The sequence below is a fragment of the Sciurus carolinensis genome, chromosome 2 (genome assembly GCF_902686445.1).
Source record: "Sciurus carolinensis chromosome 2, mSciCar1.2, whole genome shotgun sequence".
In the NCBI taxonomy this organism is placed as follows: Eukaryota; Metazoa; Chordata; class Mammalia; order Rodentia; family Sciuridae; genus Sciurus; species Sciurus carolinensis.
The window spans coordinates 122,376,663-122,447,732 of record NC_062214.1 but is presented as its reverse complement, the minus strand read 5'-3'; the positions used below and the strand labels follow the sequence as shown (position 1 = coordinate 122,447,732).

The 71,070-nt window shown below is 36.7% G+C and overlaps 3 protein-coding genes and 2 non-coding genes across 8 annotated transcripts in view; 4 read left to right on the top strand and 1 right to left on the bottom strand.

The window, feature by feature from the left end:
* Nucleotides 1-8,432, bottom strand: part of Parp2 (poly(ADP-ribose) polymerase 2) — a 9,546-nt gene extending 1,114 nt beyond the window's left edge. Inside the window, exons 1-13 of one of the 2 annotated variants that reach the window (XM_047539940.1) lie at nucleotides 8,312-8,432; nucleotides 7,192-7,332; nucleotides 6,815-6,885; nucleotides 6,167-6,217; nucleotides 4,497-4,593; nucleotides 3,989-4,064; nucleotides 3,166-3,268; nucleotides 2,146-2,308; nucleotides 1,749-1,887; nucleotides 942-1,005; nucleotides 729-863; nucleotides 345-472; nucleotides 111-210 (exon numbers count right to left, since the gene is read on the bottom strand). In XM_047539940.1, coding sequence (XP_047395896.1) covers nucleotides 111-210; nucleotides 345-472; nucleotides 729-863; nucleotides 942-1,005; nucleotides 1,749-1,887; nucleotides 2,146-2,308; nucleotides 3,166-3,268; nucleotides 3,989-4,064; nucleotides 4,497-4,593; nucleotides 6,167-6,217; nucleotides 6,815-6,885; nucleotides 7,192-7,332; nucleotides 8,312-8,330 — 1,287 coding nt within the window. In that variant the 5' untranslated portion in view covers nucleotides 8,331-8,432. Of the gene's footprint in view, nucleotides 1-110; nucleotides 211-344; nucleotides 473-728; nucleotides 864-941; nucleotides 1,006-1,748; nucleotides 1,888-2,145; nucleotides 2,309-3,165; nucleotides 3,269-3,988; nucleotides 4,065-4,496; nucleotides 4,594-6,166; nucleotides 6,218-6,814; nucleotides 6,886-7,191; nucleotides 7,333-8,287 lie in introns of both variants that reach the window. The other variant, XM_047539939.1, reaches the window with a different exon arrangement.
* Nucleotides 8,433-12,559: 4,127 nt separating this feature from the next.
* Ccnb1ip1 (cyclin B1 interacting protein 1) lies at nucleotides 12,560-37,279 on the top strand. 3 transcript variants are annotated; one of them, XM_047540594.1, is made up of 7 exons: nucleotides 12,560-12,690; nucleotides 16,389-16,586; nucleotides 19,575-19,651; nucleotides 20,687-20,787; nucleotides 28,227-28,553; nucleotides 34,011-34,344; nucleotides 36,285-37,279. In XM_047540594.1, exons 5-7 carry the CDS (start codon nucleotides 28,257-28,259, stop codon nucleotides 36,485-36,487), a joined length of 834 nt encoding a protein of 277 aa, XP_047396550.1. In that variant the 5' UTR covers nucleotides 12,560-12,690; nucleotides 16,389-16,586; nucleotides 19,575-19,651; nucleotides 20,687-20,787; nucleotides 28,227-28,256; the 3' UTR covers nucleotides 36,488-37,279. The 3 variants fall into 3 exon arrangements, with proteins under 3 accessions (XP_047396550.1, XP_047396551.1, XP_047396552.1); XM_047540595.1 differs by lacking the exons at nucleotides 12,560-12,690; nucleotides 16,389-16,586 and adding an exon at nucleotides 19,363-19,415; XM_047540596.1 differs by lacking the exons at nucleotides 12,560-12,690; nucleotides 16,389-16,586; nucleotides 19,575-19,651; nucleotides 20,687-20,787 and adding an exon at nucleotides 26,912-26,928.
* On the top strand, nucleotides 19,819-19,895 carry LOC124978544 (small nucleolar RNA SNORD126). The gene has a single exon (XR_007107520.1). It is a non-coding gene; the product is annotated as a small nucleolar RNA SNORD126 (small nucleolar RNA).
* Nucleotides 21,958-22,105, top strand: LOC124978536 (small nucleolar RNA SNORA79). Its single transcript, XR_007107514.1, has one exon. It is a non-coding gene; the product is annotated as a small nucleolar RNA SNORA79 (small nucleolar RNA).
* Nucleotides 37,280-38,924: 1,645 nt separating the features above from the next.
* On the top strand, nucleotides 38,925-55,615 carry Ttc5 (tetratricopeptide repeat domain 5). The gene is made up of 10 exons (XM_047540483.1): nucleotides 38,925-39,012; nucleotides 42,401-42,533; nucleotides 44,158-44,369; nucleotides 44,938-45,088; nucleotides 45,846-45,937; nucleotides 47,500-47,556; nucleotides 48,292-48,438; nucleotides 48,606-48,820; nucleotides 52,094-52,238; nucleotides 54,062-55,615. The coding sequence occupies exons 1-10, from the start codon at nucleotides 38,962-38,964 to the stop codon at nucleotides 54,179-54,181; spliced, it is 1,323 nt and encodes a 440-aa protein (XP_047396439.1). The 5' UTR covers nucleotides 38,925-38,961; the 3' UTR covers nucleotides 54,182-55,615.
* The last annotated feature ends 15,455 nt before the right edge of the window (nucleotides 55,616-71,070 follow it).

Sequence of the window (71,070 nt, the reverse complement as noted above, 5' to 3'; positions counted from 1 at the left end):
GGAGGAGTACCACCTAAACCCAATCTAGAAAACAAACAAACAAAAAGCGACTACTATATCATTGTAACCTTTCCCCTTGTGTTCCATTCCAGAATTCAATTTCTACTTACCATGTAACCTGTAATGGGAGCCTCAGGTGGGGCAATTCGAAGCCCATGGCTCAGAATTCCCACCCAGTTACTCAGTCTGGAACCATGCCATAGCAGCATCCTAAGAAAAAGCCATTATTATACTCCAGGTCATAAATGTAAAAAAGCCAATAGCTGTCTTTGCCACCCGTTCAAGTTCCTTGACTATATTTCAGAAAAGGAAATGTCTTCTGAAGCCCAAAGTTGGACTCACACCTGTTATGAAGGTCCTCTCTGAAGGCTTCTCTTTCACCTTCCTTCTCTACTTCAAAAACATCCAGCAAGGTCATGGTATAGTCATTGTGTGTGGGAGCATGGGTAGACTGTAGGTACTGGGAAATCACCTGTGGAAAAGTGGAAAAAATGGCTGATGTGAACTCTAGAAGAGACTGGGCTGAACTGAAGAATTTGTGGCTTCTGGTATAACTTGGCAGAACTTTCTGCACCCAAATGGTCTTATAAGGCAGTTAGAAAGAGCTCTACCTTCACAAATTCCTCCTAAGAAGAATTCTGTCTTCTTTGACAATTTGCTTTTTATCAGAAATGGAGAATAACAGATGGGGGAAGGTGGATCTTTGTGTATAAGACCATTTTTCTTACTTTGAACTCATAACTTTCATGGTCTAGAGGGTGCAAGGCACAATGTAGGTTTCTGTAGTGTTGGTCCAATGGGTGTTCTGGACTTTGCAGTTCTGTCTTCACCAGTTTAATGGCAATTTCAATGTCTCTCAAAGCCTAAGAAGAAGATATAGAATCAATGTGAGGAAACCTGGGATAAGAGATTTAATACTTTCCAATCCATATATACCTCACCTCTAGCAGCTGTACTTTGTCTGACAGTTCTTTCTCTGTCCGGATTAAAGGAGGGGTACGGAGTCTAAGGACAAAGATAGAAGCAATAATGAGCTGTCTGATTTGTGTCTAAAAGGAACATGACTGAAAACAGCAGGCTTAAAATTGGTCCTTTAGAAAACAGATCATGGGAACTGAGATTTCCCACTTGAAAGAGAGACCTATGAAGATTTTCAAATATATAAAAGGATATTAAATATATACTCTGAGTAGGATAAAGGGAACTACATAGATTTTCACATTTGGGACTACAGTTGAATTTCTTTTTTATGGGATCCTTTTAAAAATAAGTTGCAGCCTGGTACAATGACCCCAATGACTCAGGAGGCTGAGGCAAGATCAGTTTCAGCAATTTAGTGAGACCCTGTCTCAAAGTTTAAAAAAAAAAAAAAAAAAAAAAAAAAAAAGGATAAACATGTATTTTATGTATCTAGTATCATTTGAGTCACAGAAATGTTAGTATAGTTATAGTCACCTTAAATAAAAGGAGTGATAAGTCTGATGGTTGGACAGCTAGACCCATTCTCTCTTTAGCTGGTAATTTCTACTTGGTCAGAGATTATGGTTGTAATCAGGACAGAAGATTCCATCCCATATTTTTAAACTGATTAAATATGCTATCTATAAATCATTTTGGTACTATTTAAGATCTATTTAAGATGATAATTTCCTTAGGAATAAAAGATTAAAGGATTATAGCTGCTGCTAATTTGATTCAGGGAATATGGATGGGGAGAAAAACAAATAAAGGAATAACACAGCCCTTACCCAAAGTCATGTGGGATCCTGGTATAAAACTCATTGCATGCTTCCAAGAGAGCTCGTCCACACTGGCCAGCCCGAATACAATCCTCAATCTTTTTAAGAGACTGGTAACCTGCCTTGATTTGTGCTACTGTCAGCTTCCCTGCAGGCCCAACCAGAGATAAGACTCTGAATTAGGTCCCATCCTGTAAACAGTACTTACATCCCTGCCCAGCAGAGGTTCTGACTTTTCAACTTTCAAAATAGTTCCTCCCCTCACCCCACAACCTCTTATCCCAAATCTTGTGTTCTTCATTTGATACTATCACAGCAAGCTTTACATCATCATAGTGAAGAAATATACCATTAAAGAAACTAGGACATATGAAGAGGGAATATATGACAGAATGTGAAATCCTACCAAGTGGGGCTTTCTTTGTGTCATACTTCATTTCAATCATCATCTCTTCCATGGTCTGGACATTACAGATCAACTTTACCAGTTCCTGTACCCGAAGATCTAGCTGTGACTCTGGCTTCAAGGGGGCTTTAAGAGATTTCTCTTGTTTTGTTTTATCTTCATCCTATAGAAAAGCAAACAAAAGCCACAAAATCTGAAAGAATATATTTTAGGACCTTGAAAGAAGTGTTCTACAGAGTAACCCTCAATCAGTCTCTGCTTGAACACAGGAACATTCCATTCTTAACCCACTGGAATACCAATGTGACTTCCACTTCTAAGTGCCCCACAGTTAAACACTCAGAGAAACTCTAAAAGGCCCTCTTGATGGTCATTAAGTATGTAAACACATTACTATATTTCAAATCTCCTGATTTTTTTTCTTTTATAGTACTGGGGATTAAAGCCCAGGGCCTCATGTATACTAGGAAAGCAATCTATCACTGATATCTCCAACCCTTTTTTGAGGTAGGATCTTGCTAAGCTGCCCGGGCTGATCTTGAACTAGTGATCCTCCTCCCAGGAGCTGGTATTACAGGTATGTGCCACAAGGCCTAGCTTTTGAAAACCTCTCTATTTCATGTATATGACAGTTTTCAGCCTTCTGATACATCTCAGTTTGTTAATTTCTTTACAATGGTACAGAATTGGAAATGAAAACAATTTTAAATGTAGTTGTTTCAGTTTGGTTATGCATTACTCCTTTCTTGGTCCCTAACAATAGAATTCTGGAAACAGGGCTTTAGATTTTGTTAATAATTTTAGTAAATAACAGAGCAGGGACTAAAAAGGCGCACTCTAGTCTCACTCTTTCTGCCCCTTTGAGATCACAAAGATAAGTGACAGTTACCTCTGAGGTGGGGAACAGCAATGACTCAAGATATTCTGACCTGTCTGGTCTTAGGCTGATATGAACCTTCCTGCTAGACTTTTCCCTGAGTAAGTGGAGACAGTTTTCCCCTAAAAGTAGTTAGAGTTTACCTGAGTATTGGTGGAATAGTCCATCTGTAGCATATCATATTTTCCAGGCACCTTCTCAAACTTCTCACGATCTTCCCAATTATTTTTGGTTTTGTCAAGAAATCTGTAGAGTACAAGGTGGTAAGAAGACCTTACAAATAAAAGTTTATGACTAGGAATGGACCTATAACTGCTTCCTTAGAAAAAGAAATCTCCAAAAATTTATTATGCTCCCCCCACGACCCCAGAGCTCCTTTACATCTCAGCTTTCCAAAAATATGAATTCTAAATTATGAGTCTGAAGAGAAAAACTCTGGAACAAAGGAATTAAATAAAACAAAACAAAATAAGTGGTGGCTCACCGTGAGGAGAGAATCCTTAGGTATCCCAAAGTTCCGCAAACACCACAAAACCATGAGATTTAAAGCAAAAGATACCTATCCAATTCTAATGAAACATATTCCCAGAGACTCCTGAAAGTTCTCCAACCATACAGTACAGGGGACTGAACCCAGGGAATATGGATGGGAAGAAGAAAAGCTTTTAAAACTCTAGCTTGATATTCTCTACCCCCATGATGATCTCTACTTCCCCCAAATTTCTTGTATTTGTTTATTGTGGATTAAATATGTTAGATTCTTCTGGTTTTAGTTAATTTCAAAGCTCTCTATTAATTTAATCACTAAGGATGCAATTTAGTCTTCTAATCCCAATTTGAATTACTTCTAATTGTCAGAGTAGGAAAAACTTCATTTTTAGGTCAAATCTCATTCATTATAAATTTTTTTTAAAAGAAGATCAATCTAAGAAAAGTATTTTTTTGTACTCATTTTTGACTACTCACTTCTTCTGAAAGATTTCCTTGGCCTTGTGGAGGTCACCTGAACAAGCCACCAAACTGTGCTGCCCAATTTTCCCAACTGCAAAGTAAATGCCACACATAAGATGTTCTGTTCTGCACTCTAAGAACAGTTTCCTAACAAACCAGTTCTCAAGGCTTCTCTGATTATTATCTGGCAAATAAGCAGGGAAAGAAGAAGGGAAAGATGAAAGCACTAGGGAACTGATTGTGTTGACACAAGTTACCCGCTAACTGCCATAGCCAATGAGCAGTACTAGCTGTCCAATGGCAGGAGAGTTCTCAGCCTCACAGGATTGCTCTTATTCTTTCCAAGGGGAACTTTCTCATAAGGATCCCCACTACATTGTCCAACTTCAAGAAGACTAACTTGCTCTCTAAGCTCCTCCCAAATTTCAAAGCCTACACTTTTCCAATTTAAACTCAGCTACTCATTACACTGTTTCTGGCTTTCTGAATGAGAATGCATAAAATCCATAATACAAGTCATTACCTCGGCCCCATCTCATCCAAACACTGAAGTTTCTCTGGGCATCATCTTCTAACAACTGAATAAGATAGTACTTGTTGTTGTTGAATTGGAGATTGGTCTATGATGAGAGAGAGAATAGTGAACATAAAAGGAGACAGTTTTGCAAATGTTTAAGTCACATAAACCAATGATTCTTAGTCACAGGTGCTAGTAATTTCCATAAAGAAAAGGACAGCATGGGGTAAAAAATTAGGTTCCTGTAAACGTAAGGATATAAAGAAAGAATCGGGTTTTTATATTAAACTTTGGATTTTCAGGAATTAAAGTTGTAGCCTGGAACTTTCCCAAAAACACTCTACCTAATTTCAATATCTTACAGTGATTGGCTGCTCCTGTTCAACTGACCTATGAGCAGTACTGTTTTCCAAGTCCTAATCCATTCTTTATAATTATTTCCTGAATGAAAATATTTTTTTCTTTATTTTTTGGTATTGGGGATTGAACCTAGAATAACTTTACTACTAAGCTACAACCCCAGTCCTTTCTACTTTTTATTTTGAGACAAGGTCTCACTAAGTTGCTCAGGGCATTACTAAGTTGCTAAGACCATTCTCAAGCTTGCAATTCTCCTGCCTCAGCCTCCCAAGTCACTGGGATGACAGATATGCAGCACTGTACCTAGCCCATATGAAAACAATTTTGATACTCCATAGGTCTATAATTACTGTGTTTGCTTGTTTGGATTAGTTCTTACTCTGATAGTTCTGAGAGCTTTGGTTTGTCAGCTGCAGAAATATGACAGTGAAGCTGAGAGCAGGACAATGTTGCACAGGGACAAATAGGAATAGGACTGTCACATCTGTCTTATTCCTAACCTGACTTGGAGACATTAAAGGAGAATATGAGTAGTATCCAAAAAGAGGTATCTGTAAGTTAACTCTGAGAGTGAAGAGTGGTCCATGATAAGACACAGTAGCCAGTACTGGAAGACTGAATCCTGGGTATTAAAGCACTGCCCTTTCCTATCTCTACTTCCTACCTTCTTCATAAAATCATGGGAGCAAGAAGGGGCATTACGATATTTTCTGTGTGCTTATGATATTTACAATGGAAGAAAGAGTAACAAAGGAATACTAGTCAGCTGCTAAAAATTTATGTTGAGTCAATAAATTCAAATATGAAGTGATAACCAGGAAATACAGTAACCAAGCAAATACATTATATATTCAAAACCACAAAACAAAGAGTAAATAGAAAAGTTTAATTAAAAATAAGAAATAAATTTAACTACATACAAATTTAAGACTTCAATATGGGCAAAAAGTGTATACCACAAGGAAAAGGCAAATGACAAATTTGGAAACCATGAGCAATTTATATTACAAACAAAAAGGTATTTGCCACATATGTACAATTATTCCCTAAAGCCAGTTAAAAAACAAAACAAAAACCCAGCCAACAACCCATTAGATAATGAGCAAGAAAATATGAAGACAGTTTATAGTTTCAATAAAAGATGTAAGGTTTGCAAAAAAAAATCTCATAGAGGACTTCACTCTCTGGCAGTGTGTTAGAGCTGAGTACTCAGGAGTTTAACAACAAGTAGCTAAAAGAAGGGATTTCAGAGTTAAAGATCTGGGTATCAACAATAATTATCAAGAAAGACCCATAAATAAAATGGATCCTCTTACTTGATTTAGCATGACATCATAGACATCATTTCCTTCACAATACACATGAGCCTAGAGAAAGGAAGAAAAATGACATTAGTATATTCTCAGCCCTGAGATCCAAAGTGAAGCTCTGAATTTTCTTATGTCTCAAGGCTCGTTCCCCAGCACCATCACCAACTATCTTTCAAGGATAGAAATGCAAATGCAATTTCTATACATACCTTGTCATTACTATAATGAAAACATGTCAGTCTTTTTCTAATTACAGAAACACAAAAGATTTAAATGCAAAACAAACTGGTCCAAAAGCAGCTTTTCTTTTATATTCTTCAAATCCTTTTCCTATTCAACATTATTCATATCATTCCAAGGAAGTGTCTCATTAGACTGATAGTTTGCCCTAAATAAAGACAGCATTTTCTGATTCCAAGAGAAGAAGCTGTGGAAGGGTGATGGCAACCCCCAAAAGTAACTATAATAACATCCTGATTATTAATTCCAAACCTTACTACTTCTCTCAGCTTTGGAGAAAATGAATCATTAGCAAAATTTCAGAGATAATTTCTAAAATGAACATCAGCAATATCCCAAAGAGGAATCCTAATAACGAAAGAACATTGCTCTCTGACAAATCATAGACTGACAATCAGTTCCACAGTCTCTCACCTTTCCCACCTTGGCTGTACACTCTGGGTCCACAGGGGCTTTCCCCTTTAACAATAAGGCTTTCACAGATTCTGAGGAAAGAGAAATATGTACAAGCATTACTTATGTGGGAATCAAAAGTAGCTGTCATGATTAGAAATCAATCACAACTAACTTTGACATTTCTAAGTAATCCTGGTCTTCTGCCTAGGTCTCAATACATCTCAAATACAAGAAAATGAAGATTCAACAAAGTAAATTAATAATGTGGTATGCCCAAGGATAGAGCAATCAATTAATTATATCATCCAGGAAGGAATGAATGAGTTTAAAGAACATATCACCCTCACCCCTCCCACAGACCATCTAGCTGGCCCATGTCCTCCTTGGCTTACTACCTTGCCTGTCTTCTGTCCTGTCCTTATCAGCCTTTCCTCCAGTTTCAGGATTCTTTTTCTGACATGTTCTAGTTTTCTTGGCAAGAGGAGAGTCTTCTGTTGTTGAGTTGCCATTGTTAAGTCTCTTGGTTTCATTTAATGCTATAGAGGCCAAGGGCAAGAACAATGAGAAGAAATAATGAGCGTACAGTGAATTTGATCCTTTGTTGGAAAAAGAAAAAGTATAAAAAAAAAAAAAAAAGATTAAGATGGTTTGGGCCAGGTGTGGTAGTGCCTGCCACAATTCCAGTGATTCCAGGCTAAGGCAGGAGGATCAAAAGTTCCAGGCCAGCCTCAACCATTTAGTTAGACCCTCAGCAACTTGTGACACTGTATCAAAATAAAATATAAAAAAAGGACTGGGGATGTAGCTAAGAGGTAAAGTGCCCTTGGGTTCACACCCCAGTACCAAGGAAACAATTTTTAGAAGAGATGTTTTGGAAATTTACAAAGATATAACAACTGCCACACCGCCATTCTTAAGAAGGCCTTATCCTTCCTACATTGCAATTGTAGTCAAATAACTAACAGAATAAAGTGGAATCGCAGGGTTCACCGCCTGAGGCATGAGTCTTCAAGCTTGCTTTCCTCTTCTCTGATGCTCCAAACACCCCTCCCCCCGCAAATATCCACCTTTAAACCAGAAAACTATCTAATTTATAGAGTGGACCTATGCATTTAGAGAACATAATACACGAAGAACTATATCTCAAGGTTTAATTGAAGCGTTTTTCCTTACTTAGTGGTTCATGAAATAATGCTGCACTTCACAATATTTTAATTGTATGGCATTCGGTTTTAACAGTACTGGAACAACGTTAGCTGTTACTGGTCCGCAAACCTTTTTGGATTTAAGAACTGTAATATGAAAAAAACAACTTAAAAAGTTTAGAACTAAAACTAGTTTGGGAGTCAAACTAGTTTTGACTGCTGTTTCTGGGGAGGAGGCAGAGTGAAAGTCAGGGCAGCGGGCACAGTTCCTTTTCCGACTGCCGGGACTCAAGCATTCCGCGCCCCAGGACAATGCTCCCCGCGCCCGCTACCAAGCGCTTCGAACCTTGCCGCCGGCTGCAGCTCTTACCCCGCCGTCGCGCCGCCATGGAGCCCAGACGCTGACGTCATCAGCCCGCTCCCAGGAATCGCAGGCTCAGGGTCACAGTCCCCCACCACGCAGCGCGCCTGCGCTCCGGCGAGAAGACGACCGGCCCGTGCAGGAGGCACGCTCTGCTATATTTGCATATCGCTGTGTGTTGTGGGTAGTTACCATGACCGATAAATGTCTGTACATTTGGGAGCCTTATAAGTTCTGCTTGACCTTACCTTCCCTCATAGGGCGGAGGGAAGCTCATCAGTGGGGCCACAAACTGAGTGCTTTGCGTCACTCTACCCCATGTCCCTTGGGAAGGTCTGAGACTAGGGCCATAAAGCGGCCCTAACAGGGCCCTCCCTGAATCTCGGGGAGGTGAGTTCCCAGAGAACGGGGCTCCGCGCGAGGGCAGACTGGGCAGGAGATGCCGTGGACCCCGCCCTTGGGGAGGGGCCCGGCGGATGCCTCCTTAGCCGGAGCTTGGAACAGACTCACGGCCAGCGAAGTGAGTTCAATGGCTGAGGTGAGGTACCCTCCACTGGGGCCTCATAACCCAATTCAGACTACTCTCCCCCGTCCTCTTTTAGAGGAAAATGTTTTCCAGAACATCCTTAAAATACATGAACTGGGGCACGTGGAATTCTGAATGTATGGCATGTTGGAAAGTCGGAAGAAAACTAATTCCCTTTTCGGGAATAGGGAGCGGTCAGGAAACCTATGGGAATGCTGGTCCTCTGGTACTTAGTGACTTGGGTCAGGGGTTTCCAAACGTTGGCAGCATAAGAATCACGAGGCCTATAGGGTCTGTATGAATAGTTTCCCCGGGGAGCCAGGACATTGGGTAACTGATTTAGAAACACATTTTTAGGTTAAAATGGTCCCAGTAAGAAGAAATGAGAACTTCATATATGTAAGCACACACATACATACAGGAATTCCAGGTAAATTTTAGCAAATCAAATCCAACAGTATATTAATGTGACTCACGTGGCTTTTACTCCAGGACAAAAAGATTGTTCACAATTAGATAATTCATTCTTTCAACAAACATTTATTGAGCACCTTGCCGGATTCTTGGGATAAAAGAGCCTAGTCAAAATAGACATAGTTCATGTCTTCATAGAACTTGTAGTTGGATACCGATATTAATCAAGTGAGTGCACAAACAAATCTGAAAGTATAGCTGCAACAAGCAATAATGAAACACATACAGTACTAAGGGAAATTTTAATGGGGGAGCAGATTGGGGAACTCGTCACTAAGAAAATGACATGAGTTGCATTGTATAAAAGGAATCATTTAGGGAGGAGGGGAGAGAATGGTGGCTAGAGAAATAAGAGCGACTGCAAGTGTGTGACGTGAAACTGGAGAGGAAGCCAGTGCCCACAGCAAGCCAGGCTTTCCTTATCAAGGCCAGAAAGTAGTGTCTTGGTTTAGTGTGTTGTGAGTGTGTTCGTGTGTGTGTGTGTGTGTGTGTGTGTGTGTTTTAACAGATGAACTAAAGGCTAATATTAATAAATGTGAAACCTCTTAAACAGAAAATGGACATGTTCTTTAAACCTTGAGATAGGTAATGGTTTCTTCAGACACAAAAGTCATTGAATATGACAAAATATTGGTGAATTTGATTATATTGCTATTAAGAATTATTGATAATGTTGGGCAGGGTGGCAAGTTCCTGTAAGCTTAGCTATTTGGGAGCATGAGGCAGGAGAATTACAGGTTTGAAACCAGCCTCAGCAATTTAGCCAGGCCCTGTCTCAAAAAAAAAAAAAAAAAAAAAAAAAAGGTTTGGGAATGTAGCTCAGTAGTAAAGCACCCCTGGGTTCAATCCCCAATACTAAAAATAAATAAAATCTAGACATTTGATTATATTAACAATTTTTGTTTATGGAAAGAACAACGGTTCAATAGACTGAGGCAGAAGGATCAAGTGTTCAAAGCCAGCCTCAGCAAAAAGCAAGGTACTAAGCAACTCAGTGAGACCCTGTCTCTAAATAAAATACAAAACAGAGCTGGGGATGTGGCACAGTGGTCAAGTGCCGCTGAGTTCATTCCCAGTACTAATAAAAATAAAAGATGTAAATTTTATTCTGATGCAGTGGTGCACACCTGTAATCCTAGCTACTAAGGAGGCTGAGGCAGGAGGATACCAAATTTACTGCCACAATGGGCAATTTAGTAAGAATCTGCTTCAAAATAAAATTTAAAAAGATCTTGTTGATAAGTGATGGAGTGCTTACAACTTGGGTGAGGCCCTGGGTTAATGCCCAGTGTGGGTGGTGTTGAGGAGAATATAAAATTTAGGAAGAAAAAAGTTCTCATTATTTGTATGTGGTCTAATTATGGTTATTAAAAAAAATCCAGAAGAGACTATAAGGTAGGCTGAATATGAAAGCATAATATGAAACAATGTGAAAACTTAGCAAGGCTGATAGAAAATAACATATAAAAATAAACTGTATATTTATAAAAGACCCTGAAACAACTAGAAACAAAATTTCAAAAAAGGTACCATTTATGGCAACATCAAAGCATATCAACTACTTGAAAATAAATCTGATAAAATTTGGGTACTGAATATATATATTGGATTGGATTGGTTAACTTGATTCAGTGGCAGGTCAAAAGTCTCTGACAATTATGATACAAATAAGGTAGAGAAAACTAAAAGACAATAATTTAAAGATAGGAAAAATGTAATAAAAATTCAGAATAGCTAAGAGAATTTTCTTTGTGTACTAGATCCTGAGCTAACAGCTTTAATAATCATAACCTCATTTAATCTTCATAATGAAAATAGAATTTCTTTAGTCCTTGATATGATATGAGCTTTACATATATAGTTTTCATAACTATGCCTGTAGGGCAGGTTGCTTTCTCCATTTTACAGCTGAGGAAATCAAACTGATATGGATAATTTCCTTAAACTCTGTAGCTGTTTCCTTTTCTGCAAATAGTTACAACAAAATTGTCTACATTCTTTGATTATTGTGGAGATTAAACAAAGTAATAAATGTGAAGTGCTTAGCACCATTCCCAGTTTAAAGTAAACATTTGATAAATGAAGTAATTTTGACTCTATGAGTTACAATTAAATGAATAAATTATGAAACGACCAACTAGTATTTAGTGCTGAATGTTGGAATATTTGGGACATTCAAACTGAAGTGGATTGGAATGGATAGTTTTTCTAGTAAGGCAGAAGCAGGGTTGTTAGGATGAAATCCTTAAAAAGTGAGAATAACTGAGTTAAAGTTGTATCTTTTCATTTCATATTTTAATATAAAATATTATTCTTTACACTTCTAATATATGTACATATCTATATATATTCTGTATTTTATACTTTAATAGTATTTGTTAAGAATCATGATGAAAATCGTGCCAGCGAGTCCTCTAATTATGGCTTAAGAAGCAATTCTAATAGAAGAAGGACATACAGTTTGACTGGAGGGAACTGTGAGGAGTCAAAACAATCTCTTAATCAATTATGCCCTTAGAGATATATAACACATGCACACATTGCCCTCTGATTTTCTATAGTCTACTTGGGGAGATAAATCTAAGGAGAAATTATGTAATAGCAATAATAATAGCTAACACATTGTTGAGTCCCTTGCATCAGGCATTGTACTGGGTACAGTGTATGAATTATTTAACATAATCCTCAAAATGGTCCTGGGAGGAAAATGTCATCATTTTCTTTTTATCATTGAGGAAACTGAGGCTTAGACATGTGCAAGTAAGTGACCAAGACTTAGGTTCAAAATCAGTTAAGTTTAAATCCTAAATCATTAGCTACCCATCTTTTTCACTGAGATTGTTAGCTTGAAGTTTACCCTGCAAATAAGTTTTATCTCGATGGATGAAGACTGTTTACATTGGGACCTGTTACCTTCTGTAAATTGACCATGATGAGGTTGCAAAGGATAGGAGGTATCCTAAAAAGATACAGGTATTTTCGAATAGAAAGCAATAGGCCCATCTAAATAAGAACGTGCATAAATAGCTCAAAACAGTCTGTGTTTGCTTGTGCAAAGTACATTAACCTAGAAGGGCACATGGTTTAAGAAGTTCAATTTAAAAACAGGTGCAGGAAGCATCAGTGGTCTATAGAGACAAGTCGGTGAAGGAGGGGTTGCATCCTGTCAGCACCTTTTAAGGTAAAGGAGGAGGGAATCCTCCTTGAACTCATTAGCCAATCAGGTTCGGAGGCCACTTCACAAGCCCACTTCCTGTCTCTCCCTCTCCGTTTTGGTGGGCTGGTGAGTGCGCACTGAATTTTGCTTTCTAGTTGTTTTGGATTTCTCTTCATTTGAGCCATATAACCAGGTGGCAGGCCTTTATTCTAAGCAAGCACTGGAGTGTGGGTGAGTTGCAAGACGATTCATTTCTGCTTTGGGGAGATTGAGGGAAGGCAGTGAAAGGCTCTGTCTGGCTTGTTTCCACGTGGGCCTCTGCAGTACTGGGCTTTCCTGCCTTCCCCAAGACCTGGTGACTCAGAAACAATAGATTCTGTTTCGTGTGCAGAGTGCATGTATTCTTTGAAAATGCCTAGCTTCATTTTGGTGGCAGGGATGATACCGTTATTTTCCCAGTTTGTTTTGTTTTATAGTTCCTTGGGTAAGGGGAGATATCGGGAGGTGTTCAGCTCAGTACATTTTAATTCTCTAGTGATTATCTGTAGGGCCCATGCCCTTCAATGTGTTTGTGGAAGCTTCTGTGGACAGTGTCTTTACCCTGATCTTTGCTCAGAGCATTATTGCTTTCTTGATGAGATTAGGCAGCAAACTCTTAAGGCAGCTGATTTCAGTGAGCCTAGTGAGCTTCTAGGACTCACACTGTGCTGCTGTGCCCCCAAAAGTTTAAGGTATGTTGAAAAAGACCAGGGACCCCAGTTTAGTGCAAGCCTATATTCAAATTCTAGCCCCACAGTTTACTAGTCCCGTGACCTTGGAGGAGGCATTGAGCCCCTCAGGGCTCATCTTTTGAAGATAAATAAAAATATGTAAAAGCCAGGTCCTCCACAGTGCATAATAAATATTAAGTATCTTCTAGAAGTAAGTAAATATATTTATGATAAATATTTTGGATATATTTTTTCTTACAAAAAGTTTTGCCTAGTGACCTTGAGTGTAACTTCACCAGATTCCTATTTTTCTCTGGTATATATTAGTTCAGATATAGTGTATGTGTTGGTTATCCTTATAGGTTGGCATTTATAATCCATAATTCTAATAATTCTCAAGCTTTGTTGTTAATTTTAGTTTTCGAATAGGTATAACATTCAGCATTTAGTGTTTACCATGGAAAGTCTCTTATTTTTTTACCCTAACCACCCATTTCCCTTCCTCAGTAACAGTGATAACAGTTACTTGTGTATTTTTTTTAAGATACATTATGCACATATAAGCAAATGTGTATACTTATCTTTCCCTTCTCCTGTACATATACCGCGTACCTTTTTTCACTTAACAGCTATGTATGCATAAAGAGCATCCACATCCTTTATAATTAACACATAATTATTCTTTAACCTTATGTTCCCACCATCCTCATCTATCTGTTCTCTAACACCACAATTTATTTAGCCTTTATTGGTAGACATTTGAGTAGTTTTCAATCTTGATATTCCTCCCAAGTGAGTTAGCTTGTATATATGTCATTTGGCACTTGTGACATTTCAGGTGGGTTTTGGTATATAGTTCTTCTTTAGAAGGACTCTAGATATTTAGCAGTCTTCCTGTTATTTATATTTAATTTTTGTGCATAGTTTTGATTAGAAGCCAATCAACATCCTAAATATCTTCACTAGCAGTAAAAGATTTTCTTCCAAAGGCAAAACCATGCTGATGGCCTTTATATGAATATATCTGCCTACTTTGGCATGAATAGGGGATGGTTTATCTTGTTCTGAGCACATATTTGATATTGGAAACAAATGACAGGCATGACCTAGAAAAACCACGTGCTCCTTGTATTCACAAGGGCAGAAGGGGCATGCTTTCAGTGTTTGCTGAGAAAATGTGTGCTGGATAGCTCCCTGAAGTCATGGTGTTCATTAAACTCATATTTTAGCATTAAGTTAGGAAGAGCTGAAGTGTTTTTTAGAATGCAAGCATACCAAATAAAGCCTTTGAAAATTTCTCTAAAGCTGTTTATTTTAAGTCTTAAAAAACTTAGTTGTGTCTTTTGAAACATCTAGTTTTTCAACTGGCAGGCTTTGCTAGTTGGGAAAAAATAGATTCTGCCCAGTGCTTTTGTTTTAGGAACTTTACATAGAACACATTGGGGTTTCATTATTAAGTAGGGAAGGAGAGGAATGAGAAAGCCAGCTTGTGCCTTTTTTTTCATAAAAGACAGTATCTTGGAGTTAGAAATGTCCTACGAGTGACCTTTCTGGCTTCAGAGTTATTGTGAAAAGTGTGAAATCTGTAAGCAAACTATCTGCATTTCTAGTCACTAGCTTGTTAGGCTTCAGCAAAGTTAATAGAAACAACATATTAAACACTTAATTCCATGCCAGCTACTCTTTAAAGTATATTTATTACCTTACTTAATCTTTGAAGAAGTTCTAAGATGTAGGTGCTATTTGTTTTCTTTTTATAGAGGGAGTAGTTACAGTTGAGGCTTAGAGAACTTACCCAGGGTCATAGCAAATACCTATTAGAATCAGGATTCAAATCCATTTCTGTCTGTCTCTAAAATCTGTTATCTTAGAAAACATAAATTAGTGCAGCCATTATGGAAAAGTGGACGGAGGTTCCTTAAAAAATTATATGATCTACCATTGCTACTTCTGGGTGTGTATCTACAGGAAATAATATCAGTATGCTGCAGAGGCAGCTGTATTCACATGTACATTGCAGCTGTACTTACAATGGCCAAGATTTAAAATCAACCTAAGTTTCTACCAACAGATGAATGGCAAAAGAAAATGTGGTAAACAGAGTGGAATACTTACTACTCGGTCTCAAAACAGCAGGAAATTCTGTGATTCATAATAACATGGATGAACCTGGAGGACATTTTGCTAAGTGAAATACACCAAACATAAAAAGACAATACTGCATGATCTGCCTTATATGTGGAATCTCAAAAAGTTGAACTTGCATAAGCAGAGAGTAGAATGGTGGTTGCCAAAGGCTGGGAGTGGGGAGGGATGGGTTTGGGAGGATACGGTCAAAGGGTACAAAGTTTTAGTGGGGAGGATTAGGTTATGGAGAACTACAGTATAGTCTGGTGACTACAGTTAAGATTGTATTTTGTATTTTTGGAAATTAAGGGGATAGATCTTAAGTGTTCTTAACACATATACACACACAAATGATAAGTGAAGTGATACATATCTTATGTATACATATATCAAAACATTACATTGTACGCCATGAGTATATACAAAAAATTGAGGAAAAGATAAAATGCACCCTCCCATCTTAACACTAAGCTAAGTTGCCTGCCATTGATCTCCTTTTTTTTTTGTCTTCCAATGCTGGGGATCCAAGCTAGGACCTCTCATATACTAGGCAGGCATTCTAATTGCTTGTGTATCTATAAAATAGATAAGACATAGTACACTTGGAAAATGAGGCAATTATGGAAAGTGTTTTGTAAATTGTAAGATGTGCAAAATATTGTGAAATTGATAAAGTAGCAAGTTAATAGAGTAGGGAAGGTCTTAATTGCCTCTTGCATCCTGCTTTTAAGTTTTTTTTTTTTTAATTTTTTTTACTGCTCTCTTGACTAAAGTTCTCAGGCACTATATTTTCATTTTATTTACTTCATCAAACTTGTGACTGGGACTGAGTAAAATAGTGGGGTAAACTTGGGATGAGCTATATAGTTAGTCTAAGTTTCACCTCACTGATTTTATTTCATATATGCTTGGAGTGGCTTTCTCCTGTACTTAGAGATTAAAACAATATGTATTCTGGAGCCAAAACAGCTGGCAGTGAATGGGAAATAAAAAACCTGTCTGTTCTGACAGCAGTACCTTATGGGACTGTCTCTAAAAGGAAACTGCCAAATGATCAGTTAGAATTTACTTCCTGTTTTCCTTTTGTTTCAGGTTGAAGATGAAGTCCACTGAAGAGGGAAGACCTAAGTCTTCAGTCCCTTGTGTGCCAGCCCAGAAGTGGCCCTTGAAAGCCTTTGTAATATCTATATACTCCCTAAAAATCAAGTGGGCTTGGATTTGGACATTCCTAATAGAAAGAGTTAAAGGCTGATTGAGACTGTGAAGGCAGGTACTTGAATTTTGACCAAGGTATGCTGCCTTAAGATCTCTGTACTGCATATGTATCTTTTCTATCTAAAAAGGCCAAAGATTGTTTGAATTACTGTTGATTCCCGTAATACTAGTCTCATAGTGAGAACTGAGTGAATTGGAATGGAAATGAGTAAAACTGGGTGTTAATACAATTTTAATATGGAAGCATCTCTGTGAAGCATGTGTGACACTTTGGTTTTAATGAAGGTCATTACACTTTTGTAATGGTTTTCCTTTCAAGATCCTGTTTTGTTTTTCTTTTCTTTTCTTGTAATGCCCTTCCCTTTGCTGAGTGCTTGCCAGGACAGCCACGCCCTGCTGATGGGTCTGGTTTCTCTATCTGTACGTGTAGCTTCAGGCCATTCTTTGAAGTTGGGTTAAGGGGGACCTGCACCTGAATCAACTTTGGGGACAGACAGTACTTGTGGTTCTGCTTTCACAGTCACCCATTAATTGGCAGATGCATTGCCCTTTGCATTAAAAAAAAAAAAAAAAAAAAAGAAAAGCATCATCTGTGGATTTAATATTATCAGTTTGTAGTTTGTATCCAAGCTTTTATTAATTATTTGTTCACACATTTAAAATATACTTTTTGATTATGAAATCTGTACTTTGAAGAACTGACTGTCCACAATCAACAAAATGAGTGGGTCATTGATTGTTTATGAGGTATTTATGAAACACTTAGTAAATAAGAAATGCCCTTTGGGTGGTAGAATGACACTGAAGCATTACTAAAATCCTACAAGCAACATCACACATTAGGAAGGACAGCATATACTTAACATCAGGATTTATGTGCAGGGTTTTGTGCTCTGTGTCAAGGACACAATGACCAGATCCCTTGCAATCTGCGATTTGTTTGTGAGATGAGATTGAGAGGTTGCCCCTTTCAAACTATAATTATTCTCCTGTAAGAATTACTTGGGAGCTGGGATTGTTGCTCAGTGGTAGCATGCTTGTCTAGTGAGTGTAAGGCCCTGAGTTTGATTCCCTAGTAAGAATTACTTGGATCAAGAAGGGCTTTTGAAGTAGTTATTATTAAAATTGTAGAAACCTATGTCCTACTTCTTGTATATGTTCCCTTAATCTTGCATGTTGATGATCTGAAAACAGTTTATATAATTAAAGGATTATTCAAGTACAGGATAAGGAAGGAGTAAAATAATCCTTCAGTTATATCTCTGAGGTACTTAAAACCACCTCATTTTATTTCTGACCTCCTGAGCCAGCAAGTCATTCTCATTAAATTCTTTTTTTGTTTTTGTTTTTGTTTTTGTACTGGAGATTGAACTCAGGGGTGCTGTACCACTGAGCTACATCCCCAGTTCTTTTTCATTTTTTATTTTGAGGCAGGGTCTCCCTAGGTTGCTAAGATGGGCCTCAACTTGTGATCCTCTTCAGCCTCCTGAGTAGCTGGGATTATAGGTGTGTGGTGCAACTGCCAGTAAACTAAGGGAAATCAGTCCTTTAGTTTTCTGGTTTTTTTTCAGTGCTAAAGTGCTAGGAATGAACCCAGGGTCTCACTTAATGCCAGTGCTCTAATACTGAGCTGCATCCCCAGTTGCCATTCTCATTAAATTCTAAAGCAAACCATCTTCTGTAGCTGTTTCTTATTTCATGTTAGAAGTATATTGAAGAGTATGGAGTTTTGGTTAAATCCCAGCTCTTATTACTTAGGTGAATTTAGGAAATTTATGTAACTTCTCTGAGGCTCAGTTTTCTCTGTAACAATGGAATTTTGAAATTTGAATGAAACAATTTCTATAGTGCTGTCAAGACAGTAGAACATTTTAAGAATAAAAACTATTGCTTTCTTATTTTAGTCATAGTACTTCTTTATGGCACTGATATTCAATAGAATTTTCTGTGATGATTGAAATGTTTTATATTTTTATTGTCTGCTAGGGCCATGTGTGTTAATTGAGCAATTAAATGTGACTAGTGCGACTGAGAAGTTTAATTTTTAATTTTAATTAAGGGGTCATATGTTGTGAGTGGTTACATGTTGTACATGCAACTTTAAGGCCCACTCAGTACCACATTTTTTTCTCATGAAGGTTTCCTTGATCAGTGATGATTCTTTTCTTAACCTATTTCCTCTCTACCATTTATTTGGTACTTACTAATAATCTATTATTAATTTGGTGATATGATAATTTTGATGAGTCTTATCTTTCTGGCTAGGTTCTACCCTGAGATTATGGATTTTTATATGAAGTATAATTTTGATTTTTTTTGGTAGTGCTGGGGATAGAACCTAGGGTCTCACACATGCCAGGCAAGCATTCTACACTGAGCTATATCCCAACCTCTAGCTAATTTTAAATGATCATCATGTACAATATGAAAGGTTTTCTAGGTATTAATTAGTTGAAGTATTGGGGAAGGTTGCTTGCACTAATGAACTGCTCAGTTCTTCCAGTCTTTATTTTACCTCAAAGTTCACATTACGCTCAGCATCTGTTGATTTGTGGAAGAGGAAATGAAAGCTTCTTTCTTATATTGCCATCTTGTGGCAGTCTTGGGTTTCAAATGATTTGAGTTGAGTACTCCTGTCAGGGGAAGAGTTTTTTTGTTTTGTTTGTTTTATTGTGACAGGATTACCAAGAGTAAAGGTTAAATATTACCTTCTTATTTATCTTAATCTTATGAGTTCTTGGCTCCTTCCTTTTTCATACCTGTTCTCTTATTGTGAAGCTGCTGACTTTTATAGACTTTCAGAGTTTGGTGGAGCAGTTTTAATACTTACTGTGCCGTTTTTGCCGAAGTTTTTTTTAACAAAGTTGAGTTTGTGTAGAGATCCTGTCTTAATTTAAATTTGAGGTTGAACATTTGCTAACATTCTTTAAATAGCAATGATTATATTACTAGAGGTTCAAATACAGAATGAACATGACTCTAATTTTCCTTGTGACTTGGTATGGAGCATGCTGGCCTGAGTGGTCATGTAAACATAATGGGTATTTATCTTTTATTTTCCAGACCTGATGCTAGGTAGTTGATAGATCTTATAGTTCAGCTTCATTCCTGGATAGAAGCTGGTTCATCTGATAGTAGAGGTAAGTGTAAGAGAATAATCTGAATCTTTACCTTAAAAGATTTGAGGCTCAGTGTTATTAGTGGATGAAATTTGGTAGTTGAAAGAGCACAAGTTCCAACCTTAAGAGGGTTTTCCTGGTTTAGGGATGAGGAACCCGTGGTGGTTTGCCCTTCACCAGTTATTTATAGTTTGCCATGATGAAATGCATGTTAAGTCCGTGTTTCACCTGATCACCCTGATTAAACACATGCTCTGAGCAGACTAAAGCTAGGGGCAAACACCTGGAATTGAATTCTACTTGTTGGAATTATTACTGGGATTTAGTCCATGATCTCAGGTAATTCTTAAATCTTTGAATTATGAATTTGATATTTTGTTGTGTTTTAATCTTTTGTGATAATCTTTTTGAGATAGAATTAGGGTCAGTCTTCTTATGCTAAAAATTCACACACTGTAGAAAAAGCACTGATAATGGGTATAATTATATCAGCCACTTAACGTGTAAGTTCTAAACCAATCAATATTTTATTAGTCTATATATAAGACTGAGGGAATCCTAGAGTTGGAGGAATCAGTTTTGTGAACTGTATAATGCAACACTCCACAATCACTTAAAAATTATGATGTAGGTTTATGTTTATTTAAATGCCAGGGTTTTTATGACACATTAAGTTAAAAACAATATATTGGGCAGTGTATTTCTGTTTAAACATTTTATGTGCATATGTTTTCTTGAAATCATCTGAAAGGAGATACACACACACACACACACACACACACACACACACACTCATACTCAAATACTAGGTTATTGTTTATAATATTGGGTTCTATGGGTGACCTTTATTTTTGTAAACCTGTTTTCTAACTTTATTATGTTCACATATTATATAAAGTTATTTTAAGCAACATAGACAGAACAGGCTTGTGTTCTTGTGCCTGCATTTTTAGTAGAGAATGCAGTAGATGTCAGGGTAAAATATAAGAAATATAAATAATTCAAACTAATATTAGTGTTTGAAATAATGTTTTAGTTTTTGGTTATCTTTTACAGAACAGACCAGAACCAGATATGAGTCTTGCATTCCCACTGTGGATCTCTTCAGTGCTGTAAATCCTGGATGTACAATAGATGATGACTCTTTTTCTTTTGTGGTAAGGCTTGAGATTGAGCAGCTTTGACAAACACATGACTTTTTGAAAATTCTGCCTTGTAACCTCATGGTTACAAGGTCTAGATGATAAAGTTCTATGAATTTTAATTTTTGAAAATGTTTTTAGCTGGGCATGGTGACATATGCTTGTAATCCCAGCGACTTGAGAGGCTGAAGCCAGAGAATTGCAAGTTCAAGGCCAGTTTCAGTAACTTAGTGAGCCCATGTCCAAAAATAAAAAATAAAAAGGGCTGAGGGTGTAGCTCTGTGGTAAAGAATCCTTGGGTTCAATTCCTAGTACCCTTCTTTCCCCCAAAAAAAGAAAATGATTTTTTTTTTGTAGTCCTATATAAATTTTATTTTTGAAAAAGTCAATTAAAGATGTTGAGAGGTAGCATAATATAGTAGTTACACATGGCTTCTTTTTAAAAAAATTTTTTTTAGTTGTAGATGGACACAGTACCTTTATTTTATTTATTTATTTTATGTGGTGCTGAGGATCAAACCCAGTGCCTCACATATGCTAGGCAAGTGCTCTACCACTGAGCTACAATTCCAGCCCCTACACATGGGTTCTGGAGTCAGATTAGGTTTAAGTTCATGCTTTATTACCTAACCAGTTATGTAACCTTGACAAATTTCCTAACTTATCAGTATCTTAATTTCTTTATGTAAGATGATATTAATAGTATCTAACTCAAAGGCTGGTTACTCTGAAGATTAAATTAGATAAATGTGTGGGCTTAGAACATTGGAAAGTATATTAGCAATTTTGTCATCAAAGTTCATGTGTATATTTATTTTACTGCCTGGAAATTTCTGATATCTGCATAATAGATTATCAGAGATTCTTTGTTTTTATTGCTTATGTATCTTGCTGCCAATTGGCTTATCCCTCATTACCTTCACCTGTGGTATCCAAAGATTAATTTAGTTCTAAAATTAGGCATAGTATGGAAATGATACTATAGTGTATATCCTTATGTAATTGTTGCAATAATATTTTCTTTAGTTGATTAGTATTCGTTTTGGTACTCATTTATTCGTCATTTTGTCTAGCTAAATCAGTTAATTCTTATTGGTTCTTATTTAGATGTAACCATTTTTGAGTCTCTTGATGTCTTTATTTTTTATAAATGTTTCTTAAAATAATGTGGTTAGAGATAAACTTTGATGGCTGTTCCTCTCCCTGCTTGGAGCCTTAGGCAGTGGGATTTTGGCCCATCATATATCAAAGCTGGCTTGTCTTCACTCGGGGCACTATAAGGATAGGTTGGCTGTCCGTAAGTGCCTTCTGATTTTTGCGGAGTCAAACAATTACAAAGCAGGTAATGATTTTAGATTTAAAAAATGTACCTGTGATTAAAAAAAGAGAGAAAAGATATAATTTCAAACACAGGGATATAGTTTATAGAGAACTCTTTGGTTGTGATAGTATTTGAATAGCTCTGATCTAAGGCTGTGAAAGAAAGAGCTGTAGTCAATTGGGAGTCCCCTGGCAGTTTACAGAAACATTACACTCTCAAGTCATTCATGTTTAAATTTTAAATGATTTACTCAGTTTTCTAAAGGAGATGTTTACACATTTCAAGGCAGTTTAAAAAAATCTTTAAAGCATGAAGATGATTCTTAAACATTAAAGATGAAAGCTGACTCCTCACCAGAAAGTTTTCTAGAATCAACTTGCCACAATATAAGTAGTGGCAAAGGAAAGAGTAAAATATTCTTCTTTTTCTTTTTTTTTAGGTACTAGGGATTAAACCCAGGGGCACTTAACCACTAAGTCACATCCACAGCCCTTTTTTGTATTTTATTTAGAGACAGGGTCTCGCTGAGTTGCTAGGGCCTTGCTGAATTGCTGAGGCTGGCTTTGAACTTTCAATCCTCCTTCTTCAGCCTCCCAAGCTGCTGGGATTACATCTGTTATTTTCTTTTCTTTTATCATTCTTGTATCTTTGGCTAGATTGTTAGTTTTATGAAAGCAGGATATCTTCTTTATCCCCGGTATGTGGCCTAGAATAGATACTCAAAAAATACTTGAAGTCTCTACTTTTCTTTTTTTTTTAATCTCCATCCCCAGAAATGGCAACCATTTTAATAGCATTTCAGCAAGACATTTACATGGAATAACTGGGACTTAGACTGATGTAAAGTGAATATATAAATACATTAAGCTGAGCATCCAAGATTCTATTTAAAATTCTTAATATATAAGCTAGGCATGGTGGTACACACCTGTAATCCCAGTGATTCAGGAGGCTGAGGAAAGGAAGATTGTAAATTTGAGGCCAGCTTCAACAACTCAGGCCCCAGAATTTAATAGGAAATCTCTTATTATAAACACTTTATGTATAGCTTTACTGGATATTTATCATTGACTCAAATTTCACTTACCATTAAGGTTTGGTTAAAAAGTCATTATTTCTGCTTTATATTTAATATTGAAAATAATCTCAATTGTTTTGGCTAAATTGTACTCTTCTATGCTGTGTTACATTCATGAGTGTATATTTAACATGCAAGTGGTACAAAAATAACACATCTAAATGTTGGAAGTCTGGTATGCTTCACTGTGTTTTTTGAAATTAGATTTAGTACTTATATTAGAATCACAAATGGTATGCAACTATAATAACTTCTGTTGACTAGAATATGAAAGAAATCTGTTCTTTAAAATTCTTCCATTAAAACAAATATACAGATGTCATGGGTTTTAGAGTAGATGATGCTAACAGTTTGAGATTCAAAGAATAGGAAAGAAAATTAGTACCTTTGAGGCTGTTCGAGAAATGTGGTATATAAATACTCATAACATAAGCTCATAGGTACTTAGGCTCTCTGCACCAGATAAAAAATTGATCTTCATGATTCAAAATACCTTTTTTTTTGGTGGTGGTGGAGATTCAACCCACAATCTTTCACATGCCATGCAAGTGTGCTACTACTGAACTATATTCCCAGCCCCCAAAATAACTTTTTTTTTTTTTTTTGTTACTGGAGATTGAACTTGGGGGTGCTTTACCACTGAGTTACATCCCCAGCTCTTTTTATTTTTTATTTTGAAACAGGGTCTTGCTAAGTTGTTGAGACTGGCTTTGAACTTGTGGTACTCCTGCCTCAGCTTCCTGAGCCACTGGGATTATAGGCATGTGCCACTGCACCCAGCAAAATAACATTTTTGAAAGTTGAAAAGTAACCTGCAATTAGATGATATGATGTGTAAGCACAAATTGTGTTGTCAGAGCTTAGAAATCAGATGTTCTTGAAATTACAATAATTTCAAGTTGCTCTTGAAATGAATAATATACAACTCATGAACACTCACTAATTTATATAAAAACAGAAAACAACTGACCTAAATTGCTAAAAAGAAAAGGAAAAGAAAAAACTGGATTTGGTGGTGCCACATCCCAGCTACTTTGGGAGGCCGAGGCAGAAGGATCACTTGAGCCCAGGAGTTCAAGGCTAGCCTAGACAACATAGCGAGACCCTGTCTCAAAAGCAAAAACCAACCAACAAGCAAAAAACAAAACAACCCCCCTCACCAAAAAAAAATCACCAAGAAATATATCTTCAAGGTGTCCAAACTTTTCTGTTGAAATTCTAATTTTTTGGCTATAAAAACAAGGTATTAAAATAAGCAGTTACTTCTCTCTTCAGGTAGAGCACAGCTACCACTTGAAACCCAGTTCTTCTCCTTCTTAGCGGTATCTCTAGATTGCTTTGGTAAATAGAGTCTCACAAAAATTTTTTCTTACCTATAATTTTATTGTGAGTAGTTTTGTGTGTGTGTGTGTGTGTGTGTGTGTGTGCGTGTGTGTGCGTGTGTGTGCAAACATGTGCACTGGGGATTGAACTCAGGGTTTCTTGCATGTTAAACATGTTCCACCACTAGACTACATCTCTAGCTCTATTCTGAGTGGTTTTGCCTTTGTGGTTGATTTTCTTTTGTGTAGTCAATATTAACTGTGAAATCTCATTCTAAAAGCCAATGAGATACATCATTTCCAATATTTTGTTGTGTATTGTATACCTTACATGTTAAATATAACCTTGAAATGTAACTACACTATGATTTCCATCAAAGACCGAGGTTGGAATGTTTGTTTTCTTGACTTTTGTGACCACTTTTTCCTTTACAACTCTTACTGTTATTCAGACTTCCTATGTTAGGAAGTATGTATTAAAATCTATATTTGAAAAGTAAAACCTTATAACTATTGAAAACATGGAATACTTATGTTAGGAAGGACGAATTAAAGAGTTGTATATGAAAAACAAGACTTTAAAACTACTGAAAGTATAGAGTAAGACATTGGGAGTAAATATAAACACAAAAGGAAAAGTTGATGAATTTATGTACACTAAGATTCAAACATGTTTGCATGCCACATGACTGACTTCATATAAATCAAGAAAATTATTAAAGGGTGTGAACATGAAATTCACAGATGAGGATCCCTATGTAGTCATTTATATGAAAAGATGTTCAAAGTAATCAAAGAATTGCTCATTAAAACAACATTTAACTACTATTTCCCTGTCATCAGATGGACAAAAATGAAAAGACTAAATAAAATAAAAAGAACCTGATAATTCTGTATGTTGCTGATTCTGGAGCAGAGGGTTCTTACATACTTTGCTGGTGGCCATGAAATCTATATTATTATTTTGGAGAGTGATTTGGTAACATGATTTATTCAACATGCTTATATGTTAACCCAGTCTCTTGGCATTATATTCTATAACATTTTTTGTCATATGTACTTAAGGAGAACATGTTCAGAAGGTTCAGTAGTGCTGGTTTTAATTGTAACCTGGAACCAATGTCCATTAGAAGAATGGATAAATTGGTATATTTGTAGAATGTGACTGTTAAAATGAATTAACACAAAGTATTAACTTGGATACATCTCCAGGAAGAGATTATATTGCAAAGGTAACTTGTTTAGGATCACAAAATTAGGTACTGGTTGAAATCTCAATGCTTTGTCTTTTTGAACTTAAAGTGAAATTATATACCATTTTTGTGCTTTAATATTTTTACATTTGGCACAGTTAAAACTTAAAAAAGCACAAACTAATTAGCAAAAAAAAAAAAAAAAAATTAGGGAATACATGGTTTACACATGAACTTCCAAATTTCTGTGACTCCAATTTGTGCCAGTCGCATTAAGTTCCTAGCAGAAAATTGCTTAATTAGAACTGGTTTTTTATTGAAGGAGAGGCTTTACTATTATGGATTCACAACTCAGAAAGGGCTTTGCAGAGTTTAGTGTTCATCGTATGGCTTACTATACCTGTTAATTCATAATAGGGTTATGTCATCTGAAAAAGTGGCTACAAAACACAATATTAGAGTTTACATCCTGAACACCCTTTTAGCCCTTTTTCTCAGTCTAATTTTAAATTCATTTCTAACAGGTTAATGTAGATTAAGCAGAAAATTACATTGTTATAAAGGCAAGTACAAAAGAGCAAAAAAAATTGACAGGTGAGGCATTAGAGTAAAAACAGATACCAGCAGTTCTAGGAGTGCATATAGGCAGATGACCTCAAAATTCATGACACTGCCAATCTTGTCACTTAATTTCAAGCACTATATGAATGACTGTAATGCAGGCTCAAGGAAAAAAATTCTAATTTATATATATATATATGTATGGGGGTGTGTGTAAAAACTGGGAAAACTTCTATTCCAAGAATGATAAAAACATAAAATGGCAGAATCTTCCTCAGCATAAAGGTGATAGCTGTCCAGTCACAGCTATAACAATTTCTGGGAGTTCCTTCTTATACTTTGTGCTTCTTGCCCGCAACTCCATCATTATCAAGGACAAACACTTCCCTGTACCGGAAACAGGGGCTCCAACCCGTTCTTCTACCCACCCCCTTTAGCTGCAGGACACTTTCTCTTCAATAGGGGTTGCACCAAGGGATGGTATCCACCCGCCTCCCAGGCGGGAAACCTCCAGGGTCGGTTGGATTTGCGCCCTCGCAGCACCTGTAGGGCCAGCGAATCCCATGACCCTGCGCGGCCCCATCTCCCAGCCCGCCCCCCAGCAGGCCTCGGGGCGACCGCGCACATGCGCACTCTGACGTGCAGACGCGCTGCGAATCCTCGCACCGCTGGAGCTCGGAGGTGGCGTCTTTTTCCCGCTCTTTTTCATTGTCCCTCAGGTCAAAGGTTTAATTTGTATTATGGTTCTCGTTGTTATTATCATTACTGTTTTCTCTGTCGAGTGCAGAGAGCAGGTTGAGAATTCCAGAGTGAAATTACCGTAGGTCTAATTCTTAAAAACTTGGCCCTCAACTTGTACAAGCCCAATAGTATTAGCTTTCCCCCACATCTTGTGGAAAATTTGGAATTAGCCGCACCTCTGACTTCACCTGGAATGAGCTTCAAAACTGCCCATATATTCTGCTTTCCCTTTGCTGGTTACCCAGGTGGAGGTAAAATAGTCCTAGATGGCTGCTAGATAACATCAGTGTCCTCAGAGATGACATTCGGGATGAAAATGTCGAAATGCCTCTGCCCTGTGACCGAGGCAACGTTCTTTGCAGAATTTGCCAGTTGATAAATGTGTACACTTTTCCTGGGTGCAATTGATGTCCCACTATTATTTTATACAATACAGGATTTGTTTTGGTGTTAGTCAAATTACAGCGAGAATTTTACTTTCTTGAAAAGTAAATTAACCTAGAGAATTGATTTATTCTTGCAAATGTTTTAAGTCAAAGAATAGTGTTGAATGGACAGATGAATTGTTTAATTGATTAAAGGTTTACTCAAAAGCAGCTTTAACGTAAATTTTCAAGCTTTATGAGGGTCAATTACTAGGATAAATTAGGTTAGTTTCTATTTTATGCAACTAGGCAGCTAATGTTTTTAATCAAGGCAACACAGGTAAAGAAACAGAAATGGGCATGTATGAAAAAAACCAAAAAATGTAGCTTCGCATATTTTACACTGAAAAATATCTGAAATTGTGCCTGGATTTTTATGTTTGCCACGTGTGGGATGTGGTACTAACATATTTTAGCAAAGTATGAGTAGATAATAAATTTGAATTTTAGTTTAGGTATTGAAGAATGACAAAGAGCACTGATGTAATATTTACTTGTTTGTACTTTGGAAATGTTTCTAGACTTTTTTTCCATGTACATATTATTTGTGACCTTAGTAAGATTTAGAGTCACCTGTGCATTTAATTTTTCCTTAAATTTTTTCTCATTGCCTGTGTACAAAGGAGGAGCACAGTATTGTTTAGAGACAACATACCATATTGATTATAATAAATACAAAAACATAATAAAATGTACAGTTTATCAAAACAAAGTAAAAGCAATATATTTATCTTTTACTTGTCATTAAGTAATTAATTAATTTCATTTTCATTGTTGTGTGACTCATTTACCTTTTCATTTACTCCTTCTCAGGACTCTTCAGCATCTGGAGATCTCATTAACATGTCTTTGTGTGAAGACATGTTGCTTTGTAATTATCGAAAGTGTCGCATCAAACTCTCTGGTTATGCCTGGGTCACTGCCTGTTCTCACATCTTCTGTGATCAGCATGGCAGTGGTGAGTTTAGTCGTTCACCAGCTATCTGCCCTGCCTGCAACAGTACCCTTTCTGGAAAGCTGGATATTGTCCGCACAGAACTTAGTCCCTCAGAGGAATATAAAGCTATGGTGTTGGCAGGGCTGCGACCAGAGATTGTGTTGGACATTAGCTCCCGAGCACTGGCCTTCTGGACATATCAGGTTAGTACTTAAATTAATTGTTCTTTGGAGTATAATTTGAGGCACCTGTGGGAGTTTGATGTTTTTCTTTTGCTGTTTTGTATTTATTTTTTATGAAAGTATGGAAAACGTTCTTTTTAATGTTTTCATTTTTCAAAAGTAATATGTTTATTGTTGAAAATAGTAGAGAAAAAAAACCCGTAATTCCATTACTCAGAGATGTTCATTATTAATATTTTTGTGCATAAGTATATGTTTTATACATGTATTAAAAATATGATAATACTACACACACTGGTTTTATGGCCAATTAAAGTTGACAGGGCTGGGAATATTATTGCTCAGTAGAGTGCTTGTCTCACATGCATGAGGCCTTGGTTTGAAATATAAAAAGTAAACATAAATAAACAAACAAGGTGGACAGTATATTATGTCTTTTATGAATATTTTGTTAAATATTTTTCAGTTCACTATCCTTTAATTATAATTCTTATGGTTGTATTCTATTATAGTTTGTTTCAAAATTATTAATAAAATGCTGTGGGGAGCATTCTTATCAAATTCACATCTATTATTATAGACTAAGATCACATTTCTGAAAGTGGCTAGATATATTTTGAAGGTTTTATTTATTTATTTTTTTGCAGTTCTGGGGATCAAACCCAGGACCTTGCACATAGTAAGTAAACCTCTACCATAGAGAGTCCCTTCCCCAGCTTTGAAGATTTTTAAAAATTACATTTTAAAATTGTCCTTCAGTATGGTATATCCAATCATTTGCTGTCAAGAAATGTGTGAGAGCATTTAGTTCTCCACATCTTCTACTCACAAGTTAGATATATGTAAAATAGAACTTCATTGCTCTTTAAATATGCATTTCTTGGATAACTCTTTTTTTTTTTTTTGTGGTGCTGGGGATTTGAACCCAGGGCCTTGTGCTTGTGAGGCAAGCACTCTACCAACTGAGCTATATCCCCAGCCCTTGGATAACTTTTAAATGAACATATTTTCATGAATTTCTTCATGTATTTCTCTTATGGATTGCCTGTTTCAGTTTGCTTGTTTGAATTACTAGTTTTTTCCTTCAACTGATTTGTAAGAATTCTCTATATATACCTAACTCAAATACTATAATTTTTTAACTTATCTTTTGTCTTTATCAGTATTTTACATAGATATTGAAATTTTTTGTGTACTTGATGCGATCATAATTTTAATTACTACATTGTATAATTTGTTTCTGAATTACAAAAAAGGCTGTGATGAGCATTCTTGTCATCATCCAGACAAACTCATACATGCCTGGAAATTGATTTCAGCTCCTGATCCTTCCCTTTTTTCTCCCATCACCCCTCCCCTCTCCCATTCTCCTTCCTATACTCTATTAGACTTCCTTTCACTTGTCCATTAATTTATATTTTATTGGTTCTTTATGTATCTTATCCCTCCTTTTATTTTACTCTTGCTTCCCCATATGAGAGAGAACATTTGATGTTTGAGTTTCAGAGTTTGTCTTTCACTTAGCTTGATAGTCTCCATTTCCATCCATTTACTGGCAAATGCCAAAGTTTCATTCTTTTTCAGGACTGAGTAGAACTCGTGTGTGTGTGTGTTTACATAATTTATATATTCCACAATTTATTAATCCATCATCTATTTACAGGCATCTGGGATGATTCCATAATTTAGCTACTGGGAATTGTGCTGCTGTAAACATTAATGTGGCTGTGTCACTGTAGTATGCTAATTTTAGATCTTTGGGGAAAATACCAAGGAGTAGATAGCTGGGTCATATGATGGTTCCATCTCTAGGTTTTTGAGGCATCTCCATACTGCTTTCCAGAGTGGTCATACTAGTCTGCAGTTCCATCAACAATGTACAGTTGTACTTTTCCCCCCTCAACCTCACCAGCATTTATTGTTGTTCATATTCTTGATCATTGCCACTAAGATGAAATCTTAGTGTAGTTTTGCTTTGCATTTCCCTCAATGCTAGAGACGGTGGACTTTTTTTTCATATATAAATTGACCTTTTGTATTCTTTTGAGAAGTTTCTGTTTAGTTCTTTTGCCCAAATATCGGTTGGATTTTTTTTTTCTTTTTGGTGATAAGTTTTTTGTGTTCTTTGTATATTCTGGATATTAACCCCCTATTACCCCTTGGAGGGGTAGCTGGCCAAGATTTTCTCCCATTCTATAGGCTTTCTCTTCACACTCTTAATTATTTCCTTTGCTGTGGAGAACCTTTTTAGTTTGATGGCATCCCGTTTATTGATTCTTGGCTCTATTTCTTGTGCTTTGGGGGTCTTGTTAAGGAAGTTGATACCAGCACTTATATTACATACACATTTATAAAGTTTCATGAAGGTATTTTTCATCTGTCAAGTAAATATTTTTGTTACGTTGTTCTGGATAAGGTATCCCTCTTACATGCTCCTGTATCTTATGCTTATCTTTATTATTTATACTTTATTGTAATTACCTGCATACTTGTTCATTACTAATAGTTAGGGGAGTTCTTTAAGGTAGAGTTTTGATTCTTGTATATCCCTAGATCTTCAGTGACTATCATACTTGCTGGTCTTAAGTCTCAATAAATATTTTCTGACCGAATGAATAGAAATTATTTTTTAAAGTAGATTGCTATTGAGGATAGTACCGAACATGTATATATAGGTGATATTGTTTTCATCTTTACAGATGCAGTAGAAATCAGTGAATCAATAATTGTCACCAGAAATGAATTTTTCTTTATTAATTTTCCACTATTTAATTATTCAACATATGTATTTTTTTGAGTACTAGAAAACATATTTCATGCAACTTCTTAGGGACTGGGCATATGATAAGGAACAAGACATATGAACCTCAAGAAGGCTATAGTTTCATGGTGCTAAAGACACAATTAGACTTTTTTTTTGGTTGTGGTGCTGGTGATCAAACCCAGGCCCTTGTGCACACCACGCAATTGATATACCACTGAGCTACAACCCCAGCCCTGCAATATGGTTTTTTAATGCCCACAGTGAAAAAGGAAGTACAAAGTGCTATGGAAACACATAGGAAAAGCATGTAACAGAATTCATAGAATTATCTCAAATTATACAGAATGGATAAATTAAAAATGGTGAAAGAAAGAGTCCTTATATTTTCATTCACTTTGTGTCAATATTTAAAGGAAAGTAAATCCAAATGAGTTAGAATTGACAAAGTGGGATTATATTTCTTTTTTTTTTACTTACTTTTTATTGAAAACTGCACTGAATGCTAAATGTCCACCTTTACACTAAACAAGTACAGTAATGGTAACTCACACTAAAACAAAACATACTTTTGATAGCCATTTTTCCTTTTGGGACAGGTTAAAGTTTTTTTTTTTTTGGTCACAAAAACAGGAATGTACCTATAGAAAGGCTCAAAATAGGCTGTCTTTTTAAACAAAAAGGCAGTGATTCACAAAAGACTGTGAATAGAACATGTAACTAATTGATACAAATCTAATAGGATTTGTTAAAATCAGTCACATCTAATAACACATCTGAAGTGTTCTTGTATAAAATATCACGTGAAGAAAAGAATTTATCAATGTCTAAAAAGAGGGTTTGTTCATAGACAATCTGACAAGTTACCATAAAAAGTGTTTCCTGAGACATAAGGAAATGCAACATTATTCTTGAACCCTTAGTAGTTCAAGACTTTCCACTCAATAAAATAGCTGAGGATCTGAAACTGAGAAAATGTATTTGAGTACAAACAGCTTGTGAAACTTAATACTTTTTTCTCTCTCTCTCTGTTTTTTTTTGCTTTTTTTTTTTTTTTTTGCATCATCAGAGGGTACAACTGAACTTACAACCAACTTGCCTACTTGGTATGCATTTCAGCTGCGAGGGAGACACTTCTGTACAGGAGCCTGTACTGTCTTTAGTGCTACACATGCAGGTGTCTTACACAGGCAAACAGTTTTCTCCTCATTTTGTAGCAATTGTCTTCCTATTAGCAAAAATAGGTGACAATCCTCTGTAGACCAAAGGGACTAGAGTCATAAGATGGGGATTTCCTCTTAATGTTTTTTATTTTGATGTTTGTTTTGGAACTCTTGATGCAGCATTCTAGAGCAAGGTGCTCAGGACCTGCTGTGTCCAAGGAACTGATAAAGGAAAAAGCTCTATTTATTCTTTGTGATTTGATGCACAGATGAAAAACTTAACACACAATAACAGAAGCTGGTCGTTAATAAATCACGTCCTAGTCTTTCAGTGCTTCTGTGAGCAGACGACACCTTCAGTTTTCTAACTCTTGTAGCTTTTAACACTGCAACACCAATGATGCATGTGTCCAGGATCAGTTAAAAAGACTGTCAAATTCCTTTTCTCTTAGTTCATCCATTTTCACTGTCTCTTGGTCCCAAGTTTATCTGAATGATTATCTTTCAGCATTCTCTGCTATTGCTCATTGGGGTGCTCTCAATTGTCCCCATGTTTTGTAGGCTGGTTGGGAGAGGGAGCTTGGGAAGGGTGTGCCATCGAGGGGGGGTTGTGAGTCACCGGGATGCCTCCAGGGATAGGATTATATTTCTTAAAGGCTTTTGGAATACATGTCACGTGTTAAGTAAGACATACTTCTTTTGGTGATATAATTTTGGTGGTAGTGGTTTGAGAGTATTCCTCTGTATTGTTTAAAATATGTTCAATAACCTTATTTATTATTTTCTTTAATAACCATCTTGTATATTCTTTTTTTTAATATACTTTTTAGTTGTAGTTGACATAATACCTTTATTTCATTTTTATGTGGTGCTGAAGATCGAACCCAGAGTTTTACCTGTACTAAGTGAGCACTCTACCACTGAGCCATAACCCTAGCCCTATTGTATATTCTCAGTGCCTTTTTTTTGGTACAGGGGATTGAACCCAGGGGTCCTTAACCATTGATTCACATCCTCAGCCCTTTTCTTTATTACATACGGGTCTTGCTGAGACTGAGGCTGCTTTCGAACTTGAGATCCTACTGACTCAGCCTCCAGAGCTGCGGAATTACAGATGTACACTCCCATGCCTGATTGATTGCTTTTTTTTTTTTTTTTTGTAGTACTTAGAATGAAACCCAGGGCCTCATGTATGCTAGGCAAGCATTCTTGCCACTGAGCTACCTCCCCTACCCTTAATTTCTTTTTATTTTGGTACTGGTGATTGAACTCAGGGGCACTCTACCACTGAGCTACATCCCTATCCTTTTTATATTTTATTTTGAGGCAGGGTCTCACTAAGTTGACCAGGCTGGTCTCAAACTGGAGATTCTCCTGCTTCAGCCTCCTGAGTTGCTGGGATTACAAGCATGACTACTGTGCCTGGCTTCCTGATTACATGGTTCTAAATGTTCAAGTTATAACATCGCAGTGTTTTCTTTTTGTGTTTGTATGAAGTTTTACAATATATAACTTTTTGTACCCTACTTTAAAAATATTTTCTTTCTTGGACAGGTACATCAGGAACGTCTCTATCAAGAATATAATTTCAGCAAGGCTGAGGGCCATCTGAAACAGATGGAGAAGATATATACTCAGCAAATACAGAGCAAGGATGTAGAATTGACCTCTATGAAAGGGGAGGTCACCTCTATGAAGAAAGTGCTAGAAGAATACAAGAAAAAGTTCAGTGACATCTCTGAGAAACTTATGGAGCGCAATCGGCAGTATCAAAAGCTCCAAGGCCTCTATGATAGCCTTAGACTACGGAATATCACTATTGCTAACCAAGAAAGTACCCTTGAACCAACTATGATAGCACAATCTGGTGTTTTTGGCTTCCCATTAGGTAAGAAAAGACTTGTTATATCCAATATCCCTTTTTTTTTTCAGTACTGGGGATTGAACCTATGGACTCATGTGCTAGGCAAGTTTCTACCACTGAGCTGTATCTCCAGGCTTTTTAATTTTTATTTTGAGAGGGGGTTTTGAATTTGTGGTTCTTCTGCCTCAACCTCCCAAGTAGCTGGGATTACAGGCATTTGACTTGACACCTAACTATCCAACATCTAGTTTTCAAATCAAGGATTTTTCTTACTGTACTCTGTGTAGTTCTGACCTGTGAGTGAAGGTTCCAAGGGTCTAGAGCCATGGTAGGTTATGAATTTTTCATCTGTGTCTCAACCTTACATCATTTCTTTTACCTATTATATTTGCTTACATTCATGGTATACCTTTAATATATTTGCACGATTTAAGTTTACAATTTCACTTTAAATTAAAAATTATTTAGTTTCAAATATTAGCTGCCACTTATTGATTCCTTACTACGTACTGTTATAAGTATCTTACACGTATTCATGTAATTTGCAAACCTTTGTGAAGTAGATACTATTTTTTGTCCCTGTTTTGCAGATGAGAAAGGAGAAAGCCAAGAAACAAAAAGTTAATTAACTTGGTGCCTGTACTCTTAACTGTTTGCCATCCTCCAGGAAGATCTTATTTTAGTTTCTTTCACATGCCCATTATTGGTTGCACAATTCTTAAGTTATAGTTTGTTGTTTGGTTGGTTCATTCTTTTGTTTACTCTTTTCTCTACTCATCAAATGCTTACGCAGTTTTTCATGTGCCAGTGTGTTATGCGTGATTCTAAACAATGAGATATAAAGACTAGCCCCACATAGTAATACTATACTCTGGGAAGTTCAATAGGATGTTACCAACTTTTTGTTAGGTACTTTGCCTAACAAGCACCTAACTTCCACTTACTTATATTGTTAATTTGGTCAACCCAAGTGTTAATGTAAGTGGATATTGTAGGTATTTTTTTTGTCACTGTCCACATGTGTTTTTATTTCTTTCATATTTATCTTTCTGTTCTTCTCATTGTATGTACTTACCTTTTTTCCTCTTGCTATCTTTTTTAGCTTGAAGCAGATACAGTCAGCATTTTCCTCTTTAAAATCTATAAAAACCAAGGAAGGGCCCAGCAGAAGTAGTTAAATGTTCATTTAATCAGATCTGTTATCTGATTTTTCATAAGCTTATGCTAATTGTTATTGGGTCATGGGTATATGGCAATATTTCATGGTAGTCATATTTCTAGAGTTTATATTGCAACATATATGTATGTATGTGTGTATATATATACATATACATATATATCATATATCATATATATATATATGCTGGGCATGGTGACACATTCCAGGTACAGGGGAGACTGAGGCAGGAAGATCTCATGTTTGAGGCCAACCTGGGGTAACTTAGTGAGACCCTGTCTCAAAATAAAATAACATAACATAAAATAGGGATGGGGATGTAACTCAGTGGTGGAATGCTTGCCTAGCACGTATGAAACCCTGGGTTCAATCCCCAGTTCTAAAAGGAAAAAAAAAAATTCTCGAAAAACGTGCAACAAAGGATTTTATGTATATATGTATTTTTGATGACTTCTGAGATGGATAGCAAGTGAATAACATTAAGATGTGAATTCTAGCACTACTAAAAACATGTTTCATTGTGTCAGATAACCTTTGGCAATGAAATTATGTCTATCATTGGAAACTGCATCACAGAAGATATAGTAGATACTGTAGTCATGGGGAGGGGTGGGGACATGGTCCTTTTTTAAAATCTAGTATTAGGTCTATAATTTATCCATCTCATGTGAGTTGAGTTCTGTTACAGTATTTATTGAATGAATTTTGGTTTTTTTTGTTCTTAAGGATCTATGAGGAAATAGATGCTTAACTTCTTCCCTGATTTTTTTTTTTTTTTTTTTCCTAGGGAACAACTCCAAGTTTCCTTTGGACAATACACCAGTTCGAAATCAGGGTGGTGGAGATGCAGATTTTCAGTTCAGACCATTTTTTGTGGGTTCTCCTACAGCACCTGAAGCCAGCAACAGCTTTTTCAGTTTTGCCTCTCAGAGTCATGAATTAGAACAGCAACAAGTCTCTAGCAGGGCCTTTAAAGTAAAAAGAATTTAGCTCATTTTACAGAATCTTTGTTTGCTTTCAGTGATTTCATTTATCATACAATCTTTATTCTAGATAGTTTTTGTCAACCTCCCTGTGCTGTTAAGCCTTTGAAGTTCTCTTCACATTTTCAATTTATAAGAAATTCAGTGGCAATAGAGGATTGACTTTAGTGTCTGATATTTTGTTTGTTTGTTTCTAATATTTAAAGCACGAAAATTTATTAATCTCAATTTCTGTGTATATTGTTGAGTTTTCATTACTGGTGAAAGGGTCACAACATTATTATATGTTCTGTAGATCACTCTTTCTGACTTTCTGACTGACCTGTGTCTTTATTCATATGTATATAAGCACCATTGTTTCATGTCTACATGTTACTTTGGGTCTTGATATTTATGTATATATATGTGTGTAATTGTGTTCATTGATATTTTGCTGTATTTGCCAGGATATTTATATGAACAGTTGGTCTTGGACAATGGTGGGTGACCTGTGGCTTGTTATTTTGTTGTGTGTGTTTGTTTGTATATATTGGTGTATTTGTACACATATTTACTTGTTTAGAGAGGTATGCTCATATCAATGAAGGAATAATTTGATGTATATCCAGTCCTTCCTTGTATTAAAAAATTATTGACATTGATGAATTTATTTTGTAAAGTTGATTTTTTTTGGATTTGTTTAAAAATGAAACTGCTTCTTTGTCTGTTAGTGATTGCCTGTTAACTATTTAAGAATGACCTTCTGATGCAGAAAATTTACTAACATATTGGTCATAAGAGATTATGTTAATTAAAATAATTTTAACGATTTATTCTGTGTTTCCCTTTATTAAATAGTGAACATTTCAGATTACTGTTAAGAAATTCAATGATGTTTAGTTTCTACATTTAATTATTTAAAACAGTCAAGAAAGACAATCTTAGTAACTAGATTTACTAAGATTTAGTCAAACACTGAAGTATTTGAGTGTTTTAGAGGCAACACTCAAAAGCCTTCTTGTTGTGGAGGCAGAACATTGCGGTTCTAATTATGTTTTTTTCCACAAATATGTTATACAAGATTTTTAGGCTTCAGTTTCTATATCTGTAGAATGAGGGTTTGAATTAAATTATCCTTACAGTCTTTAAATTGATTCTTACTGGCTTAGGATGAATTACCCTGAACATTTTTTTTTTTTTTTTTTCAGGTAATGAGAGTCATACTGAAATCATTTGAGATTTTTTTTAGAGTTAGTCATTGTAGGAAGGCAAGTAAATACCTTTGCTTTACATAATTGAATAGTAAGCAACTAATATTTTCTTCATTAGGAGTACAGAGTATAATTTTTAAAAATTTTCTTTTACTGTATTCTAGAGTGAAAAAGGTATCTGAAGAAAAATCTTGAAAGTTTTAAAACATGCCTATTTGTAGCTAATGAGATTTAATAGATTACTGTACATTATATTTTTGTTCCCTGTATAATTTTAAATTTTATTTGAAAGTGATTTGAGGAAATGATTTTATGTAGGTTCATGATTTTTGCCGAGAACACTTAACTTCTTCCTTTGTTAGTTTCACAGAATCAATTTGAAATACAAGTAAGCTATAATTAAAGCTAAAAAAAAAGTAAAGAGAAACTGTTAGAAATATTACATGGTACTTTAAATTTTTTTATTCACATGGTACAAATTAAAAAGGTACTAAGTAAAGCACAGTGAAATTCTCCCTTCTATTACTGTCTCCCAGCCACTCTGTTCCACTCTTTGGAAGCAGTTACTGTTGACAATGTCTTGTTTCTCTTTCCAGGGACAGTCTATGTAGAAGCAAATAATTTTTTATTTAAGAATTTTGTTTAGTTTTGAATAGATAGTACATTTATGTGGTAAAAAATTCACAACAGTACACTGTGAAAAGAATTCTCTTCCCTCATCCACAGTTCCCAGTCCCCATTTCACTTTCCTGAGACGTTGTTTCTTGGGTTTCCTTTTGGAAATAGTCAATGAATATGTAAACATTATCAGTCTACAGCATGATAGTTTTATAAAACCATCCCAAGTGTAGTAGATTTAGTAAGATAGTGCATTCCAAATGATGAAATCGCTCATATATTAGAAATTCTACGAAGTTTGCAAAAGATTCAGACGTTACCATTGTTCCACATTATCTTCAAAATTTCAAAGGGCAAAGGCATTTCACTGTCTTTTTAGAGTACTGTAATCTTGATACAAATAAGAAAATATGAAACAAAAATATACATGAAATTAATTTTAGGACATTTTGTTTCCAGAATTTGGAAAACGAAGTTTATGACTTAAAAAACGATTAAAGAGGTCTTTGAACCATTATAGGCAGGCATTTAGTTAAAGTTGGTTTGGAGCAATGCCCTTCAGGTGCAGGTTAGCCTCCAGAGCCCTAGATGTCGCTGTGGCTCCGCGATGGGCGTGTGTACGCGTCTCTGTGATTACAAACTTGAGGGCAGAGAAGCCTAGTGTGGTTGGGGAATGATGGCTGAGGAAGAGGAAGAAGCGAAGCACATCTTGCAGAAATTACAGGTGAGGCCAGAGATTAAAATCTGTATGTGCTTTTGTTACTCGGAAAGATGCAGGGAGTCCATTTTATGCAGTGCCTGCAAATTCCGTGGCACATACTCGGTGTTGCAAGCGTCTGTACGGTTACTATAACAACTCCCGAGTTGCAGCCGGCAGTGGCCAGGGAAGCTTCCCGGCCAGGAGAGGAACGCAGCCTGTGTGCTAGCACCCGGTGCTGCCGCCGTGACTGCGGAAGAGGAATTGTTCCTCACGACAGTACTACTGTACATTCTTAGGACGTGCTCCCGCCCCCCCCTCCCCCGCCCTCCATTCCTCCTTAACAGCGTATTCATGTGTATGGCAGGTCTGCATGAACCATTATCACGTGTTGTTTCATCCCTAGAAAGGCCGTTCCTTTTAACACCTTTCTGCTTTGAGGTTGTCAGCAATCACAGTAATGGTCTGCACTGCAAGTATCCTGGTTCCTTTCCTTAGGACTTAACGGTATGGAAATTTTTTTGACTGCTGTAGTCCCAGTTTGGGATCCATTGCAGACTGCTTCAGGCTTCATCTAGTCTACAGGTGCTTATTCTTTTGACTATTGTTCTTGGTAGCTAGGAATTACATAGTTGCTTGACTCTACCTTTCATTTAATTTTCTTTAAATCTCAGAAACTCAGCTGAAATGCAAACATTAGAGCTTATGGACAGACTTGCAACTTGCTTCAAGGCTTCTAAACCCCAAAGTTTTAAGCATTGGTGAGATTTGTTTCCTGAGCACGTTAACATAATAGCACTTGTAGAGTGTGGACTTTAATCTCACTTTCAGCTGATTTGGATTAACTTCATTTTGTTCCCAGCGTGATGACTGAAGTCAGAAATTCTCAATCCTGGCTCCATATTAGAAACATCATGTATATGTATTTGTGAATGTACAGAAAAAAAAAATCTGAAAGAGTATTCTAAACACTGGCTATCCCTGAGGCTATCTGAGGCTATTTGGAATGATTATAAGTTTTTTACCTTCTATTTTTGCATGCACCTATTTGAATTTTAACAAATTATAGGTATTGATATTGCATGAGAGAAAAATGTTCAGTCTAGTAAAACAAAACCTAACAATTTCTTGCATATTTGCTTTAGCAACTGAAAATAAACAGGAAGATCCTGTATTAAACTCCCTCCCAATTTGCAGCCATTCTGTTTGCAGGACAAAAGGAAATTGGATGAAATTTTTGCTGAGAACTTTTTTTGCCCTGGGTTCATTTATGGTAAACGCTCTCAGTGGCTTGGAAGAGGATACTTGGGGTATTTTGGGGGTGGGTGGGGTAAGTGCAGAAATGGAATAATGAAGTAGAGAAGAGGAAAAAGATTGGATAATGATGTTGCTATCCATGGGAATGGTGGTAAGCTTTGATTTTGTTGTTATAGATTTTTAGTGTAGAAGGAATGTATAAAATAATATTTTTCAAAGTGTGTTTCACAGACCACTGTCTTTATATATATTTGGGGTACTTGTTAAAAACATGGAATTTTGAGTTCTGCTTCACTATTAAAATCAATCTCTGCAGTCTGGGTCCTGGGAATAATAACAATAAAATTTGAAAAGCCACAACTGCAGAAGGTGCTAGTTCATGCTCTTTATTCTGGGTAGGATTTTAAATTAAATGTAACACATGTATTTGTTAGATACAGGTATGATGTATCAATTTAATCAATATACTTAATGAGAGCCTACCATGATCCAATCCCTGTTCTAATCAGGTGTAACTCAAAACAAAGTCCTTTCCATTATGGAATTTATTATATTCCAGTAGTAGAGACAGAAAATAGACAATAAATAGGCCACATAATTTCAAATGATAGGTACTATAAAGAAAAATAAAAGGGTGATTTAATAGAGGGGGAGATTATTTTGGTTTTGATAGGGAAAACTCTGAGAAGCTGGTGTTTGAACTGAACTCTAAAGAATGATAGGAATGACATGTGCAGAGATCTGAGCAAAGAGTGCCCCGGCATGGGGAAAAGCATGAATGAAGATCTCAAGGTGAATTGAGCTTGATGACTTTGAGAACTGAATGATGGCTAGTGTGACTTGAGTATTATAGGAGGGAGAGTGGTAGGAAGTGGAATTTTTGGCAGAGTGGATTTTGGGAGATCAGATCATACAATGTTGTAAGTCATGGTAAGGAGTTGGATTTTATTCTATCTGCAACTGAAAACTAGGGTTTGTGATATGATATACATTTTTAGAAGGTCATTCTGTCTACAATGAAGAGAATGGGGGAGAGTAAAAGCATGGTGATTAGTAAGACACTATTACAGTGGTACAGGCAAGTAATGAAACTGTTTTAGTCCAGGATGGTCATATCAGGATGGAGGCAGGTGGATGCATTTAGGATGTTCTTTGGTGGGAGTTGGTAAAACCCTATTGGATTGGTCTATATGTTTCTGCTGCTGTCCAGTTGCAGGAAAAAAATAGTGAAAAAGTTTCACAGGAAGATTCAGAGACATTTCAAAGAGGAAAGAGTACATTTACTTGCAAATAATGCCAGAGAGCCAGAAGATGACTTGACAAAAAACAAACAAATGGGGAAAACACAAACAAAACACAACAATCATTTAAAGAAACAAAACCTTACGACTGCATATGTAGCTCAATGGTAGAGCTGCTTGCTTAGAATGAGTGAGAGACCCTGATTTATCCCAAGTGCTGCAAAAGAAACAAAACCCTGCAAAAATACCAAGGTTACCAAGTTCACATTGAACTGTTTGTGGTGGAAAACAATGCCTTTCTCACATGTTTATTATATTCAGAAAGGTCATGTGTTTTCAGATATCAGCATGTGAAAAATTGGGGATAAAATTGTTTTTGTTAGGAAGTCCAATTAAATTTTCTTTTCTTTCTTTTTTTTTTTTTTTTTTTTTTGGCTTTGCTGGGGAGCAGATGTAGGGCCTCCCACTTGCTAGGCAAGTGCTTTGCCACTAAGCTTAAGAATTCCAGTTTTAAGGGTAAATTTGAAAGTTTTATTCTTTGGGGACCAGAACCAGATAGAATGATCTTGTTAACTTTGGTTTTTCTCAAGTTGCAAAGTGTTTGCCTCCTCCCAGCTGTGGTATGTGAAGTACTTAGATATTGGAAGCTCTGCTGGAGCTGGGAGAAAGTATTGTCTTTGTAGTGCAGGAACTGGCATAGGGAAACTTGGGACATTGAGAGTGGGCTCTGGATCCTGACTACTTTCCTCATGATTTGCAGCCTTTCAATAGACATGGCCACCTGCCTATTATGCCATTCCTAGGTGAGATGAGAGAATCAGTATTTCTAGGCCAAGAGCTAGTATGGCTGGTCATTTTCAAATTCCCATGTCCGATGCTTTCTCTGCACTTAATGGTGTTATTCTTCTGCCTTCTAGGAACTGGTGGATCAGCTCTATTCATTTCGAGATAGCTATTTTGAGACACATAGTGTTGAGGATGCTGGACGGAAGCAACAGGATGTGCGGGAGGAGATGGAGAAGACTGTGCAGCAGATGGAGGAAGTATTGGGTATGAGCTCTAAAGAACTTGCAGCCCCTTGCTCTTCACTGAAATGTGATAGAATTGTGTTCTCTTTCTGTAGACTGGTCTCTTGTTGGTGGCTACTATAGGATGGTAGAACAGATTGTCCCTTCTAAGGACCCCTTTGCAGGATAATAACCTTTCAGTCCCTAAGCTGCTTTTCCTAAGGCTTGATTATAAGAAACCTTGTTGCTTGAAGTATTGTGGTAATCTCCTTAATTGATCTTTCTGCTTTTAATTTATTTTACTTCCAGATCTATTTATATGCTGACCTTGGCCATGGTTATCTTTCTAAATCATTACTTCATTTATTTCATGCATTTAATCTTATTCTTTTGGCTAACTTTTTCTCCCCCAGTACTAGGAATTTAGCCTAGGTGCACTATTATACTGAACTATGATCCTCAACAGCCCCCCCCCCCCCCCGCTTTTTTTAAAATTTTGAACTACTAATTTGCCCAGGCCTTGAGTTTGTGATGCTCCTGCCTTAGCCTCTTGAGTAGCTGGGATTATAGGTGTGTACCACTATGCCTGGCTCCCTCTTGTCTACCTTTTTGCTCAAGTATCTAAAGATTCTTGCTATTGAATGTCTGAAATCTAACCCCCTTAACCTTGTAGTTAAGTCTCCATTGTCTCACTCTTTTTTCTAATTTCATCTCTGACTACTTGGTTTGTTTCATCCAGGTTGGAATACCCATGCTTGCATGAACATACCACATGTATTTTTGTTTATATGATTTTCTTACATGATGAGAAGAATCTCATCTTTCTTTTTTTATTTATTAGTTCTTTTAGTTATATATGACAGTAGAATCCATTTTGACATAATTATAAAAGCATGGAATATATCTGGTTTAAATTCAGTCTTCAATACTCCCCACCCCCAGTTCCCTTCCCTTTACTGATCTTTCTGCCATTTACCCACTGTTACTTTTTTTAAAATTCATTTTTATTGAAAACAAATGGGATACGTCTTGTTTCTCTGTTCGTACATGAAGCAGAGGCATACCATTTGTGTAATCATACATTTACCTAGGGTAATAGTTTTTGATTCATTCTGTTATTTTTTTTCTCCCCCCCACCCCTCCCACCCCTCTTATCCTTCTATATCCCTCCTTCCTCCATTCTTGCCCCCCTCCCCCCATTGTTACTTTTTAAAATTAATTTCTTGTGGATGTACATAATGATGAGATTCACTGTAGTATATTCATATATGTACATAAGAAGGTTCATTGCACTCTTTCCTTTTTACATACCCCCTTCCTTCCCTTCATTTTATCTTTTCTTCTCTTTACTTTTAAAAGCCTGTTCATTGAGTGTATACCCTGTGCTGCTTTTCATTGTTATTTTTATTTTCCATGTGTTAAGTTTTGTCTTTTCCACCAGATTGTAAAAGCCCATCTAGGGTAGAAATATTGGTTGCTTTGTTATCCAGTACCTAACATAGTGTTCTCCATATAATAGGTGTTCAGTAAATGGTTCACCGATAAAGATTTTCCTCAACCTTTTCCCTTCCTAGAGCTAGCATGCTGTTATTTCTTGACAGACAGTACCCTGGTCTTCCCACTGCTCAGGTTTTCAACTTTCCTTTATCTTTTTCCATTCCTCCTAGGTTCTGTCCAGGGCAAGGCACAGGCTCTAATGCTAACAGGGAAGGCACTGAATGTGACTCCTGACTATAGCCCTAAGGCTGAGGAGCTTCTGTCAAAGGCTGTGAAACTGGAACCTGAACTGGTGGAAGCCTGGAACCAGCTGGGTGAGGTCTACTGGAAGAAAGGGGATGTTGCAGCTGCCCACACCTGCTTCTCAGGAGCCCTCACCCATGTGAGCTGCCCACCATCCCCTCAGAAAACACAGATGGGAAGGATGGAATTCCTTTGGTTCTGTGAATTTCTCTAGGACTGTAATACCAGATCAGAGCCAAGTTTGAACTAGGAGAATGGAATTAGAAGGGAAGAAGAGCTGGATGAGGAAATCAGGGACAGGGAACTGGTGACAGAAAAAAGGTGATGGTACCAAGTTCAGAGGTAGATAAGAAGTGAAGAAAAGTAGGGCTGGGGTTGTGGCTCAGTGGTAGCACATGTGAGGCACTGGGTTCGATTCTCAGCACCACATAAAAGTATTCATCTACAACTCAAAAAAATTTAAAAAATTAAAAAAAATAAAAAGAAGTAAAGAAAAGCGAGCAACCAAGCTAATCCTTATTGTTAGGCATCCACGATGCAGATTGCAGCTAGAATAAAGATTAAAACATTAGATTTAGGAGAAGATTGAGGTCAGAATTTCCTCCTCTGGAAAGAGGGGGTAGAATCAGGAAGGTTGAGTATATATATATATATATATATATATATATTTTTTTTTTTTTTTTTTTTTTTTTTTTTTAAATTTGCAGTGCAAGAACAAAGTCTCCCTGCAAAATCTGTCAATGGTGCTTCGCCAGCTGCGAACAGACACAGGAGATGAACATTCTAACCATGTCATGGACAGTGTTCGGCAAGCTAAGCTGGCTGTGCAGATGGATGTCCTTGATGGCCGCTCCTGGTGTGAGTGCTCTCGAGATCTCCCAGGTTTCTAGAGTAGTGGTTCTCAGTCACGGCTACATACCAGAATCACCTGGAACCTATCTTGAATCTGACTCTGAGGTGAAACCAGGGCATCTTTGTTTTAAAAAAGCCCAAAAGGTATTTTGATGAACCACTATTCTTGGATTTCTTCTGTTTTTTTTTTTTGTATGGTGCTGCTATTGAACCCAGGACCTCATGCATGTTAGGTAAATGTTCTACCATTCAGTCTCCTGACTCCACTCTTGGATCTTTGGATTCAATGGAGGAAACAAATGCTTCCACATAAGCAAATAGGGCTTTTGTAAAGTTTTTTTTTTTTTTTTTTTGCGGTACTGGGGATTGAACTCACGGCCTTGTGAGGCAAGCACTCTACCAGCTGCGCTATCTCCCCAGCCCTGTAAAGTTTATTTAAATTTCTCTTCTAGGGGTGCAGGGGAGGATGTCCATGTTTATTATCCTGCAAGAATTTTGGACATACTAAATATATTGTCATCCTGGTTTGGGGTCTTTCATCTTCATTCCTTTTTTATTTAACAGGATCATGCTAAGTTGCTTAGTCTTAATAGGATGCTGAGGCTGGGTTTGAACTTGCGATCCTCTTACCTCAGCCTCCCTAGCTGCTGAGATTAAAGGCATCTGCCGTTGTGTCCACCAGAAATAGTCTTTCAGGGGTTAACAGACTAGATCATATCCTGGATTTGGGCTCTGAGATGATCCACTGCTGTTTCTGTTTCAGATATTCTGGGGAATGCATATCTTTCTCTATACTTCAATACTGGCCAGAACCCTAAGATCTCCCAACAAGCCCTCAGTGCCTATGCTCAAGCAGTAAGTACTTATAGTCACCCAGGTCAAGTACATAGAGGCAGCCACAGAAGGAAGAGCATCATTCAGTCTTTCTTATGGTTCTTTGGCAAGCAGCATATGAAGTGTTAGCTGGCTTCTCATGTGTGTGATTTTGTAAAACTGTGTCTGTACAAGTGACTTATTTCTTCTTATAATGTGAGTGTTAGGAGCTACTTGCAGTGTGATGCTTTGGAGTCAGATAGTTCCTAGAGCTATGTAGATATCTTAGAGGCATGTATAACCAAATCACAGAATCTCTCAACCTCTTTGTATTTTTTTAATGGGGAAAAAAAGACTATTAAAATAATGCTTACTAATTGTATATATTTATTTTAAAGAGAAAAGAAAAACTCTAACACTTAAGTACTACTCCCGAATTAACTATTAAGATAGTGTGGCTCTAGATTTCCCATGGGCTAGAAGAGAAAATAGTATGTAGTCTATTCTGCGTCATTACCTAGGAATTAATTCACTGGAGCACATTCTTTGCTTAGTCTTCCAGGCCATTTTTACATCAGCAGCCACTTGCATGGGGGTTTCCTTCAGGCTTTGGGTACCTGATTACTCATTATTAGGAGGTTCACATTGCCCTTCTAGCACTTTTTATTTAGCTCCCATATTCATCTTTCTCCTTTACTTTTATGCTTTCTTTGACATAGAAATCTGCTTTTAACTTATCATTATTTATTTTGCTCTGTGTGACAAAATAAAGAAAAACAGTTCCCTTATATTCATATGTGCAGTTCAAGGACTGTCCTTTTTTCAGTGAGGAAACTTTTAGGAGATTTATATTTTACTCTAATTTCTTAATTTTTTGCATGCTTACAGTTTAAAGAATAATATACTATACTTCAAAGTTTTATATTTGACTTCTGCCAATTGCTCTTAACTCTTTAATTTCTTCACCTAAACCTGCATTTTTAAACATATCTGAACTAATCATTTAAACAATTTTAATTCATGTTATTTGTGCTTTTGTAGTGTGGCAGGCAGTTAATAGAATTAAGAAAATGAACAGATCAGTTTCTTCCCGGCATATTTGCACTGTCCTTTGATTTCTAATTCAAAAATTCTATTTTAGAGAATCAGAATTTGACTTTCTATGTGTGCTTTAAGGGGTTTGGATGTAGGAACATGATTCTGCATGTATCTGGAGCCAGGCTCATGGGCAGAGGAAATGCATTAAGTCAATATCATTTCTGTGCTAGACTTTCCTCATTTATCCAGCACAGTACTACTAAAAAAAAAATTATTTTATCGGAATGCTTTCACATATTTCTTCTTATTCTATTGTATTATAGTACTATATGGATTAATTAAAACCATATTTGAAAGTTTCAAATATATAAACACTTTATATCCCTCAGGTTTGAGAGACTGAGGAACATATCATATAAGAAATTACAGTATCATAGTGTGGGTATAGGTAACATTTTGACAAGAAACTAAAACTGTTTTAGGGAGAAGAGGTCTATGATGTGGTGGGTAAGGCTATCCTTAAGATTGAGGCAGGATCCACTGATGATCTTTTTATCCCCTTATAGGAGAAGGTTGACAGGAAAGCTTCTAGCAATCCTGACCTGCATCTGAACAGGGCAACGGTAAGACCATGGGGCAGTAGTCATATGAAGGTCAAATAAAAAAGACATGTAGGTCTTGAAGATAACTGAGTATACATATGGACAGGGATCAGTACAAACTGTGAGAGGAAAGCCAAATTATTTCTAGGACTAGCTAGCTCAATTTGATTTCAGTGTCCCATGGAGTTGTTAGAGGGAAAGAAGGGGCTGGGAGGTAGGCAGGTGCATAGAAAATGGAGAGATGGTGTAGAAGATTTTGAAGTATTAAGAATAAATATACACATATCTGGGTCTTTGCTCTGTCATGTTCCTTCACCCCACATCTCAGGCTGTTTTCCTATTTGAGGGTATAGAGTTAAATTCAGAATAATCTTGTTTTTGTATATGTCCTTGCACCTGCTTTGAAAATAGGGGCAGTGGGACTTCTGTTTGTTCAAATTCTGTGTTTTAATGTTTATGTTTTGTATTTTAATGTTAATATGAAAATAAAAGAGTTTGCCATGTGTAAAAAAAAAGAGAATAAATATAAAACTATGCCACTTATTCAGAGTTTGTAAATTAGTTTCTTTGAAGTAATTTCATCTTCATTATTGCTATCACCTTGGCCAGGAAGAAGGGTGCTCATGGTAGGACAGAAAAATAACTGGAATGGAAAACAGTTTATTTTTCCAGACTCCTAACTCATTGTGGCATTACTCTCTCTGCATCATTTGGATATATTTATAATTGGGAAGTTTTGGACTACTTTTTGTACAGTTACATAAATATGAAGAGAGTTATGGGGAGGCCCTGGAGGGCTTTTCTCGGGCTGCAGCACTGGACCCTGCCTGGCCAGAGCCCCAGCAACGAGAGCAACAACTCCTGGAATTCCTTAATAGATTAACCATCCTCCTGGAAAGCAAGGTAAAGACATATAAAGGGCTGAAGACTACTCTTCTCTTCTTCTGTGGGTCAAAAAATAATAATAGACTTCGGTGGTAGTGACCTTATTGAAATAGGTGCGTGGGAGGGAAAGACTGAATGAACTCAAGAATAGTTTCCACTTTTTCCTATTTCCCCTTCCTTTTCAGGGAAAGCTGAAGGTCAAAAAACTACAGAGCATGCTGGGAAGCTTGCGTTCTGCTCACCTAGGTCCTTGTGGCGATGGACGCTATCAGTCAGCCTCTGGGCAGAAGGTGACCCTGCAGCTCAAGCCTCTGAGTGCACTGCAGCCTGGTGTGAACAGTGGTGCTGTGGTCCTGGGAAAAGTGGTGTTTAGCCTAACCACAGAGGAGAAAGTCCCCTTGTGAGTGTCTTTTGCCTTTCCTCTTTTTCTTTCTTTTGAACTAATTGCTCTCACTTCTTGTCCTTTCCCTGGCAGTTGAGGACATTGTTAATGGTCACAAATTAGTGACTTCTCATTCCCTTCTGTGACTGTCCTGCAAGCAAAAATCGTCTAGGTGATATCTAACAATCCCTTGATAGAGGCCTTTATAGATTCTGTCATGCCTGCTTTTCCTCCTGAGTTTGATGCTTTGTGGATTCCTATATTTATAACAAATTTGATAGGACATTATTTTTAATAAGATATGGAAACCTTGAAATTCTGCCCCCTTTGAGTTTTGATGATTTACAGAGTTGAAGGAGTACAAATTCTGTACTGTTTGGACTTAGATTTACTTAGGCAGTTCTGGAATGTGAACTTTGAGGTGGAATTTAAGACCTGATTATAGGGAGATTTTCTCAGATGTCATTCAACAAATATTTATTGAGCATATAGTGTATTTGTTGTGAGGAATGAGAAAAAAATTATAAAGGACTTAAGCTAATGAATAGCAATGAATTAAGAATAATTGTTTAGAAAAATTTAAATCTTAAAATGAGGGTTTAGTGAGTGCCATTACTCCTTGGTCCTTCATTCTCTTCATAATCCTTGGTTGCCTGGTCTCTTTGCTTTCTACTGAAATGGTATTTTCTTGGATCATCAGAGTCTTTCTAAGTATATGATCCAGTGGCTTCACTACATGATTCTGTAATGTGTGACTTATCTTTCACTGTTACCTTTCACATCCTTTCTGTTCCATCCAGTCTGAAACACAGTTCCCATTAAATTCCTGAGCATTCTCCATGGTGTTTTCTGCAAGTATGTGTGTTTGGTGAATTGAAGAACAAGAAGATTGTTGAGAAAAGTTTAGTTAAGTAGAGCACACATTAGAGCTGAGAAGAATGTAAAAGAGATAAAGATAAAGGGGTGTAGGTTTTAAGGAAACTTTGAGAATATATAAATGTTTTGCTCCTTCTTGGTTTCTCTTTTTCTACCCAACTTCTAAATGTTAGGTTCCTCAGGATTCCCATACCATGGGATACTTGCCTGTGTTGATTATTAATTGTCTGATGAAGTCTCTAGAAAGATTCTGAGGCTTTGACTGATTCATAGGAGAGTGTGCTTGATTGCAATGTTCCCTGTGAATTCTAGCATGCCATGTGCTGGCATGAGCACTGATTTGTCAGCATCTCATCTATAGTTCATCTTGCTTAGTGATGTCTTATGAACCCAAGCCTCTAGCTACCTCCTACATGCTCACATGAGGCCAACGTAGGCCTCATTTTTGTGTTTTGGACCCCTTTATCTAACTATTTCTGGGCTTCATTGAAACTTTCTAACTCAGAGTGTTCAAAATTTCTCATCTAATCATTCTTTTGAAACCTGCTTCTCCTCCTTGAATTCCCTGTTGGTGAATGGTACCATCTCTTTACTCAGTCACACAATTAAGACTTCTAAAAGTCATTCTTGACTTCTCTATTCTCCTATTTTGAAATAGTTACCAGGTCTTATGGATTTGCTGATTTTGTTCCTACTTCTGTGTTTCTAGTACCTTAATTCAGCCTGTTCTTCAAACACATTTCCCTGACTCTACTTTTCCTCCGGTGTTCCATAGAGCTTCCGGAGAATCCAGATGCAAATCTGACCATTGCCACTTTCTATTAAAATTATTTTACTGATATTCTGTAGCTTTCAGAATAAAGTTTGAACTCTCTAGCTTAGTTTAGGATTTTCTTTTTCTTTTTCATTATCTTTGTCCCTTTCCCACATGTACCTTTCATGTTAACTGCAGCACTGTTTTGTAAATTTCAGAACAGCTGTTTTCATGCCTCTGTACTTTACACACAATTATTCTGCTGAATAATCCTACAGCTTCTTCTTGATATAGCTAACTTCCCTCTAACATTTTATTCTAAAAATTTTCAAACGACAGCAAAGTTGAAAGAATTTTACATTAAATATCTGTGTATGCAACTACCTATGTTGTACCATTAATGTTTTACTATCAGTTTATGACATATCTATTTATCCTATGATTTACCCATTGATCCAGAGTAAATTATAAGAATCATTGTACTTTCCTGTAAATGCTTCAGCATACAATCTTTAACTGAGTTCAGTATTTGTTTGCATTATTTTCCATTTATGTAAAATTGACCTACAATGAAATACACAAATCTAAATGTATAATTGCTGAGTTTTGAAAAATGCATGCTTCTTGATAATCCAAATCCCTGTCAAGGTGGAGATCATGACTACCACCCCAGGAAGTTCTCTCATTCTCCTTCCAAGTCAGTCTTGCTCCCTCTCTTAGATGGTTTTCTTCCTATTGAAGATTAATTTTCCTGTTTTTTTTTTTTTTTTAAATACTGGGGATTGAACCTAGGATGCTTTACCATAAGTCACACACTCTGTCCTTTTTGTTTTTTATTTTGAGACAGAGTCTGACTAAATTGCTTAGGGTTTTACTAAGTTGCTATGGTTGGTCTCAAACTTGTGATTGTCCTACCTCAGCCCTCCTGAGTGACTGGAGTTATAGGTGTGTACCATTGCACCCAGCTATTTTTCTGTTTTAACCCACTTAATTTTTTATCCTGTGAGATTAATCATTTTGAAGATTACTTCCTGATTTTCAGTTTTGATTTAGAAATTTTTGGACCCACAGTCCACCCTGTGGTTTCACTGAATTTAGCACAAGGGAAAAGCTGAGTATTCATCACACTGTACTTTTAAGTGTTTTTTTTTTTTTTTTGCTGTGCTGGGGATGGAACCCAGGGTCTTGCACCAGGTCATTAATAGCTGGATTGGTATCTTACTGCCAAATATAATGCTAGACACTTGTATAATATTGAGTGAAAATTGATGGAATTGAAGTAGACTGACAGTGATGTTTAGAAGGTTTGGTTAAGAGTGTGATAATTAAATTGATAGGCTAGGAATAATGTTTTAGTTGCATTGTTTTGAGCTAGTTCATCATTAATATTTGTTGGATGATTTCAGAGTGCCTGTGTCCTAAGTTCTTAGCAAAGTGGTAGATTGTTGAGGCATATGTGCATTTTGTTGCTATATAATGTCTAAGACAAATGAGGACTCAGAAGTACATAGTGCATGATGGTTAGTGAGATGATGATTAGTGAGTGAGTTAGTGAGAAAGTATTTGTTTATTTTGCTAATATTTAAAAACCACTGTTTCTGCTCTTCCCTGTCTACATACCTTTTTTTTTTTCTCCTTTCCTAACCCATCTTAACCTGCAGTACATTTGGCCTGGTAGATTCAGATGGACCTTGCTATGCAGTGATGGTGTATAATATGGTGCAGAGCTGGGGAGTGCTCATTGGGGACTCCGTAGCCATCCCTGAGCCTAACCTTCGGCTTCACCAAATTCAGCACAAAGGAAAGGTGAGTAGTAGCTAGGATTCTCTTGCAACTCATAGACTCTGAAAGTGGAATTGAGCTTATCTGTTTTTTTAAAAATGAACATAAAAGTGATGCATGCATGTATAAGTATATGTGGGTATGCTAAGTATTTATGTGTGTATGCTCTGTTTCCATTTGTATAGAAAAGGGAAACTATGGTAAACAAAAAGAAACTAAAAATGGACTGAAATATTATCATGGAGATTTACTATTGCCAATAGTTTGTACATAGCTCCAGTCCTTTTCCTTTTCAGAAATATATGCACACATTGTACTTTTAAATCTATGGGATATTATATGCCAATGTTTGTGAACATTTTCCTTGTTTTTACATATTCCACTACATTGTTTTGAATTGACTCATAGGAGTAGTGATGATGGTGGTTGTTAACATTTATTGAACAATTAACTGAGGGCTAAACGCTAAGAGTATTATTCCCTACCTTGCCTGATCTGATTCTTTACACAAACCTTACAAGAAGTAGGCATTTAACCCTGTTTTCACCATTTAGGCAGCAAATTATAGTATGTTGACCAAAACTGGATTACCACTTGTTGTATGGCCTGTGAGCTAGGAATGGTTTCTGTATTATTAAATGTTAAAAAGGAAAAAAGTGTATTTTTTGATACATGAAAATGACAGGAAATTCAAGTGTTAGTGTCCATAAAGCTTTATTGGAACATAGCCACACTCACTTGTTTGCAACCCAGTGCCAGAGGTGAATTATTCTGCAGCAGACCACATAACCCACAAGCCTAAAATTTTTACTGCCTAACCCTTTAACAGAGTTTTGTGATCCCAGATCTAGATTATTTCCAGTTTTTCCCAAATGTAAAAATAGTGAACATTTTAATATTTTTGCCCATATCTATGATTATTTTCTTATATGAATTTTTAATGTAGATTCTGGGTATAAAGGGTATATAGAATTCAAAGGTTTTTCATACATATTGCCAAATTATTCTTTGGAAGGTTGTACCAGTAAGTTGTTAACTACCAGTATTGGATATAGGTGTTTCCCTGTAGTTTCTTTTCAACACTGAGTACTGTTTTAATTTAGTTTCTTGATTATTTGCAATTTTGAATATTTTATTATATATTTATTGAGTATTTATGTTTCTTTTATAAATTGCCTTTTGTTGTTGTTGCTTACACATATTCCTCTTAGGACTTTTTAAAAAATTGATTTGTGAGAACTCTTTATTTTACTTTGAATTAAAAGAGCTGACTTTATACTGCCAGTGGAGTAATACTTTTTGGATGAGGATCTTTTAGCAACATGTTTTACAACTTAAAATACATTTAAACAGGGAAAGTGAGCTAGTATCTTTTCTGTTATTAGGACAACGTTGACATTCTTTACTTGGTCTGTTCCTTCCACTTGATATAAAAGGGAGGAGTCACTCTAATTTTTACTTGGCAGATTAGTTTAGGGCTTTACAGACACTTGGGCTAACAGTTAAAGAGTTTCCAGTGACTCTGGTTGGCTACTGTATGTATCTGGTTACCTGTCAGAAGATGCTGGTGAAGGACTGACTCTGAGCTGGTGGCATTCTTCTGTTAGGCAGCGCAAGGAATTTGACATTCTTGTGATTACACTACTGGTGCACTACCTGCCCAGAGTTTCCTTCTGAGGATTGGAACTTTGGAAAAATCACATCTACTTTGTTAGCTGTTGTTTCTAATGAAAGATTTGGTGAGGGATGTATACATAGAAAGAGTGGGAGAAAAAGTTGTGGGTGGTATAACCCTGTGTTGGAGTTTTTTCTACCTTAGGATCTAATGAACCTTGTCTGTCTTCTAGGACTATTCCTTTTCCAGTATTCGTGTGGAGACTCCCCTTCTGCTGGTGGTGAATGGAAAGCCTCAGGGCTCCAGCAGCCAGGCTGCTGCCACAGTGGCCTCACGACCACAATGTGAATGACCTCGCCTGACTTGCATGCTGAAGAGGGAGTGGAGGCCAGGAGATATGCTCAAGGCACTCAGCCACTAGACTGGCCACATCCAATGACTCGAGGAGTTTGGGGAGGGAATATTTTAAATGAAGACTTTCCTTTCTCCTGTCCCGTAAGATATTTTGTCTCCTTTTTTTTCTCCCATCACGTTCCAGCTCTTTTCAGGGCTACATAGTCCCATGGTATATCTCTCCTGCCTCTTTGACTGCTGTTTTAAGCAAAGAGCTTAGAATTGTCAGAAGTATTGGGATCTTGACAGAGTCCCCAAGCTTCCTATTTTTGTCTCTGTCCTGAGTCTAATATGTATATATCAGTTCAGTATTTATTGCTAAGGGGAGGGGTGCTTAACTTTTTAATGGCTTGATTTTTGAGCATTTTTTTAAGATTTAAGTTCTTCCCCTAATTTGGGGCTGGAACAGAATTAAACTTGTTTGGAAAAAAAAAAAAATGCCACCTAGTTTGATTTGCTTTATTCTCTCCAGACTTGAATTCTTGCATTTAATATCTATTGGAATAATATTGTCTATTTGGTTTTTATATAAAATAGTTTATTTCTCTCCCAGTTAGAAGAATTCTGGCAATAGACAACCCAGTAATGAAAGCTCCAGAAAGTTGCTTGGAGACTAGTTTCATTCCATTTTCCCATTCTATCATCCCTAGGTGTGGTCTTCATTATGGTCCAAAGTGGCAGAGCAATATGGTTCTAATAGTGTTTCCTAGGCTGAAAGAACAGAAAAAGCTATATATTTCATTTCTTTAGATTCTAGTGATATATTTTATAAGTTTCTCTTAATATCCTTGTGGAAAAATGAGGAATTTGAGAATTAATAACCAGTTGAATGGCTATAAGACATTAATGCTTACAGATGTATTTTGGAAGACTTCTAGTGATATAACTCAGGTCTTTGTCCTTGGTACAGTCCTGTTCAACTCTTGTTCAGTGACTTGAGTATCATTTAAATTTGTAAAGAATGTAAAATACAGAGGATTTTTTAGTGAATAGGTTACAAAAATAAGTGTCCATCTCAAAAAGTTATAAAAGCCAAATCTAACAAGATAAATTTTTTTATTGGCGCATTATACAATATGGAATTCAATATGCTATTGTCATACATGTGCATAATGTAATTTGATCAATCTTATTCTCTAAAACCTCCCTTTCTCCTCCCCTTCTCCCTCTGCCTGATCCCCTTGCTCTGTTCTAGTAGTCTCCCTTCTGTTATTTTTTTTAAATTAGTGCATTATAATTATATATAAAGGTGGGATTCATAGTGGTACGTTTGTATATGGATATAGCATAATTGGATTTCATTCCCCAGTACTTCCCCATGCCCTTTTCTCTTCCCTCTGTTTTGATTCTCTTTCTATACTCTATTAGTCTCCCTTGTGAGATTCCTTTTTTTTTTCCTCTCTAGCTTCCACCTCAGCAAAAATATTAGTCCCCTTGACTTTCTGAGTTTGGTTTATTTCAGTTAGCACAATGTTCTCCAGTTACATCCATTTATAAGCAAATGACACAATTTCATTCTTCTTAGGCTGAGTAAAACTCCACTGTGTATATATATCATATTTCCTTTATCCATTTGTCTATTGGCTGGTTCCATAACTTAGCTATTGTGAATTGTGCTGCTCTAAACATTGGTATGCATGTATTCCTATAGTATGCTGATTTTAGGGGTTTTTTGGGATAAATATCAAGGAGTGGGATAACTGTGTTGTATGGTGGTTCCATTTCCAGCCTTTTGAGAAATCTCCATACTATTTACAAAATGGTTGTACTGATTTTCAGTTCTACCAACAATATATAAGTGTACCTTACCCCACATCCTATCTAGCATTCATTATTATTTGTTTTCTTAATGCTTGCCATTCTAATTGGAGTGAGATGAAATCTTAGTGTAATTTCAATTTGCATTTCCCTGATTACTAAGAATGTTGGACAGTTTTTCATATATTTGTTGGCCATTTTTATGCCCTCATTTGAGAAATGTCTGTTTAAATTATTTGCCCACTGACTGGGTTATTTGTTTTTCTGGTGTTACATTTTTGGAGTTCTTTATATATTCTGAATATTAATTCCTTGTTGGAAGAGTAATTGGTAAAGATTTTCTCCCATTCTGTAGGTTCTTTCTTAACTCTCTTCTTTCCTTTGATATGCAGAAGTCTTTTAATTTGATGCCATTGCACTTACTGATTCTTGATTTTATTTCTACAGCTTTATGAGTCCTAAGTCAATGCTTGTGCCAGTATGTTGAAGTGTCAGACAGTATGTTTTAGGTGCAGTATTTCTAGTCTAATTTCTAGACTCCTTTTGAAATTCAGGGTGAGAGATAGGAATCTAGTTTTATTCTTCTACATATGTATGCCCAACATCATTTGTTAAAAAGTAGGCTGTCTTTTCTCTAATGTATGTTTTTGGCACATTTGTTGAGTATCAAATGATTGTATCTATGTGGATTTGTCTCTGCATCTTCTATTCCATTTATCTTCATTTCTGTTTTTATGCCAATACAATGCTGTTTTTGTTACTATAGTTATGTAGTATAATTTGAGATTGGATGTTGTGATGCCTCCAAACATTGCTTTTATTGCTGAAAATTGCTTTAGCTATTCCAGGTATTTTATTCTTCCATAAGATTTTTAGGATTTTTTTCTAGTTCTATGAAGAATGTCATTGGTATTTTGATAGGGATTGCATTGAATCTGTAGATCATTTTTGGTAATACAGCCATTTTGACAATTCTAAGAGCATGTTGGTCTTTCCATTTTCTAAGGTATTTCAATTTCTTTCTTCATTGTTCTGTGATTTTTATTATACAGGTATTGTGCCTCTTCAGTTGGATTTACTCCCCTGTAATGTGCGTGTGTATGTGTGTGTGGCTATTATGAATGAAATTGTTTCTATGGCTTCTTTCTCAGCAGATTCATTATTAGAATATAGGAAAGCTATTGATTTTGTATGTGATATTGTATCTTGATTTTTTTTTTAATCAGTTTAGACATCTTCTGGTAGAATTTTTGGAATCTTTTAAATAGGATCATGCCTTCAGCAAATAGAGATAATTTGCCTTCATTTCTTTTTTGTATCACTTTGATTTCCTTTTCTTGCCTAATTGCTCTGGCTAGAGTTTCAAGTACTATGTTGAATAGGAATGGTGACAGTGGACACCCTTAACAAGATCTTTTGATCCAAAAGGCTAAGTTTCTGAGGTGGATATTCAGAAAGAAGATACCTAGTAAGTATAAAAATTACTAGGTATTTTCATAGATAAGGTACGATCAGTATAAGTAACCAGTATAATAGTGTTGGACTACACCAAGATGTCTGTGATAATCAGAATTTTTAATACAGTGTTTGTCTATCAGAACACATGTGGAATCTTGAATTCAGTTTCTGGTGTCAATTTTGAGGTCTCTAGTCATATAAGAGTGATCAGGAACTTGTGGGGTTAAAAATTATCTTGAGCAGTGGCTGAAAGCAGCTAGGGAGGAGGGGGTAGTAAGCATTAGAGACAGCAGAAATGTTGTGGTTTAATTATGAGGTGTTCCCTAAAAGCTCATATGTGAGACAGTGCAAGAACATTTAGAGGTGAAAGGATGGGGTTATGAGACCCTTAATCTAATCATGCATTAATCTCCTGAGAGGGATTAACTGGGTGGTTATTGGGCAGGTAGGGTATAGTAGAGGAGGTGAGTCATTGAGGATATGCCTTTGGGATATATATTTTGTCCTTTTTGAGGAGAGCTCTCTCTCTCTGCTTCCTGATGCCATTTCCTGAGCCACTTTCCTCTGCCACACTCCACCATAATGCCCTGTCTTTATCTTGGATCCTGAGGAATGGAGTCAACCACTTATGGACTGACATCTCTACCACAGTGAGCCCTGAAATAAACTTTTCCTCCTCTAATTGTTCTTATGAGAACTTTTGGTCACAGCAGCAAAAAAGCTATGACTAAAACAGGAATTGATAGAAGTAGGGTTCTTGCTGAGACAAACCTGACTATGTGGTTCAGAGACTTTTGGAGCTTCTTGGAATTTGGAGAGGAATTTTAGAAAGTTTAGCAATGCAAGCTGGAAAACCTTTAGAATGTTGTTAAGTGGACCTTAATGGCTAATTCCGGTAGGAACTCAGAAGACCAGAATGCTGATAGTACTGTGCACAGTAAAGACTGGGTTCAAGAGGTTTTAGAGAAGGAGGACTCTACTGGGAATCGGACTAGAGGCCATTCATGTTAATGTTCTGGCTAAGAAGTTGTTTACATTTTGCCTGTGTCTTGAGACTTTACTGAGGCTTAATTTAAAACTGATGGACTTCTTATTAATCTAGCAGAAGAAATTTGTAGACAGCATAGTGTTCAGGGGGTGGCATAGATATTGCTGGTGGTTTTTATCTAAGTTTTTTGTGATAATCAGGAGCAGAAAGCAAAGCAGAAAGATTTGAAAAACTTGCAGTTTGTCTAGAAAACTGAGTAAAAACTGAGGTTACGGAAGATTGGATTGTTAAAAACAATACAACCAGTAAAGAAACACTAAATGCTTTAACCAGAGACAATAGGAAGGATGGCTTGAGGGCTTCTCAGGAATTGGCAAGACCACACCCATCTCAGATTCGAGAGTATAAAAGTAAAAATTCCTTTGAAAAGAGATCATTGGGGTGCCCTGCCTGCAGGAAGTGGGTGGTAGGAAGTTGTCTCATCATGCTCAGCCACCCAGGTATTCAGAGGCTGCTGCAAACTTGGTCCCTGGAGGCTTGGCTATTGCTCGAGATTTTGGCAGATCTTAGCATCAACCTTGTGGTGCTGATTCTACCGGAATGCAAGATGCTGAAGTTAAGGGGTCATGGAGGCTTACACCGAATTTTCAAAGGAAGGCCTGGGAGGCCAGGCAAAGTGCAGCAGTGTTGGAATTCCTTTGGGCTGCCCCTGAGGGCAGTGCATGGAGATGTGAGAGGAAGCCAAAGCTTCAGTGGAGACCCTGAGACTAAGAAATGCCAGTACCATGGAGCATTTGAGGAGGAGAGCTGCAGGAATCCATCGGAGAAAAGCCAAAAGAAAGGCCATGTGGGCTGCAACCAGCAATACCATAGGGGTGGAGCTACACAAACTCTTAGGATGTCTTGTGCTCCAGGTGCTGGACACGGAACTGTAGGATTTGTTTGCCCAGCTGGATTTCCATCTTGTGTTGGTCCCATCCCTTCTTTCTGTGCCCCTGTTTCTTCACATGGAAATGTTTACTGTGTGCCTTTACATGTATGTAACTTGATTTTGATTTTTATAGGAACTCATTTTGAGAGTTCGCCTTGAGTCTCAAAGGAGACTTTGGACTTGGTATTTGGGGCAGTGTTAGAACTGTTAAGACTATGGGGACTCCTGGGACTCAGATTAAATGTATTTTGCATTGTGAGATGGGCATGAATTTTAAGGGGCCTGGGGTGGAATGTTATGGTTTACTTATGAGGTATTCTCCAAAAGCTTGTGTGAGACAATGCAAGATTATTTTAGAGGTGAAATGATTGGGTTATGAGAACCTTAACCTAACCTGACCAGTGCATTAATCCTCTGATAGGGATTAACTTGAGTGGTAACTCAAGGCAAGGTAGCAGGCAAGGTGGGTCATTGGGGGCATGCCTTTGGGATACATATTTTGTCCTTGTTGAAGGGAGTTCTCTTTGTGCTTTCTGGTGCCATGTCCTGAATCACCTTCCTCCTCTGCACCTTTCCATCATGATATTCTGGCTCACTGTCATGATGTTTTTGCCTTACTTTGGTCCCAAAGAAATGGATCAGTCAGAGATCTCTGAAATTGTGAGACCCAAAATAAATTTTTGCTCCTCTAATTATTCTTGTCAGGTCTTTAGTCAGCAGTGAAATAGCTGACTAAAATAAGACCCAGCAACTGTTTCCATTTTAACTGAATTTCTGAAGTGATTTGATATACTCATTGTAGTGCCAGAGATCAAGAAATGATCAGTAGGTACTAACCTAAGAGAAGCAGAATCTATATGTGAAAAACAGGTAAGCACGCAAAATGTGTGTATGTATTCAAGAATAATGAGAATGCCTGTGAAATATTCATCTGTTACTCATGGTAATGAGACTGTTGGACATGGAAGTTTCAATTCAATATAAGGAAGTTACTTCTAAAGCTATCAAAAACTAAACTGCTCTGCCTTAGGAGATGTGAATTCTTTTTCAAATGAAGACTGCTGGATATGTCATTGAGCATGCTGAATGAGATTCCCGTATCTGGAAGTAGTTGACTTAAAATTATTTTCAGTTCTAATATTTTATGACTTAGTGGATCTTATTTCTGTCCTTTACAACTCTATTATAACTTGTTGGTCAGACCAGTGAAGACTAGTAGAGCTGAGTTAATCTTCTAGTTAGATTGAATATATTTCCAGACTAAACTACAAAGAGACCCTTAGAATCACTTTGAATCTCTGTAAGTCAACCACTTAAACTATTTTCTCCTAAGGCCTTAGACTTTGAGTGTCTTATCTACACACTTAGAATTTTGAAGTAGAGAATTTTTTACAAGCAAAAAGAGGAGAGTTTGAACTGGATTATTCTTGTGTCCAAAGAGCCTAAATTTTCTTTAGGGTGGAGGATCGTGCTTATTTACATAAACTGTCCTGTCTTAAGAGTAAAGTGGCTCCCAGTGATACACCCTTTCCTCTTTTCATTCCTTATAAGTCCTTAGATCTGACTCTTCTTTACATTTAAAATTTGTGTGCTAACATGGAATGAATTGAGTAATAGGAGAACTCTTACTAAGGTTTTGTCAGGTTTTGACTAAGTAGCAACTTCCTGATTCCTATGGCTTACCGTTCAGTCTGATAGAAAAAGATCTTATGAATAAGCTCAGTACTGATTGGCATCTCCCCTGCTAACTATGTCAGTTCTTCCAGGAAACCCTACATATAATCCTGGGTCTGTATGCTTGGGACCTCTTTCGTCCCAAATTAAATGGCACACTTATAGAGGTCAAGGAAGAAAGCACAAGAAAAGTAAATAAAAAGTGCTTTGAACTAAGTGATAATAAAAGCATATTTAGGGAAGGTGATATCAAATCCAACATTTCTTTGATTCTTAGAAAAACTCTTCTCTGCTTGATTTTAACATGTCAAATTATAAGGTAACAGACAATTTATACATCATGAAGTTCTTGTGTCATAATTTAAATTGTAAAGTTATAAATACACAAAGGTAAGATATCTATATGCTTCTATCTATAGCATCTTAGATTTGATGAAATACAGGAATGTTATTTTGTGGCAGCTGCTCTGTATCAGGTTCCTCATTATTTTTCTTCATATTTGGTGCTCACCTTTCCATGACAGTTAATATGAATCTACCACATTATTTAAAAATAACTGCATAAGATTTCAGTTAATGAACATCATCATTTGTTTTATCCTTTCTCTTTGTTGGTCATTCATTTTTCAAAAGTTGTAATGATGCAATGCAGTGAACATTGATAATTTTTTGTATGCTTTTGGAAGCATTAGTACTAGGTAAATGTCATGAAATGAACTTGTTGATTTGGTAGACATGCTAATTTGTATTTCATAAAAGATGTATCAGTTTATACATCTATCAACTGTTATATAAGAGTGCCTATTCATGAACTGAGATGGTTTTTATATCTGTTAAGCAATATCATTCTTTGTTGTTTCAAATTTGCATTGCTTTATTTCTGACTTTTTTAAAAATAAAACACTTGTTTGATACTTAATAAATTTTATGTGAAATGTAAAAGAGGGTATCTGAGACAGAAAATTGTATTAAAAATTTGTGTAATGTTTAGGAAATGATGTAGCACTTTGTACATTTTGTATAGCACATTTTGAATTATAATTACTTCATTATATGAGTTGAAGTCTTTTGTCCCCACAGATAATTGAGGTAAAATTAAAGTACAATAAAATGCACATATCTGAAGTGTGCAATTTGATCAGTTTTGACATGTATGTAACCAATACAATCAATATAAAAAACATTTGTACTACATTTTTTAAAAATTTGAAATCATGCAGACTGTTTCTTGCATGATTTATTACATTAGAAATCAATCACCTTAAGGTATATAGAACCCTACCCCCACATGTCAACTATTTCCAAATTAAATGGCACACTTATAGAGGTCAAGGAAGAAAGCACAAGAAAAGTAAATAAAAAGTGCTTTGAACTAAGTGATAATAAAAACTTAAAATATCAGGATTTCTGTGATGAAATAGTACTCAGATGAACATTTATAACTTAAAGTACTTTTATCAGAAAGAAACTAGGAAAATAAATTATTTTCAGATTATGTAGTAGGAGGGAAAAATAAGAGCAGAAATATATGAAATAGAGAAGAAATAATACATCTAAAATTTGATAAAAGAATAAACAAGGCTAATCAAGAAAAAAGCGAGAACACAAAATTAATCTCGATGGAAAGGGAGCTATCAAAATAACCCTATAGGTGCTAAAAATATAGGAAGGTAATATTACAATTGTATGCCAACATATGTGATAGCTTACATAACATGGTTTATATTAGAGAAGGATCCATGTGCTGCTGAGAAGAAAGTGTATTTAATAATTGATGGATGAATTATTCTATATTATGTCCATTAAGTCTAAATTATCAATTATATTTTTTACTTCTATAGCTTCTTTATTTAGTTTTTGTTTGGAGGATCTATCGAGTGGTGACAGAGGCATGTTAAAGTTACCCAGTATTACTGTGTTGAGCTCTATTTGAGTCTTGAAATTGAGAAGTGTTTGTTTGTTGTATGTAGATGCTCCATTATTTGGGCCACAAATATTTACAATTGTTATGTCTTATTGATGTGTAATTCCCGTAAGCAGTATGAAATGACCCTCTTTTTTCCTTCTGATTAACTTTGCCTTAAAGTCCATTTTGTCTGATAAGAGGATAGAAACACCTCCTTATTTATGCAATCCATGTGAGTGATAGTTTTTTTCCCATCCTTTCACCTTCTGTCTGGATATCTTTGCCTATAAGGTGAGTCTCTTGGAGACAGCATATTGTTGGGTCTTGTTTTCTAATCCAGTCTTCCAGTCTGTACCCTTTGATTGATTGATGAGTTTAGGCCATTAATGTTCAAGGTAATTATTGAGATGTGATTTGTTTTCCCGGTCATTTGGGTTTATTTCTGACTTTTAACTTGACTTAGTTTCTCTTTTGATTAACTATTCCGTTAGTGTAGTTTTTTTTTTTTTTTTTTTCATTTTATCTTCATGGACTATTTTGCTGAGAATGTTCTATAGTGCAGACTTTCTAGTTATTTAACTTTGGTTTATCATGGAAGGTTTTCATTTCATCTTCAAATCTGAAGCTTAGTTTTTCCGGATATATAATTCTTGGTTAGCATCCATTTTCTTTTGGAGCTTGGTATATATTATTCCAGGACCTGCTAGCTTTGAGGATCTGGATGAGAAATTAGCCGAGATCTGAATTGGTTTCCCCCTGTATGTAACTGATATTTTTCTCTCACAGCCTTTAAAATTCTTATGAATATGTTGTATGTTAGGCATTTTCATTATAATATACCTTGGTGTGTCTGTTGTAATTTTGTACATTTTGGGATCCTATAAGCCTCTTGTATTTGATTTTCCATTTCATTCTTTAGGTTTGGGAAATTTTCTGATATTATTTCATTGAAAAGATTGTTTATTGCCTTGGTTTGTAACTCCACTCTTCATCTGATAAATCTTAATTTGGTCTTTTCATGTTATTCCATAGTTCTTGGAAGTTTGGTTCATGGTTTCATAACATCTTCTGTGGTCAACTCTATTTTCAAGATTATTCATTTTGTCTTCATTGTCTGAGGTTCTGTCTTCTAAGTGGTCTAGTCTGTTGGTGATGCTTTCTATTGAATTTTTAATTTGGTTTATTTTTTTCTCATTTTGAGGATTTCTGCTTGGTTTTTGTTTCTTTGTTTTTTCAGAATCTCAGCCTCTTTATTGAAGTGATCTTTTACTTCCTGTATTTTCTCTCTGATTCCATTTCTTATACTAGCCTTTACTTCACAGATCAGTTTAACTATATACATTCTAAACTCCTCTGACATTTCTTCCATTGTGGTGTTGATGGATTCTGTTATTGAAGTATCTTGGTTTGTTTGGGGCACTTTGTTCCCTTGCTTTTTCATTTTGTTTGTGTGTCTACCTATCTAACAGTATGGATCTGAGGCAGTAGAGTTTCTACCCTGTGGACCTACAGTGTCCCTGAAGGTTTCCAGTACCTCACTGTTTAGGGGGAGACAAATAATAACAACCAGTGAAAACAATACACAGCATTAAACCAAATAGTTTCTACTATGACATCTACAATGTTAATAATCACAATAAACAGAAATGATATGATCAGTTATTACCTACAATAAGAACACCAAGTTTGCAAAAGGGTTAATAATTTCAAATGGTGGACAGGGAGAGAACAGAAGTGATATAGGATATGATGATTATGAGGGGAGGGAAGAAGAAGTAAAAAATTAAAGGAAGAGTGAAAGAACAGTAGAGCTTGGCTATTAGAAGAAAAGTGAGAATCAAGGAAAACGGGTAGGAGAAAATATGTATATAAAGTAAAAATTTTAAAAATTAAAAATATAAATAAAAGAATATAAAACAAAATTAAAATATACTAATCAAACATTCTAGTTCACAAAAAAACTAATCCATGAAAAATAACTTGCTTCAAAAATGCTAGAAATGAGAAAAAAATTTGAATGTGTATAAATGTTCATATACCACTAAGATCACAATTAAACAGGAAAATTATTAAAAAAAAGATCTTGATGAAAAGTTAAAGAATTATTTCCATTGGAGTTAAAAATATTCTCTGTTTCTGTTAGCAGTTTTAGGTGGTGTGTCTGGAGCATGATGCTCTACCCTCTGGATTGTTGGAGGGAGAGATGTAATCCTATAAGCAGAATTCCTGGAGGCAGGGTTTAAGCTTAGGTGGGATCCAGGCTCTTTGCTAAATGCAAATTGGTCTGGAGATTTTAAATCAGCACACCTCCAGTGCCCAGTACTTGCTGGTGCATGCTGGGAGACTATTCCCAGGAATCTCCCCTGGGTTCCACTCCTGTGGTGGGGGACCCAATTCTTAGTCCCCTATGTCACCTTCAGACCTGTTCCCTGTTCTTTCCTCTTTGGTTCAGTCTCCAAACAATCTCTCCTACCCCTGCCTTCTGAGTTCTCAACCAGATATGTCTCTCCCAGCTGGTCCTGTAAGCAGTTGGATTGGAGGGGGAGGGGGAGAGTTGGGTGGGTTTCCACGACCAGTTGTACCCTGTGTAAACCTCTCTCCACGTTTGATTTTCTCCTGGTCACTTCCGCACACTCTGTGTCATGCAGTGTGTGTTTATTGGGCCTGTATTTCAGGCCAGACTCAGGTTTGCCAGGAATTACCTGCCCTCAGCTGCTGGCCCCCAGGCAGCGGCGCCAAAATTGTTCCTTCCCTTAGTTCTCTGCATGCCACCTAGAGAAATGGGGGCTTCTTATCCTGTGCACGGAAATTGTATAGAGGGTCTTTCAGGTTTGCTGGTCAATGTCCTTGATCTTCAAGCACTCTGTACCCAGACACGTCTTGGGCCTCCCAGAAATGTCGGTTCTTTTAATTCCCTTATCCCTCCATTCTGCTCACAAAGGGACTGCTCTGCTGGTGCTTCTGGTATAGCTGTGGCAGTGGCCATGATGCTGGGGATATCTTCCTAATGTTGCTGAAAGCTCCATCCTTGTCCCTGATGCCAATCCAATAATGAGGACACAGTTTTGAGGAAAAGGAAAAAGAAGGTTTATTGCTTTGTGAGCAAAAGAGAAACACGGGGACTCCCATCCCAGAAACTGTGATTTTGCCCATCAGTAGGAACAGGGGGCTTTTAAAGAGGTGATTCAAAGGCTATATTCCGCATGTTCTCTGTTGGAGTTGTAATTCACTTGTTAATTTGGGAGACAGTCATTTCTGAGATTTTCTGGTACATCTCCAAAGTCTGGATTACTTTGTCCTGTGGTGGGTGTGTACTCAGGGACAGATAACTCTGCCTAGGATGGGGAAGAAAAGTAATCCTGTTTCCCCTGAGATTGGGGAGGGGAAGATTAGGGAGGAGCATGAAGAAAGGAAGAAAAAGAAACTTGTCCATTTTTTAAGAGCTGCTGCTCTGTGGCAGAGCAGAAGGGTTATATTCAAAGTATAAAGTGGACGGACCACTGTTACACTTATTTTATTATATCCGACCTCCTGAGTCCCTGATCTGCTTTGAATGTCCAGTTTTAAATTCCAATAAAATTCCCCCACTTTTTTTTGTTCACCCACCTTGGTGAGAGGCTGTCTGCTTTCTTGGTTTCACTCCACAGAGCAGCCAGGAACGTGACTTTCTGTATTCCACCATCTTGAAAACTCCTCCATGAGTTGAACTTTTAAGGATGTAAATGAATCTGTCCTTGTCTCCGAGTTCTAGACATTGTCATGTGTATCTCTGAGTGTTAAACATTGCCTGATAATGCAATGTCTGGCTGGATAGATTGTGGTTTTTTGGAACAAGGGATATATGAAACTAATGTGGAGAATGTTCTTTTAGCTAGAAGAGCCTAGGGAATGGGGCTTCTACTCTGATAGTTGCCCCTTTTGTTGGGTCAGTGGACTAAAATAGGAGACTACCAAGAGAACAACTACCCTTTTAAAGGTTATTAATTGATTCCATGTAAATTTATTGAGCACTTGTATCATATACTCAACTAGCTCTGACTTTAAAGATGAGAGCCTTCAGAAAGCTCATAGCTTACAGGAGACAGATGAATAATTAAAATACCGTATCATAAGTGCTTTGAAAGTGTAATTACAGACATATCATTGTGTACCTTGGTACGTAGACCATAATGGTATGCTCAGGATGGTTTTACAAAAAAGGTAATGATTGAGCTTAATCTCAAAGGATAACTAGAAGTAATATAGAAATGAAGACAGCACATTTCAAGCAGAAAGAATCACTTGTGCAAAAATACTGAGATGTGAAAGGGAATTTCCAAATGCTAAAATGGTGACAGAATCTTGTACTAGAAAGACAAGAGGGCTGACATGAGGTAGAGATGAGCAAACCAAAACATCGAGGCTGTGGCAAAGGAGTGTTATACTGGAATTGTAGATTGCTGAGGGTTTTAAAACAATAAATTATCAAATTCACATTTGAGAAGGGTGAAGCTGTTGGCAGCTTCTGGGACATCAGAAGAACAGGTTAGCATAATGAACAAAAGTGTAAACTCTAGAGTCAGAATGCCTGGGTTCAAATTCCAGCTCTCATCAGTTATAGTTCCAGAGTAACTGTGTCTTCTCTCTGCTATGTCCTGCAAGATGTGCTGGGTGTGTGTTAGCTCATTTAATATAAGAGTCCTACAAGATAGATAGTATTGTCCTTATTTTACAGATGTGGACATTAACCAACATCTTAGGTAAATGACAAAGATTCTCTTCTTGACCAAACTGTGGCCAGGCTCCTCTGCGCTCATTTTACAATCTTGAACTATAAAGACTTGAACAAAACACTAACATACTTTCTAACAGCTCAAAGCCACATATGTCCCTAGGATTACCCTAGTTCCCCATAAAATACCTGCTAGAGAAAGCTCAGTCTGTACAAAGCATTTACTATTTGTTCTAGCCAAACCTGAAGACAGGACCAGTCTTCCAGGCTCTGTGGAGTGTAAGACATTAATTTTGATGTGTCACTTAATAGACCCAAATTATTTTCACATGCACCAACCCTCTTCCTGTTTTTTTGTACTATTTCACCTCCCTATTAAGGGCCAAAGCTCCAACCTCATTATCCTTTAAAATGCCCAGCTATCTCTGTGTAGATTGAAGTCCGGTTCATGCTGGATTCTTTTCCCTACTGCAATAGTATATTACTTATTATAATCTGTTCATGCTACTTAACTAGTGTCCTGTCTCACCTTTGACATAAATACCCACAGGGCTGGGTTTGGTTAGAGGTAGAGCGAGACTCTGGGTTTAATCCCCAGAATCATAAAACAAGAAATCCAAACTCAAAACATAATATTTAAGGCTCTGCTTCTTACTAGTTTATAAACTTGGTCAATATTCTTATTGAGTATTATTACTAAAAATGAAAAATTGGAGAAAGGAAGATCTCAGCTATATGGAGGGTAAAAAGACCAAGAAATGCTAAACTATGAAGTTCCAAATGGAAAGGAAATACATGAGATATTCAGGAGATATGGTGAACATATCTGATGGCAGACTGGGTATTGGAGTTGGTATAATCTGAGATGACATCTAGGTTCCTAGCTTGGATAACTAAATATGTGATGGTAACTACTAATATGGAAGGTAAAAGAGTTGGTTCTTGGGAATAAAGGATTATATTTTATTCTTCCTGACTACTTATGACATTGCTTTAAAGTTATTTGCCTGCCTTTTGTAGCCTGTGAACTTTTTGAAACTTCTCATCTTTGAGGTCATAGCTCCTAGCTGAGTACTTGATACAAGTGCTCAATAAATTTCCCCAGAACCAATGAATGAACTTTAAAAGAGCATTTGTGGTATTCAGATAGAAAGTTCCCATTTCCAGACAATGGTAATGACAGCCTTTTGTCAGGGTTCCATTAGCACTTCTCTTTTGTGCTTATTTAACTGTCTACATCTATGATTTATAGAGTCATGGAGTATCAACATCGAAAGTGAGCTGAGAGGCAATTTCTTCCAATAATCTATCAATTTTGTTTTTCTCAAAAGGTATGGAACTGTTTTTTCCATTATGTCATCATTCAATTAATAATGATGGAGGAAGACCATGGAAAAAGAAATAGTATTTATAAAGGATCACTTTTCTTCTTGTGGGAGTCTGCCTCTCTCTGTCATGCCAGGACATCTCCCATAATTATATCCAGGAAAGAATATTCCTTGTCTCCTCTCTCTATGACCTGTCAACCCATTGAGTATTGGGGAACGATAGTGCCTGACACTGACAGGTTTTTGGCCTTCAGTCTTTTTAGTCTTGATCCTCTATATCATAGGGTTAGTTTATTTTTTGTTTTCTTAAAGTATTTGGACAAAGATGCTATTTTTATTTTCCAAATACAAATTACGTTGTTAAGATCACTCTCCTGTAAGCAAGAATCACATTGGTTGGTTTTTCAGTGTGCTTTTAGCTCCTGGCAGATATGCATAGATCAGGTTTAACAATATACAAGGCAGCCCCAAACAGTTTCATGAGGATCTCAGTTTCTTTCCCAGGCAACTAGGGAAAGTCTTCATAGAAAATTGTACTTGTATATGTGGATGGGGGTAATGGAATGGGAAATAGGTGGGAGGATACAAGAGAAAGAAAACTGCTTTGGTTTCTATCCCACATGATAGATGGTATTGTACAATAGGAAAGAGAATTGGATTGTGGCTTTCTGCCCTGTAATTGTAACCTGCTTTTTTATTTCATTTCAGGAAGTTATTATATGTGATGGTGCAAAATTGAAAAGTTTCAAAAAAGTTTGCAGAGGAAAAAGGTTCATTTCCACCCCTAAATCCTAGTTTCCTCACTACAGTAATATTTCATTTTCTTCCAGAGATATCCTATGTATATATAATCATAGTGATAATGGCTTAAAAGTGTACAGATAATACTGCCTATGTGAACATTAACTTCTTTAAATTGTTTAAATCCCTAGATGGAAATACTAATTCATACCTGGCAAAACCAACAGAGATTTTGTGAAAATCAGTCAAGTAGTATTTGTGAACATGCTTTGAAAATCACCAGATATTTTACAGTACAGGATGCAGGGGAGAGTAGTTATGGAAGTTTGTTCAACACAAAGGACAGTAAGTCTCACGTGATGTTTGACAGAGTACTTCTGAGTTGGTGGCAAGGCTGTTGTGTTGGTGGCCCCCTGGCTAACTCTATAGGGGATAATTACTTGTCTTGGCCCTCTTCTGGTATGTTGGGGTTTCCTTCATGGCTAATCAAGAGATACCTCTTGCACCTTAATTGTCAGATGCACATTCATTTGGGATAGGAAGTGGAAGCTTGCCAGAGTGTGGGAGGCCTCTGCCACTCTCCCTTACCCCTCCCTTTTGCTCTCTCTTCCATGTTCAGGGAGTTGTACTGGAACTTAGCTGATGCAACAGTTCGAGTCATAGTCCCATGGTACTGTAGGATCCACTCACTTTTAATTGGCCATTGCTGGAACTACTTGTCTCTCCCTCACCCTGATTTTCTTCCCTAATTGGCTCTCAGGGGCCTCCAACTCCTGCAGAGTTGCTGCAGAGAGCCCCATACTGGTGTCTAGGGATCCCAGTTTCTTTTGCTACTACCCTCCTTCTTTAAGTTTCTTTTCTAATCTGTTTAAACAACTTTGTCTTTGGAGTCAGCCTGGGAGAGTAGGGTTCCCTTGGGCATTGTTTTCACAGGAACAGTGCCAAGCTCTTCTAGACCTTGCTAACTAGTGTATTCTGCCTAAACCTTTTTGTGCTTGACAGCAGAGAGACAAGAAGGAGGTTTCTGGAGGTTCTTTGGACATTTTAATGTCCAAAGTGAACTTGGTGGATGATGGGAGAAATAAGTAGATGAAAAAGCACAGCACGAGGAATGTTAGCCTTGATATTCTCTTCTATGTACTGCTTAAGGCCTTGTGGAAAACTTACCTTGTCTACATCTATTTGTCATTGCCCCAAGCAAACACTAGTTGTACAGCTTTGTATTTTTGAAATAGACTGTTTTTAAATCAGTTTTAGGTTCACAGAAAAATTCAAAGGAAAGTATAAACTTTCCATGTACCTCCTTCCCTGCCTTATGTCCAGGCTCCCCCACTATCTGTGTCCCATACAAGA

Coding starts and splice junctions, on each gene's coding strand:
- Ccnb1ip1 (XM_047540594.1), top strand. CDS start 28,257: ATGTCTTTGTGTGAAGACATGTTGCTTTGTAATTATCGAAAGTGTCGC. Junction 28,554..34,010: donor TGGCCTTCTGGACATATCAG/GTTAGTACTTAA, acceptor TTTCTTGGACAG/GTACATCAGGAACGTCTCTA. Junction 34,345..36,284: donor TGTTTTTGGCTTCCCATTAG/GTAAGAAAAGAC, acceptor TTTTTTTCCTAG/GGAACAACTCCAAGTTTCCT.
- Ttc5 (XM_047540483.1), top strand. CDS start 38,962: ATGATGGCTGAGGAAGAGGAAGAAGCGAAGCACATCTTGCAGAAATTA. Junction 45,938..47,499: donor TCAGTGCCTATGCTCAAGCA/GTAAGTACTTAT, acceptor ATCCCCTTATAG/GAGAAGGTTGACAGGAAAGC. Junction 52,239..54,061: donor AAATTCAGCACAAAGGAAAG/GTGAGTAGTAGC, acceptor TCTGTCTTCTAG/GACTATTCCTTTTCCAGTAT.